Source organism: Gossypium hirsutum, chromosome A06 (genome assembly GCF_007990345.1).
Source record: "Gossypium hirsutum isolate 1008001.06 chromosome A06, Gossypium_hirsutum_v2.1, whole genome shotgun sequence".
Classification (NCBI taxonomy): Eukaryota; Viridiplantae; Streptophyta; class Magnoliopsida; order Malvales; family Malvaceae; genus Gossypium; species Gossypium hirsutum.
Window position 1 is genome coordinate 124586058 of NC_053429.1, and position 69806 is coordinate 124655863.

At 31.6% G+C, this 69806-nt stretch overlaps 7 protein-coding genes, 1 non-coding gene and 1 pseudogene across 46 annotated transcripts; 5 read left to right on the plus strand and 4 right to left on the minus strand.

Moving 5' to 3' along the window:
• Window positions 1-2540: 2540 nt before the first annotated feature.
• On the minus strand, window positions 2541-3487 carry LOC107937678 (RING-H2 finger protein ATL73). Its single transcript, XM_016870621.2, has one exon. The coding sequence runs from the start codon at window positions 3264-3266 to the stop codon at window positions 2691-2693; it is 576 nt and encodes a 191-aa protein (XP_016726110.1). The 5' UTR covers window positions 3267-3487; the 3' UTR covers window positions 2541-2690.
• A 16559-nt stretch (window positions 3488-20046) lies between these two features.
• LOC107937681 (actin-related protein 2/3 complex subunit 5A-like) lies at window positions 20047-21014 on the minus strand (annotated as a pseudogene).
• A 1671-nt stretch (window positions 21015-22685) lies between these two features.
• LOC107937674 (transcription factor RF2b) lies at window positions 22686-26836 on the plus strand. The gene is made up of 4 exons (XM_016870617.2): window positions 22686-23380; window positions 25409-25541; window positions 25912-25996; window positions 26225-26836. The coding sequence occupies exons 1-4, from the start codon at window positions 22866-22868 to the stop codon at window positions 26554-26556; spliced, it is 1065 nt and encodes a 354-aa protein (XP_016726106.2). The 5' UTR covers window positions 22686-22865; the 3' UTR covers window positions 26557-26836.
• Window positions 26837-28064: 1228 nt separating this feature from the next.
• On the plus strand, window positions 28065-30163 carry LOC107937675 (40S ribosomal protein S26-1). Its single transcript, XM_016870618.2, has 5 exons — window positions 28065-28314; window positions 28416-28508; window positions 28601-28685; window positions 28798-28931; window positions 29920-30163. Exons 1-5 carry the CDS (start codon window positions 28312-28314, stop codon window positions 29989-29991), a joined length of 387 nt encoding a protein of 128 aa, XP_016726107.1. The 5' UTR covers window positions 28065-28311; the 3' UTR covers window positions 29992-30163.
• LOC121231300 (small nucleolar RNA snoR99) lies at window positions 29691-29793 on the plus strand. Its single transcript, XR_005929362.1, has one exon. It is a non-coding gene; the product is annotated as a small nucleolar RNA snoR99 (small nucleolar RNA).
• Window positions 30164-31919: 1756 nt separating the features above from the next.
• Window positions 31920-35816, plus strand: LOC107937670 (pentatricopeptide repeat-containing protein At1g74900, mitochondrial). 23 transcript variants are annotated; one of them, XR_005928922.1, is made up of 6 exons: window positions 31994-32537; window positions 33987-34098; window positions 34246-34293; window positions 34812-34873; window positions 35088-35167; window positions 35499-35816. XR_005928922.1 is itself a non-coding variant. In XM_041116198.1 (6 exons), the coding sequence occupies exons 1-5, from the start codon at window positions 32182-32184 to the stop codon at window positions 35139-35141; spliced, it is 636 nt and encodes a 211-aa protein (XP_040972132.1). In that variant the 5' UTR covers window positions 31994-32181; the 3' UTR covers window positions 35142-35167; window positions 35499-35816. The 23 variants fall into 23 exon arrangements, 5 of the variants coding, with proteins under 5 accessions (XP_040972132.1, XP_040972134.1, XP_040972136.1 ...); XR_005928923.1 differs by having other exon boundaries at window positions 33987-34092; XM_041116198.1 differs by having other exon boundaries at window positions 34812-34877.
• Window positions 35817-38052: 2236 nt separating this feature from the next.
• Window positions 38053-47015, plus strand: LOC107937698 (uncharacterized). 4 transcript variants are annotated; one of them, XM_016870643.2, is made up of 10 exons: window positions 38053-38421; window positions 41267-41987; window positions 43349-43528; window positions 44295-44387; window positions 44953-45135; window positions 45216-45318; window positions 45389-45574; window positions 45656-46161; window positions 46248-46615; window positions 46694-47015. In XM_016870643.2, exons 2-10 carry the CDS (start codon window positions 41691-41693, stop codon window positions 46755-46757), a joined length of 1980 nt encoding a protein of 659 aa, XP_016726132.1. In that variant the 5' UTR covers window positions 38053-38421; window positions 41267-41690; the 3' UTR covers window positions 46758-47015. The 4 variants fall into 4 exon arrangements, with proteins under 4 accessions (XP_016726132.1, XP_016726133.1, XP_040972138.1 ...); XM_016870644.2 differs by lacking the exon at window positions 38053-38421 and having other exon boundaries at window positions 38452-41987; window positions 46689-47015; XM_041116204.1 differs by lacking the exon at window positions 38053-38421 and having other exon boundaries at window positions 38455-41987.
• A 2165-nt stretch (window positions 47016-49180) lies between these two features.
• On the minus strand, window positions 49181-59339 carry LOC107937699 (N-terminal kinase-like protein). 8 transcript variants are annotated; one of them, XM_016870652.2, is made up of 21 exons: window positions 59134-59339; window positions 58902-59000; window positions 58428-58579; window positions 58138-58210; window positions 57244-57366; window positions 56633-56741; window positions 56075-56154; window positions 55809-55890; window positions 54778-54917; window positions 54533-54643; window positions 54316-54432; window positions 54102-54191; window positions 52681-52734; window positions 52505-52579; window positions 52256-52331; window positions 52031-52130; window positions 51874-51943; window positions 51223-51296; window positions 50867-50973; window positions 50536-50757; window positions 49181-49689 (listed from the first exon to the last, which is right to left on the minus strand). In XM_016870652.2, the coding sequence occupies exons 1-21, from the start codon at window positions 59257-59259 to the stop codon at window positions 49397-49399; spliced, it is 2373 nt and encodes a 790-aa protein (XP_016726141.1). In that variant the 5' UTR covers window positions 59260-59339; the 3' UTR covers window positions 49181-49396. The 8 variants fall into 8 exon arrangements, with proteins under 8 accessions (XP_016726141.1, XP_016726140.1, XP_016726138.1 ...); XM_016870651.2 differs by having other exon boundaries at window positions 50536-50760; XM_016870649.2 differs by having other exon boundaries at window positions 50536-50778.
• A 4922-nt stretch (window positions 59340-64261) lies between these two features.
• LOC107927454 (ADP-ribosylation factor-like protein 2) lies at window positions 64262-69523 on the minus strand. Of its 7 annotated transcripts, none has more exons than XM_041116209.1 (9): window positions 69040-69496; window positions 68527-68736; window positions 67172-68124; window positions 66083-66174; window positions 65924-65978; window positions 65720-65830; window positions 65399-65561; window positions 65138-65218; window positions 64262-64544 (listed from the first exon to the last, which is right to left on the minus strand). In XM_041116209.1, exons 5-9 carry the CDS (start codon window positions 65965-65967, stop codon window positions 64488-64490), a joined length of 456 nt encoding a protein of 151 aa, XP_040972143.1. In that variant the 5' UTR covers window positions 65968-65978; window positions 66083-66174; window positions 67172-68124; window positions 68527-68736; window positions 69040-69496; the 3' UTR covers window positions 64262-64487. The 7 variants fall into 7 exon arrangements, 3 of the variants coding, with proteins under 3 accessions (XP_040972143.1, XP_040972142.1, XP_040972144.1); XM_041116208.1 differs by having other exon boundaries at window positions 67254-68124; window positions 69040-69490; XM_041116210.1 differs by lacking the exon at window positions 65924-65978 and having other exon boundaries at window positions 65720-65813; window positions 67254-68124; window positions 69040-69490.
• Window positions 69524-69806: the final 283 nt, after the last annotated feature.

Sequence of the window (69806 nt, forward strand, 5' to 3'; positions counted from 1 at the left end):
AAAAATAAATAAAGCCTTATAGTGACCCAAGAGACAAATTCTTTGTTTCAATCCTTGGAATCTAGGAAAAAATCTCAAAGAGATAAGACATTAGGGATGGGAGGGTGGTCCAATTTATATGAATGATTCTCGTTAAAAAGAGTGTCTTCACCAACATCTTAAGATTAGAAGATTAGATAAGAAATTTTGGATGTGACACTATGTAAATTAAGATATTCCATCATTTATAATCTCTTTTTATATTTTGAGTAAACATTACATCTATTTAATGATTGAATTATTCGTTTAGATTGGACTTTAGATAAATGATTTTACATTTAGGGATGAGTCGACTTAATCAAGATTATCATTTATTAAATCTATATTTGCAAAGTGTCTTTTGTAGTAGACTAATTATAGGCTGGGCTATCCAACTCAAGAGGGTTTGGGCAAAACAACGAGGCCCGTTTTCTAAACGGGTCGAGCCACGAGTAAGTTTTTTTGAGAAAAAAACCTTCTACTTTTTGTTGTTGTTTTCATTGTTTTTGTTGTTGTTTTGTCACTGTTTTGGTGTCGTTCCACTATTATATTGCTATTATTTTGTTATTATTATTTGGAAATTGTATATCTCTTGTTTTATATTTTAAAGGTATTTGTTTGTTAAGTTGCACATATCTTAGTGTTATTTAAGTATAACTAATTTTTTTTAATTTATTTTCAATTTGTTGGAAAATATTTATTTTAATATTTTTAGTGCATTTGATGAATTATATTTTTAAATTTGTTTTTATATAAAAATAATAATATGAAAAAATTAATATTGCCGAGCTGGGCTAGGCTAGAATTTTAGCATTTTTATCCAGGTCGAACTTGTGCAAAATTTTAGGCTCATTTTTAGGTCAAAATCGAGCCTAAAAAATGGGTCTAAAATTCTATTAATGCTTGGCTCGAACCCAACCCAACTCGACCCATGATCACCTCTATTTTGTAAGATAAAATCATGTTGCAAGCCCACATTTATATAAACAAATATTAAAATAGAAAAATAAATATAAAATCCCTTTTAAGTAGATGGATGATCATATAGAGTAAAGAAAATGATGAGTTTCTTTGAAGAAGTGAGAGAGATTCTATTCCACAAGCACAAATTGTTGATTCCTTGTGTTCTATATGCCTATATACTAAAGTGAATAGCTCCATTACACTTGTGTTTTTACTTATTTTTTTAAGAAATAAAGTGCTTTGAGAATCATATTTCCTTTCTATAAGAAACTAAACAATTATGTAAAAATATTCAAATCAAGAAAAATAAGGAAAATTCAAGTGTTCACTTGCAAAAATCATTGATAAAAAATCGTTAAATTCTACTATTAGTTGTACTTTATGAAAGTTATGATTTCAGGGGCGTAGTTAGGGACTGGCAGTGGCCCCGTCCATCCTTAAAATAAAAATCTTTTCATTCAAATCTTTTAAAAAATTTAAATTAGTAAAGGTAAAATTACACTTTGGCCCCCTCAAAATGATAAAAATTTGCATTTAATCCTTTAAAAATTATAAATATATAGACTATTAAAATGGTGAAATTATTTTATTTTTGCTATTGTAAAAGTTACAATTTAATTTCAACCCCCCTAAAAAATTTTCTGACTTTGTACCCGTGTGATTTAATTTTTGTACTTTAACTTTACCGTTTTTAATTGTTGTACTTTTAAATTTTAAAATTTCAATTATCACCAAATAGTAACTATTAAAATTCATTAAGTTAAGTAATGTTATTTCCAAAATCTGATGTGGCAAACATATTATCATATATGTAATGCCATGCCAGCCTGTTATTTCCACATATTACTCATTAAAAATCTAGTTAATGGATTAATGAATATCATTTGCATCAAGATTGAACTTTCAGATTTTGTAAAGTATTGGGGCTTAGAATGATCCAATTGAAGAATATGGACTAAATCTACAACAGTACGCATAGTACATGACTAGTAATTGAATTTACAAACTGTTATTGTTTGGATTAGGACTAAAATTTCAAAATTCGATAAGTATAGGAACTAAAATTGACCAATTTGAAAATACATGAACTAAAATTAAGCAAATTAAAGTATGGGGACTAAATCTGCAAGTTTAATAAAGTACAAAGACTAATAGCCGAATTTAACCAAAACAAAAATATGTCAAATTGGGTATAACTTTAAGAAAATGGAAAGTTGAAAAGACCTGTTTGTTATATAAATACAAAATTCTCTTTCCCTATATAATTTCTCAAATATATAAAAAAAATCATAATCATTAATCGAGTGACAAAAAATTTGTGTTTAAGTCTTCACTTAACAATAGAGAAATTACGTCATGAATATGAACTTAAATCTCTATACATGTAGGTCATATTGTTGTCTCGATCTATTCACTATGCTACAACTTGTGTTAATAATTTGGATTAATTAATAACATTATAAAAGAATGATCAAATTATAACAAATTAAAATACATAAACTGAATTTCAAATTTTAACATATTAAAGGGATTCAATTTTGAATTTTAACATATTAAAGGGACTAAAAACCAGTTTTGTTTTCCATTTCAATTAACTGGAATATGTACATAAATGAAGAACTCACATAATAAATGTGAAATAACAATAAAAGGAAAAAAAAAAAGAAGAAGCTTTTTATATGGTGAAGAACTATTTTCATACAAGGATATCAGCCAACCTCATCAGCAACAAGTACATCAGCATGTCCCCCTGATGAATTCCCATGTTGTCGGATTCCGGTCTCCATCACCACTGGTGCAGCTTCGGAACAAGTCACCGCCGGCTCAAGCAACGATTGTCGGCAAGTCGGGCACGACGAGTGCGACAACAACCAAGTATCTATACACCTAACATGGAAACTATGGTTACATTTAGGCAACACCCGAACTTTCTCTCCATCCATGAACTCACCGAGACAAATTGGACAATCCGTAGCCTTTAAATCCATCTCAAAACCGTACACGGCTACTGGAATTTGCCGCAACGCGCTCTTTTTCAACCCGGTAGCCGCCAAGCGCGCTGCAGTCTCGTCGGGAGTCTCGAAAGCAAACCTCCGGCTACACCGTAACGCGCAACGAACGATCGAGTTTAGCCCTAGAGCACATATCAACGCACATAGCAAAGCTGCTAAGATGATGACCATGTTGGTATCGAAATTGGCTTCGTTGGTGAAAGAACTACGGGGTTTGGTGCCATTGTTGTCGAGGAGAAGCCGGTGAGGGCGGTGATAAAGCGGAGCCACCATTGCTACAACCCAAATTAAGCCACTATGAGCTGAATATAGATATATATATAATATAACCTTTTAAGCTTTGTTGATGAACATAAGCAAATAGGGTTGTTCTTCAATGAATCGAACCATAAAATTTATTGAAAGAAAATAATTCATTGATTTTCTTTTTTTTTAATTTTTGATTGTTTTGGTTTCAATTTCCTTTGAGTGGTTGAAGGGTATTAAAAGCTGAAAAACATGAAATTGATGGTGATATATAGAGCAACTGGGGGCTTATACATGAATGGTCTAATTCCGGATTTCATCCTTCTATTATATGAAAACTTAAAAGTTAGTCCCTCTGTTTTAATTTGCCGTAATTTGTTTATCCTACGAAAATTGAGAAGTTAATCCAATTGTCAATAAACATTTGAGCTCGAACTGCGGATATTTTACAATTTCTTACATAAAAATTGTTTTTTTGGTCATATACATACAAATTGTTGAACCGTTAATATTTGTAAATTTTTTACACGTAAATTGGTGAACTGTTGATTTTTAAGTTTGCGATATAATAAAAGGTGTAATAGAGTTACACCTGGTTGGACTAACTTTCCGGTTTCTGCAAAGTAATAAGAACTAAAATCAAATAAATTAAAGTAAAGGGATTAATTTATTAGTTTTTGTATATTTGAGGGATGAAATTCACAATTTATAGATATATGTGGGGGTTTTTGAGCTATGGCTTTGTCTGTCAGGATTCCTACCATGACAGAGACACGCCATTAAAAAGCATCTTTTTTTTGGTGATTTAAAGTGAAGGGGGAAAGAAGGGGGGGGGGGGTTTCAATCTTTTCATAAGTTGTATGGATGGGTGAAAGGAAAGTGTAAAAAGAAGTTAGGGTAAATATATTATTTAGTACCTCAGTTTTGCTTTGATATTCGATTCAGTACCTAAGTTTTCTCAATTTGATACGGTAATGTCTAGGGTGAGATCTTATTACAGTGGGATCTCGAGAATCTTTTTTAAATCAATTGTTATGGTTAAAAGACAGAAATGAGGAGACTGTAGTCGTTTAATCAAGCCATGTCAAAAACTAGAAAATTATGCTAGTGACTTAAAATATATTAAATCGATTACCAAAGACATTATTTTTCTCTTAAAATAAGTTTCTCTCATTTAGTGTTGAAATCGATTGAATTGGTTAAAAGAAAAACTCGTGTTCCTCAATCCAAATCCTACCTGGCATAATCAACAATAAATTGATTTTTTTCCTTGATTTAAAAAAAATCCCACTATAATGAGATCTTTAAATAGATGTCACTATTTTTCTTTTGTCTCATTTAAGTACTTGAATTTGGTTTTGATGTTCAATTTGGTACCTAAACTTTTTTTTGTCCCAACTAAGTACCTCTATCTTTTTTTACTAGATCACGCATGTCAAATATTCATTAGGACACATGATGTCATTTGATATTATTAACAAATTAAACATTGAAGTCAAACTCAAATATCATATTAAGACAAAAAAAACTCATGTACTAAATCAAACATCGAAGCAAAACTCAGATGCCAAATAGTATATTAACCCCAAAAATAATTTATGGGTTTTCATTATGACTCAGTTGAAACTCTTTGAATTCCATAAGATCATCATCACTAAATTAACATGCCTAAAAAAGCAATAAAAAAAAAGTAGGCTGCAAAATGAAGGTCAAATATGGGACTATGAAGATAATGATAATGATTTTGGGCTTTCTTTATCAATTTTTTTTAATAATTTAAGTTCTAATTATACCTTTTCTGCAATTAATAAAGAGGAGAATAATGTATTTCAGCGTAACTAAACTTATCTCGTCTTACATCGATAACAATACCCATATTAATCGAGCTAAAATTTAATCAACTTATTTTATTAGATTTTACTTTTTTTTTTGATAAAATTATCAAAGTTTATTGGTTAGTAATTTTCTAGAAATAGTTGGAATTTCATTGCTTGTTCAGATAGAGAAGATTTAGATCATTGTATATCAAAATGGGCCATAGAAAGAGACAGGGCAGAGGTTATCATAAGTAGAAAGTTGAAAAAAAAAATAAACCTAAAAATCATTATTTAAATTTGAAAAAAAAATTGTAACTGAAATAATTCAAATTTCGAAGTTCGAATTTAAATTTATTTTAATTTAAAAAGATTCATGTTTGAGATAAGTCCGAGTTTAAATAATTCGAATCTAGTTAATTATTAATTCAAGTTATAATTTAATAAACAATATTTCTTGTTTTAATTTAATTTTAAAGTTATCAATATTAATATAAAAAAATTTATTAATTGTAATTGTAATTTTGGTTTTTAACTCGGTTGGATTAAGGTAAAAGGATTGAAAAAAATTCAGGAAAATTTCAAATCTGTGGAGTTTATGCCTGTATATTTTTTTTTCTTCTTCCAATTAAACTCTGTTTTTTAGTTTCCACTTCAACTTTGATTAGTGTAAGTTATTTTAATATTATTTGACCTACAAATTTAGCCTATAAATAGGTCATTTTTTCACCCTAGAAAAATAACTCATTACACATTTAGGTATTAGCTTTTACAAACTTTCAGAGAATTTTGTATTTGCGTTTTGAGGGTTCTTATTTTGGGTTTCGTGGTTTAGTTTTATCTCCATCTTTTATACTCTTTATTTTTGTCGTTTTAGTGAAATTATATTTACCCGTGGTTTTTTATCTTCTTCGGAGGGGTTTTTTCACATAAAATATTTATGTTTGATCTTTTTAATTTCTTCATTATTTTACTTGTTTGTTGCTTAAACCAAGTTTATCCTCAACAAACTGGTATCAAGAGTTAGTTCGATTTTCGCAATCAACACGTTCAAAGATGACAGCAACAAGGTTTGATATTGATAAGTTCGATGGCATCACAGATTTAAATCAGTGGCAAGTTTGGATGATAGCAATTTTAATTCAGGGCGATTTTAAGAAGGTCCTTAGAGAGAAGAAGCTTGCAGACATGGTTAAATCAAAATGGGATAGGTTAGATAAAAGGCTCTATCAATGATTCAATTATGCCTAACAAATAATGTGTTGCAAGAGGTTTTGATGGAGAAAACGATATTCACCTTATGAAAAAGGTTAGAAACCCTCTACACGACTAAGTCTATGACTAACTGATTAGTACTGAAACAACATTTGTACACATTCCGCATGAACTAAGGTGAGCATTTTGGAGATTACATTAGTCAATTTATTACTCTTTTAAATTATTTAAAGAACGTTGAGGTTTAGATTGACAATGAATATTAGGTTATGTTATTATTGTGCTCTTTATCCCCTTCTTACAAGTCTTTCAGGGATACCCTGATTTATGGCAGAAATAATCTCTTATTCGAGGATGTGAAAGGTCATCTGTTGAGCAAAGACAAAATAGACAATGAGTTTGTTTCGGATAGCAAGTCAGATAGGGTTTTGGTAGCATCAATGAAGCAAGATAAGAGATGCCGCTATTGTAAGAAGCTAGGTCACATCAAAACAGATTGTTACAAACTGTGAAATAGAAGGGCTACTAAGAGTAACGAGGAAGATTTAGCTAGTGCTAATTTGGCCAATGACAATGGTGATGATTTCTTATTAGTGTCAACAAGTGAAAGCTCTGAGCTTACATCCGAGTGGATCCTAGCTTTGGGTTATTCTTTCCACATGTGTCCCAATAGGGACTAGTTCTCCACATACAGTTTAGTTGAAGTTGGAGTTATGCACATGAGGAATGGTTCACCCAATAAGGGAATCAGTGTTGGTACTATTCAGATCAGGATGCACGACGGGATAATTAGGACACTATCAGATGTCAGGCATGGACTTGACTTAAAGAAAAATCTCATCTCCTTAGGAATTTTGAACTTGATGGATTATAAAATTAATATCGAGCCAAGTGGCATTAAGGTATCTCGTGGGGCTTTCGTTTTGATGAAAGGTAAAAAGATTGGTAGTCTTTATGTTTTGGAAAGATCAATGGTGACCAGTGAAATAGGACGTCCTTATTCTACTAAAGAGTTGAAGTCGACTCGTTTGAAGTGGAGACAACTTGGTCATAGGAGGGAAAAAGGTATGACCATTTCATATAAAAGAAGTTTTCTTTTGAATGCAAGTTTTGAAAAGATAGGGTACTGCATTCGTGGAAATTAGACGCAGGTTAGTTTGATTTAGTAGTGCATAAGTCGAAGACTAGAAGACTTCCAGCTTTTAAGCACAACTTCGACTCGGTTAATATCCTGCATAGTTTAAGATAAGCCCATGGTGGGCTTTGGAAAAAAAAGGTGTTGTAGAAAAATGAGTCAAGGTGGAGATTTGTGGAGTTATGTCTCATATTTTTCGGTTTTTCTTCTCCCAGTTAAACTTTGTTTTTTAGTTTTCCACTTAAACTCTTATTAGTATAGATTATTTTATTATTAGTTTCCCATTAAACTCTTATTAGTCTAGGTTATTTTAATATTATTTAACCTACAACTTTAGCCTATGAATAGATTATTTTTCCACCCTAGAAAAATAACTCATTACATATTTAGGTATTAGTTTTTACAAGCTTCCAAAGAATTTTGTGTTTACGTTTTGAGGGTTCTTATTTCGGGCTTCGAGGTTTAGTTTTATCTCCATCTTTTGTACTCTTTATTTTTGTTGTTTTAGTGAATTTATTTTTACTCGTGGTTTTTTATTCTCTTCAAAGAGGCTTTTCCACATGAAATATTTGTGTTCAATCTTTTCAATTTCTTTGTTATTTTACTTATTTATTGCTTAAAAATAATATTTAGAAATTTTTAAAGGCTTTTTGTAATTTTTAGAGGCTTTTTGTAATTTTTAGAGGGGTTTTTAATTTTTAAAAATGGTCGGTTAGTGTTGCTTGACGATGGGAGTTTACGACTTTGAAAGATTGGTTAAGATTCGATTCACGTATCTATGATGGTAGTAGCACAAAGAATGATTGTAAGAGATGGGAAGGACTAAAGTGTCGAAACAAAGGTGATAAGTATGAAGTAAGAACCATACGATATACACATAAAAGATTCTTTCAACGACACATTATATGGAAACACCAATCTTTCCTTGAATGATTGTAAGGACATATGGTGGAAAGACTGCAAATGTTTGGGAGTTGAAGTAGAAAAGGACCTTGGTTGTTGATTTCTTTTAGGGCATTATGAAGGTGTGTTGGATGGTTTCTCCCATTCTGTTTTGGGGGGGGTTTTGAAGGGAAAAAAAAAACATACGGAATAGAGATAGAAGATGAAGAAATAAAAAACGAAAAAAAAAAAGGAAAAAAATTGCAGCTACCAAAGAGGTAGAAGAAGACAATGGGAAAAGGAAATTTCAAAGGAAAAAAATAAATAAAAAGATTTCTATAAATATAAAATGAAATAAAAAATAATTAAAGGGAATAGTTTTTAAGCCAAAAGGAGTGACATGTGACAGTGTGTGAGTGGTCAACGTTGTCACATTAGTAAAAACTTGACGCCGTTAGTCTCAAGTATTAATATAATGGACAGAAATAGAATTTGAGTCTTAATTTAAACAAAAAAATCAATAAATATCAATCTAAGATAAGTGAATAAATTCGAGTACTAATTTTATATTTTAAATTTTCGATATTTATAATTTTAAATTTTTAAACTCTGATCTCGATAAGACAAATATTAAATGAAAATATAATTAAGATTAGTTTTAGTTGTCTTTTCGTTGCATTATTTTTTAGATTTTCAAAGATAAATAATGACAAGCACAATATAAAGAGAGAGGGAAAAAGGGTGGCCAAGGAAATTTCGATAAAATAAAATAATAAATATAATTAATTATGGAGAGCAAAAAAGCTTTTTTAAAAAAAAATTCTTATTCTTTAGCACCAAATCTTTCTATAATTAAAAAGTTGAAAGCAATTCGTATTCATTTAAGCCCAATTCTCATATTTATTATTTAGATAATGACTTTATTCTTTTGTACAAAATTAAATAAAATCAAATTTAATCAAATCAAATCTTATACTAATTTTATAGTCCATTCAAAACTTATTCTATTTGATCGATTGAGCCTTAATTTCATTAGTATGGTTATTGTTGTCAATATAAGAGGACGTGGGTTCGAATATATTGAAGCGCCATTATTCTCCTATTTATGGGTTAGGGAGGGGCCATAGGTAGACCTGTTCATGGGCTAGGCCACCCGACTCAGCCTGAAAAGTGGAATGATTTGGACAAAAATATAAGCATAAAAAATGGGTTTGGGCAAAAAATAAGTCCGTTTAAAAAACGGGTCAAGCTTCGGGTAAGGTATTTTGGGCTCAGGCCTGACCCAAATTCACAAAATGACCCCAAAAATTCTATTGTTTTAATGCTATTTTCTTGTTATTTTCTCCCTATTTTGCTACCATTTCACTATTATGTTATTACTATTTGGATATTGTGCAATACTTATTTTATTGTCAATTTTTTTACTATTTTAGAGGCATTTGCTTGTTAAGTTGCATCTATCCTAGTGCTATTTAAGTATACGTTTTTTTTAAAATTTATTTTTAATTTGTTAAAAAATATTTATTTTAATTTTTTTAGTATTTTTGATTTATTATATATATTTAAAAATTATATTAAAAAATTTAATATAAGCGTGTTGGGCCAGGCCGGGTTTGGGCAAAATTTGAGGTCCATTTTTTGGGCCAGGCCTAGTCCAGCCCATGAACACCTCTAGCTATAAGTAGTTCTAAATATTATATAAAAAAACAAATATAATCAGAACTTATAATGAAATTATTCAAAAAAAATTCATATAATTATTTCACCAATTTTTTTCGTTTATGAATTTAATGAAATCATATATATATTATAGCAATTTGATGTTTCGAATAAATATTCTTACGTGACATATCTAATATTCTACCGTTTGTCATTATATAATATTATCATATATAATTATTAATTAATTAAAAATTTAAATCTATTAATTTAAAAATACAAACTCTCAATCATGCATTAATTATCTAATAGACATAGTTATGATTTCTTTCTTTTCCTACTAAATTTTTTTTAATATATTTTTTTATATTCTTCTTGTCTATTTTACAATTTATGTTCGAGATTCGTGGTTGCTCTCTCAAAATTTTAATAAATTCAAAAGTTAAAATTAGTTAAAAAATTATTTTAATATTTTCAATATTTTGAAAATATTTTTAATTAATATGTTTACAATTTTAAATTAAATTATTTTTAAAAATATTTTACACATTAATTTAAAAAAAACTTTTTAACAAACATATTTAAAACAGATTTAAAACTTTTTTTAAAATTATTAGAAATTTTACTTAAATGTTTAAAAAGTGATTAAAAATGTTAAAAACATACCAAAATTTTTTACTTAAAATTTATAGAAATTTAAAACTATTAACATGATATTTGCAAATTATTTATATCCACATATATTTTTCAATAAAATAGTTTTTTTCAAAAAAAAATATAAAATGTATTTAAAAAATCATACAAATAATTATATTTGGAATAAATTTCAGCAATTTATATATTATTTACATATACATTTTTAAAAAATTAAACTAATGTTAATTTAAAACATCGTTATAAAAAATTATAAAATAATTGAATATTATTTTAACTTATACATATAATCAGTCCATGCATCGTATGAGTATTTAAACTAGTATATTCTATAGCCATATGATGTTGCAAAAAATGAAATAAATAGTCATGTTCGTATTACAGTTTTTGACACATGACACTCTCTATTTGAGTAATCGAGTCACTTATTAATAATTTGGATGAATTACTCTTTTACTCATTGCCTTTTAATTTTTTTTAAGTTATTCCATACCTTTCTTTTTTTAATTTTTATATGTTAAATATAAAGTTGATTTTAAATAAATTCTCTCTTTATTTAAAATTTTACTTAATTGAATTAACTTTTAAAGTTATAATATTAAAATTAATGAATATTAAATTGCTAAGCTTAAAATATAGTTTAAAAAACGACGCATATGAATAACATTTATCAAATTAAATTTATATTTTTCAAATATAATAAAAGTTAATTACCTAAACGTTAATGTCATTATAGGTTATTATGATATCTACTCTTTTTGATACAATGCCTAGAACTACCCATAACCCCTCCTCAACCCTTAAATCACTCAAACACACGTCCTCTTGCGTTGGCCACAATGCTAATGGCAATCGAATTAAGACTCAACCGGCACCTTCATTGATTAAATTAAAACAAAGATAATTACAAAATTACAAAAAATCGAATGTTAACAATTTTAAGATTAAAACAAATTAATTTAGTAATATATAAAATAAATAACTTGTAAGAAATTAGTAACAAATCGACTTTAATATGATTTTCTTATACACTTCATGTTGGGTTAATTATTTGTTTTTTTACTAAATTATAGTGTAAAAATTTAAAGGTTACAATTTGCTCAAAATTTTTGTACTTTTCATATATTTAGAATTTAATCTCCATACTTATATTTTTGAAAAATAAAATAAAATAAACTTGGTATCCATGTAACAAAAAATAACATGTAACATACTTGAATTTGAATAAAGTATTTAGACTAACTAATGACAATATAAAAATTGAGGTATCAAATAATGTCAAAATTAAAGTATATGGATTAAATCTCAAATTTGAACTAATATATAAGGATCAAATTGAAATTTAACCATCCTTATAATCTAAAAAGTAAAAGGATTGAAATTAAAATTCATCCATAATGTTCTTAAGTCAAAAAAGAAATGGATAGGTGTCTCTTGTAGACGACCTTAGGGCCTTCCTTTTATATATAATTGTATAGATTAATTTCTTCATTAAATTGAATTTGGGTTGAGACTCATTCGAAATAATGAGAAATTATAGAAAAGAAGTTTTTGAATTTCATTATAAAAATGACTTAATTCAAAAATCACCCCTTGAGCTATATTTATTTTTTTTAAATGATATCTAATTTTTTTTTAGTCCAACGTGTTACTTTGGTTTAGTCTTAACCCCATAAATTAACTCCGACAACAAAAAGAATTTCCTCCAATCAAGAGCTGCCACATCCCTATACTACAATTTTTTATATTCATTGAAAAAAAAAGAAATTATTATTTATAATTTAAAAAATAAAAAGGTTTACTTTTAAATCTGATTTACTCCCTTCTCCAACCCATATTTCTCCATCTCCCTCGCTATCTAGTGTTTCTCTCTCAAGAAATTTGACCAATTTCTTAACATTGATAGCACGTTTGGTTCACTAAAATAGAATAGGGCTATAATGGAGTAGAGCTGTAATCAGTAATTTAATTATTTGGTTGAATGAAATTGAATAGAACTGTAATAGTATTATTGTGTTTAGTTTAATGAAATAGATTTTGTAATAGCATAAGAAAAAAAAACTGAAATGACCAGAGTACCCTTAGTAAAAAAAATTAGGTAGATGATTATTGTTATTAAATTTTAATAGAATTATTATTAAATATAATTTAATAACATTCTTAATGTAATAATTTTTAAAATATGAATTAATAAAAAATATATATATAATATTAGAAAAATAATATATAGCTTACCTTATTATTTTTAAACTATATTGCATATTTAATGTGCTAGGATATCATTAGTGAAACAAATAATTTAATTATCCTCTAAATTAAACAGCAAAATATTAGAAATAATAAATAGCCAAAGAATTATATTTTACATCCAAACATAATGTTCATACATTAACAAAAAGTTGCATGATGTCATAATCTATATGTTAAATTTTACAGCATAAAAAAGTTACAACAGTCTGTAGCATTCTATCATGTCATTATACCATCCAAATATTACATATACAAAAAGTTACCAAAATATCATCAATACAACCATGATTTTTAATGACTCGATCTTATGTGTGTAACACCCCTAACCTGTATCCGTTGCCGGAACAGGGTTTCGGGGCATTAGCAAGATTTACATATCATTTAACAAAAATTTCAATTAAATACTTACCGATTGAATGAATCATCATATTGCTATTCAATCAATAGCTTGGCACTTGTCTAAGTATCAAACATCAACATTGTTAGTATACTTGTACATATTTCATATAATTTCAACATTGATATACCTATTTTCTCGACATATCACACTTAAGTTTAATAATAGTCTCAACTTACATAATTTTCTTGTATCAACATATCAAAGATAATCATATATGTACATGTCACGAAACATATTATTCTCTTACCGTTTCTTCATAAGCATATATCATTCATTTCGTTATATCAATATTTCATGCACCATCATTTCCTTATATCTTATGTATATTTATTTCGGTAATAGTTCATATTAAACTTAACATAAATTAAATTCCATGTACCTATACTTATTTCATTTATCTATCTTTTTAATTATTTCATACAACTATTTTGTACATATATTTCCATATAATCATTCATCATCAGATACATATTACCTGAATATCAATTGTTCAACTGATGTCATAGCATCTCCCATCCACGGTCTTATTTATCTTCGACATGATGACATAGTGTCTTTCAACTATGGTCTTACTCATTTTCTGTCATGTTGCCATGGTATCTTTCAACCATGGCCTTATTCATTTCCCGTCATGTTGCCATGGTATCTTTCAACCATGGTCTTGTGCATTGCCATGGTATCTTTCAACCATGGTCTTATTCATTCCCGTCATGTTGCCATGGTATCTTTCAACCATGGTCTTATTCTTTTCATGTCACGTTGCCATGGTACCTTTCAACCATGGTCTTATTCTTTTCATGTCACGTTGCCATGGTATCTTTCAACCATGGTCTTACACATTTCATATCATGTTGCCATGGTATCTTTCAACCATGGTCTTACACATTTCATAACATGTTGCCATGGTATCTTTCAACCATGGTCTTACACATTTCATATCAAGTTGCCATGGTATCTTTCAACCATTGTCTTACACATTTCATTTCAGAAAGTACACTCCCGCGAACCTCATCCTTACAGCAGGATTACCAGTCCAGGCTAAATCCCCTATAATATAAACTCATAGAGTATTGTCGAGATTACCAGTCTAGGCTAAATCCTCTGCAACGACAATTACTCTAACGAGCTTGGATCTGAATTACTAGTCCAGACTAAATTCAGACCCTAATTCGGATTACCTGTCTGGGCTAAATCCATTTTCCACATATTCTTCGAGAGGACTATATCAGAATAGGATCAGCCGTCTGGGCTAGATCCTTTTTACCGTCAATTCCTTTTTAGAGATCCATCGAATTTTCCTTTCATTCAACCGGGATTTCTTCCCCCCTTTTTATCAAATATATCGATGTTTCATCAATTTTCATACAATGAACATTCAAATCATATCCACATCAATAACATACATTTCAAGCATTTAAGAATATAATTCAAGTTAAACGAACTTACCTGACAAAATTGCAGAAATACTAAGATTTAGGGGCATTTTGGTAAATTTTTCATTTTTCCCCGATTTTCACCCAATCTTAATCCAAATTAATAATTTCATTCAATTTATTAATTTAATCAATAAAACAATTCGTTTCCTTCATTTTGGTCATTTTTGACATTTTTACAAAATTTCCCCTACAATTTTTCTTTTATTCAATTTAGTCACTGAGTCTAAAACATACAAATTATCCATTGTGAATGTAAACCTGCTAAAGGTGGCAACAAATATCAGTATGTATGTTACCCGGATGAAATACTTCTCTCAACTTTTCATCCTTTTTACTTCTACTCGTTTGGTTGCAACTCTCAAGTCCTTGAATTTCAAACTTACTCCATACTTCATCCGAAATTATTACTTTGCTGTTGTAACTTCAACAAGAGCTTCATATTTCATCTAGATAACTTGGTTCTGTTTTTCTTCCTGTGTGAAAAACCCAACAAAACCCTTGCTAGCTGAAAATTCATATATTTATTTTTCCTCCTCCTCCTCTCCATTCCACATCATTAATTTATATAACATGCTACAAGTAACATTATCAATAATTTCATTATTTACTTATATGTATATTTAAAACTGTCTATTTGCATCATATTCACTCAATTATTTATATCTTGAGCTACAGAACTCGAAATTAAGATCCGATAATTTTCCAAGAAACTAGACTCACATATCTTCTTACCATAAAATTTTCAGAATTTTTGATTTAGTTAATAAGTACAGTTTATTCTTTAAAGTCACCCTTGTTCTACTGTTTGATAGTTCCGACCCTTCTTCACTAAAAATTAATTATCTCCTCGTACAGGATTTAAATGATGTTCCTATTTATTTTTATTGAAAATAGACTCATGCAGAATTCTAAGCATATAAATTTAATTCCCTAATTATTTTTCTCCAATTTTTGATGATTTTCCAAAGTCAAAATAGGGGAATCCGAAATCATTTTGACCTTGTCTAACTAAATTTGTTATATCTCACAATTTACAATTTCATTACTTACACTGCTTCTTCCATGAAAAAATAGACACAATAAAATTTAATTCCATATTTCATTCAACTTCTAATTCGATTTCCAAATTTTTTGTGATTTTTCAAAGTTAGACCACTGTTGCTGCCAAAAACTGTTTTAGTGCAAGATATTAATTACCATGTTTATAACACTCTTATTTTTTTTCTCTACACTATTTCCCTTTCACTTTCTCTTGCATTCTCTTCACTAACATATCAAGAACATAGGACCATATGTAAGGAAACTCTACATTAACATCAATCACATGCTTTTTCAATAATATCAAACTTAAAAATATATTGAAATGATGATGTTCTTACCTTATTCTATCGATTTCAATCTTCATCTTGATTTTCTCTCTCCTTCAGCTTCCATTTCTTGAATCCAACTTGATATTCTAACTTCTCGTTGTCTCCTTAACATTTTTCTCTCTTGGTAGCTATGGAAATTCCTTTAATTTTTAGGTGAAAATGGTAAATTTTTGGTAGAATGACCAAATTGTAAAGAAATGAAAACTTCAATTCTTCTCCTTCCTCTCACGTTGGTTTTGCATGGGAAAGATGGATGAGAATTCCTCATCTTTCTTTCTTTATATACTAATAAAATAATAATAAAATATCTTATTAAAATATTAATAAAATATTATTTATCTAATTAAATAATTATAAAATATCAAAATATATCTAGCATCATTATTGCCTTCTAGAATTCTCTCTCTTCCAATTGACCATTTTGCCCTTTGTGATCTTTTAAAATTCCATTCGAGTCATCACTTAATTTGGTAAAATTGCAATTTAGTCCCTCATAATTCTTCACCTATTCAATGTGGTCCTAATTCATCAATTTTCCTTGATTACTAGATCATTCCACCCTTAAAATATTTGCACTATTAGTCTTTCCAGTTTTTCATATTTACACTTTAATCCCTTAAATTTTGAGTATTTACTCTTGGGCCACAATTTTTTTTTCACTTTTACAATTTAGTCCTTTCTTGAATCAAGATATCATAATTTACTTCTCAACGTTGTCATAACTCAAAATTTCCTTTTTTGTCACTTTATTTCCCTATTTTATTATATCAAATATAATATCTTACTGTATAAATTTTTGGGGTATTACAATGTATATATGGAAATAAGTTGGTTATAATAAGGGAAATTGTAATGTCTGAATTGATCAGTTTCTATAAAAAAGAGGAAATCCATATTAGATATAATTTTGGTCAAAACAAAATAATAAAGACAGAAAATAATTCTTACACTTATATATAAGTTCCACACAGTATTAGCCTTTTTTTTTTTATTTTTGGTATATAGCCTAGGTGGAAGGCAAATAAGGCTTTGTAGATTACTAACTCTGAAAAAGTTTAACAGATAAAGTAAAGATAAAGTAACAACTGTTTAACAGAAGTTTCTAATAGGTAAAGCATAACAACATGGAGGAGAAGTTGATGTTATGGTGAAAACCACTTCAAATGCATTCAATCCGCTAATAACTATACATTAGGAACCAAGTCCTCAATAATGCACCCTGTTTCAACAATGACAACTAGTTTCAGTTATATAAATAACAATTCATTTAATGGAAAATATTAACCCTTGTCTACCTAATGACATTGATCATGTTAAGATGAAAGTTAAATAGTGTTTATAATGCATTTATTTTTTTCTAGAATTTGATAAAAATTGAATTAAATGTAAAAGAATTTCCTAAAATAATTAACCTATGCTTATAACTAGACCCTTAATTTATGGACTAGATTATCTCCACTCTATTTTCTCTACAAGCTTGGTATATCAATCTCACTATTCTTACAATTTCACTACAATCAATATGTAACAAGATTTATATACTAAAGGGAAAAAATTGCAGTAAACAGAGAAAAAACAATTGATTCACAGGTAATATGATTTGATAATTAAACACTTGCAGTGACCCTAAATTGAAAAGCCATATATTTGCATTATTAATTTATGATAAATCATAGTTTCTACCTCTAATCATTCAATGATGGATTGTAACGCCCTAAATTTCTTAACTTTGTTTCTAAGAATTCTGACACAAAATGAGCATTTGCTTTATTGGTTGTGTGTTTGAGGTCTTGGGTTCAAGTCATATTCTTTGAAAAATCCTGTTATTTTTTTTACCCTAACCTTATCTCTGTTGGATGGCCTTATATTATATTTTTGGTAAACTCATATTAGAATGAGTTTGCTAGCTCGTGTGGTAAGGAGTTAGCTTACTGAAGGTCAAGTGTTCAAATCCTTGTGTGAGCATAGATGATAATTTTTGTTTCGGTTGCCTGATAGAGTTTAGGTGGAGTTGAAACCCTAAACTATGATAGTTGGATGTGGATTGAAAGGTAGGATTTTATGGGATAAATTGGTTAGTGGATTGAGTAGGGTTAGTTTATTTGAATCTTTATTTTTTATTTTAAAATTTTTCTCTTTCCCAAAATTTTCTTTTGTTTTGACGCTCCTTTCTGTTCTTTGAGAGGAAATTTCTTTCTTTTCTCTTTTGGATTCTATCACAATCCCGTAGTTTAGTTATTATGCCTTGGTGTTCTTCGTGTGGTTTGGTAAGTAGAGGTGGTGAGGTTTTACGGTTTTGGGGTAAAATTCAAAGCTGTTGTTAACTTGCTTTTCTTTCATTAATGTGGTTTCTGGGTTTTGGCAGTAGTGAATCGCGAGGAACGAAACTCACCTCTAACAGAATCATATTCGGAATCGCTTGGGGAATTAGGTACGTGTTGAACCCTTGAATTTTACTATTTTTGGTTTCTTTGGTTCGGTTTAATTTAGGATTAAGACTAATTTTTGAAGCTTGTAATGTCGAATTTTAGGTTCTAGTGGGCTCGAGACTGCAGTGGCATCAAAACTGAACCAGGTATGTAACGAAAACACAAGAAATTGAAGTTTGGCGAAAGTTGAAAAAAGGGCTTGTCGACGCCACACGGGAGTGTGCCCGACCGTGTGCGACACACGATCGTGTGATAGGCGAGTGTGTGGTTGTATGGGCTACACGGGTTAGGCCGAATTGAGTGTGTGGGTTATGGGTCGGGCCATGTGGGCCACACGGGCAAAGCTATTTTGTGCGTGTGGGCCCACACAGGCATGTGGGTCCAAAGTTCTGAAATTTTCCCTATGGTCGCATGAGTCACTCCAATCGACTGTGGGCTTTCCGTAGGGTCGGTAAGGGCTAACCAAACCTTAATGCCTATGATCTATTATCCTGATAGACTAATCTAAATAAGAAAAACTGATATGTATGTCTGATTATTCTGTATAAGCATGTATGATATCTGTACACGAGCATGCCAGGCATGTTATTTATGTATATATGTTATTTGATATATGTATCTGTATATGGGGTGAGATTTGTATATGTGGAGGAAGTGTTCTGTACAGTGGCCTTTCGCCTATTTTTCTAGCAGCTTGCTGCATACTATTCTGTTATGTATCGTATGGACACTATATGGTGTGTAGGGATGAGTGAGTGTTTTATACCCCACATTGTGTGATGGGATGGTCGGAGATAGTATGTAGAGGATAGGGGTAGGATTCTGTATATTTATTCTGATTATTTGATTCTGACATTTGTTTCTATTAAGGACTTAAGTTCGTATCTGCATCTATTCTGCATATGAGTTTCTGTGTATATTTGCATGACTATCTCTGTTGGGTTACACACTGAGTTTCCAAAAACTCATATCTATTTTTCTGTTATGTTCAGGTAATCCTCAGGCATAGTTGGATCGGTGCAACGAAGTCTCAGAGGTGACCACTAGTCCACAAACCGGTTTATCTAAAAGTTTTATTTTAATTCTGGATTATTTTGAGAGTTTGTATTTTTTAGACTCTCTGGATTGTTTGGTTTTAAATTTGGTTTTGGTTGTGTTTGGACTTTAATACTGCAAAGTTTGACAACATCATGGTTTTATGCAAACAAATGATTTTCTGAAAACACAAACTCGATTTTACACTTTGATAATATCAAACTTGCGCTACAAAATAAGTTTTCTGAAAGAGCAAATTAACAACATTTTCATAAAGAGAATAAAGATATGTTTGATAAAATGTGGATTCTTTTTAGCAACAATTAAATACTAGAAATTTGACATAACAATATTGATTTCAAAACCTCTTCTTCATAACACTCCCGAATCAAGCCATAAAGTTTAGGCCGGGTTTGGGGTGTTACATGGACAAAATTTATGGTTCACATACATATGGAACAATGAAGAGAAAATGTTGAACATTTCTATTATAATTATCTTTTTAAAGGGAAAAATGGGTGATTAGAGTCAATCTGTATTCATAGTGTCTTCAAGGGAATGAAGTATGCATCTGAAACCAGTTTTCTCTGTTAGCTTTTCAAGGATCTTAAGGTACTGATCACATGTGGTACAATCTCTGGTCGACAATCCTCTATATACATATCTAGAAATATTCATAACAATCATATATGAACTACAGAACATGTGTGCCTATAATGAAAGCAATTGTTTCCCTAAGAGCTATAACATCACTAGGCAAAATGTTCAACAATGCGAACAATAAACCTAGTAAGAGATTTTGTCAAATAGTGCAAATTCATCAGTTGTAGATGTTTCTAGCTATTCATTAGTCACTAATGATGTAACATTCAGTGCAACAACAGTTGTGTACTAACAACTACTAAAAGATGAAAAGCATAAAAGCATATTCCATGGGGGATTAAGCAGATTAGACCAAATTTTATTTTGTTCAAATACTTTCAATCTCGTTTAAAAACTTTGAAATAGACCATATCATTGAATGAAATATACAAGTGAAATGCTAAAAGAAGAGAAAAAACTCACTTCATAAGAATATAATAGTACTGGGGATCTAAAGAACGAAGCATTCTTCAACATCTTTTATGGTCATTAATGCTTTATGCACACCTATCCTGTTCACAGACAATAAATGCCAATGTCCAAATTAAAATGAAAAAATTGGACAAAAAAAGCTTTCTTTTTAGGGTACCAAACCTTGCATCATTTGTCTTGGGGAGGATAACCCTCGCGTACAGTTTTAATAGCTTTAATAGTTTTATACCTGAGATAGAAACAAACCAATTCTACAGAATTAAGGTTTTTTTTTCCTTTCAAACTTTTAAATGGGAAACTCGAATTCGTATTAGAAATTTCAACTGTTTAATTAAACTCTCAATCTTCATAGATTTGTTTTCTATTTTTGTTAGTATATCATCAGTGTTATCGGATCTCATAGATTTCTCCATTTCTGCCATTATCGCTAATTCGCTCGCTTTCTCTGATCAATCACCTGCCAAACAAAATTTTTTCTTGTTTCATTCAGGACTCTTCTTTAGAGTTAGAGGGATGGACCCAGTATATAAACAACTTTAGATTTCTAAGCAAAGAAGAAAATAGATGAAATTGTAACAAGGAAGTGAGATTGAGGGGAACAATAACCTTACCAGGATCAACTTGGGGGAAGCTTCGAGGATCAACTCTGTCGAGTATCTATATTGAATTGTTTAATCATGTTGAATTTTTATCAAATTCTGTTAAAACTGAATTATTGATTATGCTATAAAATATTCGTGTTAAAATTTTCTATTGGTATCAATTTCACATTTTATCTTTAAAATAACTCTTATTTAAAAAAAATCACATTTTTTTACATTTAATATATTTTTTAATTTCAAAATATATGGTGAAAAGAATCAGAATATAATTGAAGAATCTAAGCAAACAAAGAATCTAACCCATATATAAAAGATTAATAAATAAATTATGAGGGATGATAGTTGATAATAAAAAATTGATTATGATGGGTGGAAATGGCTACAAGGACCTAAAGTTATTTTTTTAATTTAACTCGAATAAATATATTTGATTCGATTAGATTCAAATTCCATCTCATTCGATTCAATTTGAGAAAATTTCAAATCGAATTAGGATGATAAAATTAGATTCATCAACTCGATTAACTCAAAATTTTTCATTCAATACAATCAATCGAACGCTTACATCTACTTGTATCACATTTTTTAGTCTTGTTTATGCATATACTCTTGCTTCTAAAAGCGATTTTATGGATGGTTTTGTCGCCGCCCTCTCCAGTTTAGTGGATGCTTGATTCTTTTACCGATTTTTTCCTGCCATTTTGGACCATTCGAGACTAATTTCCATATTGTAGGAAGTGCTTGCAATTACTCTAGATATGTCGTTCTTGAGTTGTGACATGTCTAATATCAACATGTTATAATGTTCTATTGATGCGGAAGGTGAAACCTTTGTGGTGTTGATGGAATTTATCCCTCTACGTTTATTACAGATATTTGTGGTTTTTTCCTTAAATTGTATAATCCATTAATGGAATGTATTAATAAATTTTCCTTTAAAAAAATTTGACTTGATCTATCTAACTTATTAAAGTGAATTTAAAAAAAAAGAAAAAGAAGAAGAAGAAAGATTAATATTAAAAATATCTAAATTAAAAATATTTATTCAAGAACTCCATTTGAGTCCCAAAATCTTGCATTGTTTTATAATTAAGCTATGATTTATATTAAAACGAAAAATTTCATCCAATAGAGGGGAAAAATAAAATAAATAAATTCATTTTTCTTGGGTGAAGCAACTAAACGACATCGTTTAGAAAAATTTCTGAGACATTTCTCTTAGGCTTATAAAAAATTATCAGATTGAAAATCAATCTGAATCGAAATATTTAAATAGTTTATAAATTATAAGTTTAAAAATTGTGGTTACTAAAATTAAATTAAATTTTATTTAATATATAATTATTTTTAAATTTTTATTATATAAAAATATTTTATTTTTAAAATATTAAAAATATTTGAAATTTTATCAAATAATATTAGAAAAATATAAAATAAAATTTATTTTATTAAAAAATTAATATAAAAAATTAAAAATTAACCGAATCGAAACAATTGAAACAATTTAAAATACCTAATCGAACCGAATGGATATAACCCTAATTTGTTACATAATTTTTTCTTAAGAAGAAAGCTAAAGAAAATTAAAATTTAAAACAGTAAAGCTATTTTTATTTTACTCACATTTTATTCTATCTTTGAGATCTCAAATCTAACAAAAGGAACACCAAAATGCAGTATCCTCCGCTTTTAAACCCGAACCCGCTTCCACCCATTCCCTCCAAACCCAATGCATCATCCACCACCCAAACGGCGTTGTTTTTCCCCAACTCTACCCCATTCTGTGGCTCCCACCACAGGCGAGCCCATTCCGAAGTCCAATTCCGGATCCCGGACGAATTGGATCTCGGCTCCGACACTTTCGAAGGGTTGGGATCCGAGGATGACGTGTTTTACAATTACGTGGATATCGAGAAGCTGGGAGGATCATCGAAGGGACCGGACGAAGGAGGAGTTTCCGGGTCTGGGATTTCCGGGTCTTCGAGTGGTGGGTCGGGTCAGAATCAGAAAGGAGAGGAAATCAATGGTGGGTCCGGGAAGGGAGAGAAGAATGATGGGAAAGGAAGGCATAGGTATAGTAATTCAGTTGATGGGTGCTCGACAATGGAGTTGATTGAAGCTAAGAAAGCTATGCCTCCTGATAAGCTTGCTGAATTGTGGAATATTGACCCAAAGAGAGCCAAAAGGTTTGAGAATTAATTATAGTTTACTCCAACTTTTTTGGTTTTTTTTTTTTAAGTGAATTTGGGATTTGGGTCATTTGGAGTTGTAGAAAGAAGTTTGAAATTTATGGTTTTTAGTGGGAAGTTTGTGTTTTTTGTTTGATTTCGATAGATTATTGCGTGAAGCTATTAGAAGAAAGTAATAGCAACTTGTATTTTAGTTTATAAAGTTTGCGGCTTTTTGTGGTTGGTTTTATCCTTATTTTTTCATGGCATTATGATTGTCTTGTTGAATTGTTCTTTTTTATATCGTACTAGTGAAGTTGACTTTTTCTCTTTTCTTGGGTGCGCATGCATGGGGGTATCGAGCACTTTAGGAAGCAAATTCAGAGTTGGAACTTGAAAATAACATTTCCTATTGTGGGGAGGGTAGTGTTTGAATGAAATTCAGAGTTGGTAAAATTAATGAAAAATATGAAATCTTTTATGATCTAATTGATGTTAATAATATGAACTTTTATGATTTAATTGGTGAAATATATTAGTTTTTATGATATAATTGATATCAATTTTAAGTGTTTTTTCCCCTTCCAATTCTAGGTGCATTTGTATGGATCATGCATACTTTTTAGCTCATCCCTTGTTATATGAGTTAGTATTGAGTAGAATGAATGAAATATATAAATTTTTTAAGATCTAATTGATGTCAATAATATGAATTTTTATTATCTAATTAATGAAATATATGAGTTTTTATGATATAATTGGCATCAATTGTAAGTGTTTTTTCCCCTTCTAATTCTAGGTGCATTTGTATGGATCATGCATGCTTTTTAGCTCATCCCTTGTTATATGAGTTAGTGTTTAGTAGAATGAATGAAATATATGAATTTTTTATGATCTAATTGATGAAATATACGAGTTTTTGTGATATAATTGATGTCAATTATATAGACTTTTCCCCCTTCCCATTCTAGGTGCATCTGTAAGGATGATGCATGCTTTTAGCTCATCCCTTGTTATATGAGTTAGTACCTAGTAGAATTAATGAAATATATGGATTTTTTATGATCTAAGTGATATCAATTATACGGGGGTTTCCCCCTTCCAATTGTAGATGCTCTCGTATGGGATCATGCATGCTTTCTTTTTGGTACTGTACAATTAGAAGGTTAGTACTTACGTACACACGGTAAGGACATACTCACACCATACATGCATGCGCTATGTCCAAAGGGAGCTTCCTAAATAAAGGCCTACCGCTTGCTCCCCCGAAGGCTTGAACCCGGATGGGTTCTTTGGGTGAATAGCCCTCGTTCATATAGTTGTTTTGTTGACAATCTTTTTTAACATCGTAGTGCTTCAGTTGATTTTTCACACCCCTTGGTGAAGCAAGTTTTTGTTATTTTAGGAAGTTCAGTTTTGCGGAACTTCTTAAAAGTTAGCATTTTTAAGAATAAATTCAAGTGAATTACATGGTGTCATCTATAGTTATGTTGCTTTTTTATAGAGTATGTTTTTGGCTTTTTTTGGGTTAAAATATGCTCCCAGTCCCTATGCTTCACACATTTGGAATTTAGTCGCTCTATTTTTATTTTTAGAAATTTAGTCCCTACTTTCGAAATTAAAATTTTAGGTCTAATCGTTAACACTATTAAAATTTTTCTGTTAAACGTGTTGGTGTGATATTTCTCTTTTTCTGCACATTTGACCGCCATTAGTTTTGTTTGAGTTTTGGGCAAATCAGCTGTTCTTTCTGAACTCTGGAACTTGCAATAACAGGTCTAGTAAGGTCATGTGTGCAAATGTTATAACCTTTCCTGGTTCATATTTCTTAGTGTATAAAGCTTCTAAACTCGTTTTGTTCATATATTAATGCTAAGGTGTATCTTGTCTTAAATGAATAAGCATTTAGTGATGTGGCTGAGCTAGAGCAATCCGATCTCTCCACTCAATGGCCCTCAACCCCTCATAGATTTGATAATGGTAGATTGTGTGGTGAGCTTGGGTTCACACTCAGGATTCTGCTAAGAAATTACATAAATTTTGTAGGATCATGGCAAATAGGCAGTCAGCTGCTCGCTCTAAGGAGAGGAAAGCTCGATATATAACTGAACTGGAGAGAAAAGTCCAAACACTTCAAACGGAAGCAACTACTCTTTCTGCACAACTAACCCTATTCCAGGTTTTTCTTGAACACTTACCTCTCTCATTGCACAGGTTTGGAGCCCGTTTGTGGTTGCTATTTGCATTCCTTCCTATGAATGTCATATCTACATATTAAACAACCAAGGAAAAGTATGTTAGCATCCCTTAGTTTCGATACGAAAATACGTTTACTTTAAACTAAACGAACTGTATTTTCTATCAACCTATGGGGGTGAGTGTCTTTTACAATATTTGGGGGTCCTACTTTGTAATCAAATAAATTGCTTTTTCGCAATTGGGGTTTTCTATCAACTAAACAAATGAGGATACTTTCCATCTTATGTTACTTTCGTCTTTTATTTTTTTAAACTAAAATTTGAATTTTAATAGTTCGTGTTTAATTCCAGAGAGATGTAACAGGCTTGACAACTGAGAACACCGAACTTAAGCTTCGGTTACAGGCTATGGATCAACAGGCTCGACTATGTGATGGTATATCTCATCCTGACTGTTTTATTTACCCAATTCTCCCTAACATTGCATGCTTATTGTAAGTGTATACTCGGCACATCTAGGAAATGCCAATTTGTTACACAAGTTAAAGCTGTTTATTATACCATATTTACTCAATGATAGGATACAATACAAACCGGAATCGAACTAGTTTAGTTGGATCGAAATATTTAGTCATGTTTTCCTGTTATCTGTTTCCGATTACAGCTCTGAACGAAGCACTGAAGAAGGAAGTAGAGGGACTCAAGATTGCTACTGGAGAAGCAACGACACCCACAAACACATTCCCTCCCCAGCCTCAGCATATGCAAATCGACACCCAAAACGTACAAATGCCACCATTTCAGCCCTTACAATCTAACACATTGACAACTAATCTGTCCATGGTAGGTGCCACGAATTCATACGCCTTTGCCGATATGATGCAACAGGATCCTCTAGGACAATTGCAGGGGCTTGATATCAGTAGCGGTGGTTCCCACTCAGTGAAATCTGAAGGACCCTCGATTTCCACCAGTGAAAGCAGTGGAACATTATGATATGAAAAGTGTTTCTCGTCTGCAGCTTGCCCTGCCTTATTTGTTGGATTGTTTATAGGCTGACCGACCTTTATTGACATCGAGAGGTACTATTTGTTTGAATTCAATTCTTTTAATGAATTCATATTCATTGTAGGATTAGAATTTTTTGATCCATAGGAAGTAGTGGGTTAATGCAGCATCTTGGACCAGCTGCTCTGGTTGTATTACTGGTTAAAAGTTTTGTTTAAAAAAGTTGCATTGCTGGTGAATTTCTTCAAATGGCTTTTGTTTGTTTTCAGTTCCTGAAGCTTACTAACTGTTCCTTTATTAAAGTTCTCAAATTTTCGTAGCGAATGGTTGAATCGAGAATTAATGATTCGACAGTGATATATAAGTGAAATCAGCTAAAACCATTTTGAACTGTGGTGAAAAAACTCAAATTTGGGAATTGAAATATCGGATTTTTTGTTTTTATTATTTTTGTTTTTAATAAAAAATCTAATTTTTACCGAATGAGTCATAACTCGATTGGCATGAGCATTATTGTCAATACAAAAAGATGTAGGTTCGAGTGCCTTAAAATGCATTATTTTTCTATTTACGAGTTGAAAAGGGGTTACAAGTAGTTTTAAGTATTATAATGAAATTATTTAAAAAATCTAATTTTTAATATATTTATTTATTTATAATTTTTATTTTATTTTTACAGTATTTAAAACCAACTTCATCAATTCAAACTTGAATTTAGTAATAAAAATTCATTTAATTTAAACTTGAAATGACTCGAATTTAAAATGAAAATAACTTCAAATTAATTATATGATTTTTTAAAAATAATTTAATAAAAATTTAAGTTAATATTATGCAGATCCAATTTGACTTAACTTGAAACAATCCTGAGTGGTTTAATTGATAAGTCAAACTTTATTTCAAGGGATAATATAATTTTGACCTCTGGACTTAGCAATTAGGTTTATTGTGGTATTTGCACTTTTTTTAATCCATTTTGGCACTTAAACTTGACAATTAGATTCATTTTGGTCCCTAGACTTGACAAATATAAAAGTTTGATGACATGATAATTTAATTTATATAAATTTTTAGGTGATAAAGTGGTATAATCTTAGAGTGTCACATACAATGTTTTAATAATTAGACTAGTGGTTGAACCAGTTAGGCAACTAATTTCCAATTCAATCAGTTTGATCGATGCAATAGATGACCAACAATAATTAAATAAAATTAAAAAAAATTATTAAATCAGTTCAACATGTTCAACCTAATTTTTCTCGTAGATTTTTATTTTTAGGTTTTGAGTAGTTTTTGATTCAATCGGTTTAACCATTTTTTTGAACTAATATACCAATTTGTTCTTGGTCCAATTGGTTTGATCGGTAGATCCAATCATATTTTGAGAACACTGATCATATCATTAAATTTTGATACAATCTAAGTTTAGGGGCTAAAATGGATTAAGTTGCCAAATTCAACTACAAAAGTGAACCAAGAAAAGGGTACAGCACCAAAGTGGACTAGTTGCCGAGTTCAGGGACTAGAATTTATATTATCCTTTATTTCAAATGACACTACTTAAATTTAACTTTTGGGGTACAATTCAAAACAACAAAAAAGTACAAAGGACTAAAAAAGAATTTAGGGTTTTCAGACTTCAGTGGAGAGATTCTTCGCCTTTAAAAGCAACATTTTCTTGTCCAAAAGTCTAAGCTTTGGTCAGCCGGCAGAAGCAGAGAGCCTACGCTTAAATCTCAAGCAATGGTTAGATTTCGTTTCATCATTATTTTCTGCATCTGGGTTTTTACCAAAGCTTAAATCTTTTTCACAATACTGATCTCTCTAATTGAATGCTTTTTTTATAGACATTCAAGCGTAGGAATGGTGGCCGCAACAAGCACGGCCGTGGCCACGTCAAGTTCATCCGCTGCTCTAACTGTGGAAAATGCTGTCCCAAGGTACTTCACATCTGGTTTTCTTGTTTGGCTCCCTAGGTTTTCCCATGTATATGTTTCTATTGAAGTTATTTTCGGGGTTTGAAATGTAATAGGATAAGTCGATCAAGAGATTTCTTGTGAGGAACATTGTGGAGCAAGCTGCTGTCAGAGATGTCCAGGAAGCTTGCGTCTATGACAGTAATATTTTTATTTCATTTCAGTTTCTTAATTATATTTGAACTTAGTTTCTTATTCTATGCATATATTTGGATTTTTATTGTTTGGTGATTGATTGGTTAATGTTCTGTAGCCTACACTCTGCCTAAGCTGTACGTGAAGATGCAATACTGTGTTTCGTGTGCGATCCACTCTCATGTTGTGAGGGTACGATCCCGTACCAACAGGAGGAACCGTGACCCTCCTCAGCGCTTCATTAGACGCAGGGTATGTCTTTTTTTATCAATTATTTGATGCTTTTTACAATGTTCTATTTTGATGTGAATAGAAGTTCCCCATTGCTTGCCTTGTTTGTTCATCATTTTATTGTATCCTATGATAAAAGCTTAGTAAGCATACAATTTAAGGGTATGCTTTTGTTATTGTGTAGTGTAGGGATGTCGGTGGAATGTGTGCTATTGAAATCCTATGTGTATATATATCAACCTATGGCCATTGTTAGAGTAGTGTGATAGGAGGGTATTTTTGGCAATTCATCAAGGACATACGCACCTGCCCCTTACAAGTTTTTAGTGATTTATGGATGAACCGGTTCCTGATACCTAATAGCTATTTGAATTACTTAGTCTGTTGCCTCTCTTGGTGACTTATTTGATCATTATGGGATGGAACACACCTTGAATCTAATAATACTGATATATTGGAGTCCTTCATAGGCAGGGTAGAATTGGAAACATTTTGCTGGTTGGCCATCATTTGGAGAACTCTCCGTAGTACTCTATAGCATGCAATTCTTAAAGGACTTAACCCTGCTCGTTCTGCTGATTATTTATCATTCGAGGGATTGAAAATGCCTCAAAACTTATATAAGAGATACGTGGAAGTCATTGGGAGATATTAGAATTTGGCTACACCCGAAATCTAGAGAGTCTTACTTTTCAAATGGTGATCCATGAGCATCCTTATAGTGGTTCTTTGCATTTTATTTAGGGACTGCATGTAATGCCCCTTTAGCCGAAATTTTAAGTGCTTTAGGGATGAATCGGTCCCTCATATGTAATATCCATCTGAATCACTTTGTCAGTTGCCTTTTCCCATGGCATGCTGATCATTATAAGATGGAAAATTTCTTAGATGTTATTATTCTTTTGACTTTGGGTCTTTGAGCGGTTTGCTTCTGTGACACTAATTGCCTGTTCTATGTTAATTTGTTTGTTTTCATTGTTTCTTAAATAAGTGATTTTTATTTTACCAGGATGACATGCCAAAGCCTGGACAGCCTGGTCAAGCTTCTCATCCGGGTGCTGCAAATCCACCTCGTGCTTAAGGTTCTTTGAGTTTCGAATGGATTTGTATTTCTGTTTTTTGTCTTGCTATAAAATGGTTACTTGAGTTATGTGAAACTTGGAGTTGTGTAGGAAGTTTTTGATCAAAATTTAATTGTGTCAGACACATTTTTGTTAAGCTATGAATTGTTGAGAAAACTAGTTGGAATCTCATTGTTTCTGCTTCACTTGTTCTTAAAACATCTCTTACCATTTGACATATTGCTCTTTATTTGACATGAAACTGTTGTTTGGGTATGATTGACCCCAATCAAAGTCGAAGCTTGAGCTTGACTGCACACTCAAAGTCGAATGCTTTGCTTGAACTCCACTTGGTAAGGAACTTGTCTATTTCTTCTCTTCAGTATGACCTTGTTTGAGTTTCAGTTTAACTCCATAAATGAGCTCAGCACGATAAGATAAGAAAAATGTTGAGCTATTTGAGCTTCTAGCATCTCTCCTACATACTTAGATTCACATATCTATGGTTCGGAATTTTCAGCATCAGTATAATTCCTTGGAAATCTGATGCGTCCTTTGGCCATGACCATGGAAGTCTGCCTCGATTTCATTGGAGACATGGAATGGTACTTGCAGCATAAACTGACTGCTGGTTTTTAGCAACAACATAAATAAACTTTATTCTTAAATGAAAGTATAATCCTATATGCATGGGGGCAAAGACCACAATAGATTTGATTTAACCAAATGGTAATTAGGGGTTTTCTTTCTAACATCCATTTCAGCACCATTATTTTGCCATTGCAGTGACCAAGGATTGTAAAGTAAAGAAACGGAATATGTACATGCATACATGCACACATGATGTAAATATATGTTATGAAAACCATATTATGCCTTTGATCAAGTTTACCCCATGAAACTGCTTTAGAGTTTTCCATAATGGGGGCCATAGCTGCAGATGGAACAATAATCCCTATCATTTATATGAAAACTGCAGACAGCACTAAAAAAGAAAAAGAAAAGAGTAAGGACAGGCTTTTTTAGTTATAACCAAGTTTTTCGGAACCGGATTGGTGGCTGGACTCATTTAGGTCATTAAGTCATTGGTTTGGACTATTCAATTAAATAAAATTATTAAAAAAATATAATAAAAGATATTAAAAATTGATTTAGTTGATTTTTTAGTCCGATTGAACTTGGTCTCATTTAAAAAAAATAAAAATAAAAACCATTTGCAAACGTATACGTCTGGCCTCAGTTTTTGTTCTATTTGTATTTTTGAAATTTAGTCCATCTATTTTTAATTTCATGGATTTACCGATTGTAAAATTTAAGGGTTACAGTATCACTAGTAACATTGTTAAGTGATTTTGTTAAATTTAAACATTTTTCAATTACATTTTTAATTTTTAGAACACATCGTGGAATATTAAAATGATATAATATTGATAGTTTGAAGATGTACTTATAACATTTTGAAGTTTAGGGACCAAATTGAAATTAAAGTTATAGTTTGGGGACATCTTATGGAATTAACTCTTCATGAAAAAAGAATAGAGTACTAAAGTTCAAAAGTCTTAACAAATACAGTGATTGAGAGCATAATTAAACCCTTTTGGTAATCACTCTCTAATTTGGATTTCTAAAAGAAAGGTCAAAATGTACTTTCATACGATTTAAATTTTAATTTATAAAATTAAAAAATTAAAAATTAACCCTCCTACTTTTCTTATTTAAAAACTCGATCATATCGTTAATATTATGAGTATTTTTCATTAAAATCTGTGAACTTAGTGTATTGAATTTTAATTTATAAAATTAAAAAATTAAAAATTAACCTCTCCTATTTTTTTATCTAAAAACTCGATCACATCGTTAATATTATTAGTATTTTTCATTAAAATCTGTCAACTTAGTGTATTGATTAGACTGTCTTCGTATAACGTTACATATGATTAACAAAAAATAAACATATTAAGTTGATAAATTTTTGACAAAAAATAACAACAATGATGATGATTGTACTAGGATTTTTTAATTGAAAACATAGGAGAATTGAATTTTTAATTTTTGAAGCACAGGGACTAAATCTTAAATTCTGAATAAGTACAGGGACTAATAGAAGATTTTAACCTAAAAGAAAATGTTCTTTGGGTCTAGTTCCTTGAGAGCCCCTTCTTCATTTGGCCTTAGCAACAGCCATCGGCAATTCCCCGCCGCATAAAACGATGAGCACCGCCGCTACCGCCACCGCTACCGCCTCCGCACTCACCAACCTCATTTTGAAATCCACCAACAGACAGTCCCTAATCAAGTCTCTCATCTGCCCATCTATCCACTGGACTCCACTTTTAGTAAACACCATCCTTAAACATCTATGGAACCACGGCCCGAAAGCCCTCCAGTTCTTCGACGTCCTCCTCCAAAACCACCCCACCTACGTTCACTCCGCTTCCTCCTTCGACCACGCCATCGACGTCGCCGCTCGTCTCCGCAACTACACCACCGTCTTCACCCTCCTCCACCGTATGCGCTCTCTCCGCCTCCATCCCACTCCCAAAACTTTCGCCATCATTGCCGAAAGGTATGTCGCCGCTGGAAAACCCGATAAAGCACTTAAAATCTTCTTGTCAATGCATCAACATGGTTGTTTTCAGGATTTGCGTTCTTTTAATACAATTCTCGATGTTCTATGTAAAGCTAAACGTGTTGAGAAAGCATGGAACTTTTTTAAAATACTTAGAGGAAGGTTTCAAGCCGATGTTGTTAGTTATAATACAATTGCAAATGGTTGGTGTTTAATTAAGAGAACAAATAAGGCTCTTGATACTTTAAAAGAAATGGTGGAGAAGGGTCTGAGTCCAAACTTGACTAGTTATAACATAATGCTAAAAGGGTATTTTAGAGCTGGTCAAATCGAAGAGGGTTGGAAGTTTTTTCTTGAAATGAAGAAGAGGAGGTGCGAAATCGATGTGGTTACTTATACCACTGTAGTTCATGGTCTTGGTGTTGTCGGAGAGGTTAAAAGGGCTCGAAAAGTTTTCGATGAGATGGTTGATAGAGGCGTATTGCCCTCGGTTACAACTTACAATGCTTTGATTCAAGTTTTGTGTAAGAAAGACAGTGTAGAGACTGCCATTTCGGTTTTTGAGGAGATGTTGAGGAAGGGTTATGTGCCGAATTCGATCACTTTTAATGTGGTGATCAGGGGGTTGTGTCATAAAGAACAAAGGGAAAAGGCTATGGAATATATGGATATGATGAGGGATAATGATTGTGGACCGAATGTGCAGACTTACAATATCGTGATTCGATATTTTTGTGATGCCGGTGAGATTGAAAAAGGTTTGGAGTTGTTTGAGAAGATGAGTAGTGAGAATTGCTTGCCAAATTTGGATACATACAATATTCTTATAAGTTCAATGTTTGTAAGGAAGAAATCTGATGATATGGTGGTGGCTGGGAAGTTGTTGATTGAGATGGTTGATAGAGGATTTATGCCTCGAAGATTAACTTTCAATCGGATTTTGGATGGACTTTTGTTGACAGGTAATCAAGGTTTTGCAAAGGAGATTTTGAGATTGCAGACCAAATGTAGCCGTCTTCCTCGACAGTTTAAATTGTGAAGCCTATTTCTATCTAAGTTTGGCATATCGATCCTTTGGATTGTTAATGTCATAGTGAAAAAATTCTTGCTGATTTTGTTTCACTTTCAACACTGATTGGAGGACCGTGAACTCGCTGCTCCTTCACGTGCATTAGCGCGTTTTAGATAAATTCCTTCTGTGGTGCAAAATTCATGGCATCTTTTAACAAAAACCTGTTTCATTTGAAATTTTGAATGCTGTGGGGAGAATATAAGGTTGCTTTGAAGCAATATTGCCATTTTTATTAAGGTATGTTCTGGTGACAAATTCATGAAGGTTACAAATCCATTTCTCTATGAGCTTTCGTTCTAGCTCATTTAGAGATGCTTGAACTGAACATTGATAATGATAAGATTAGTTTTTGAACTGTGATGGTTTTTTGTCAGGTTTACGACCAGGTCTAAGTGCCTCGCTCTTGCTTTAGCTTTTACGAAGTTTTGCAAGCTTAATAAATTTTTGCCGATTAGAGGTGTTTATTTTTGTGAATGTCAGGTACAGGTCTGTGTCCAACACTGTAATTTTTTTTCCGAATGTTCTTTTAGTGACTGTTTATCTTTTGAATATGATTGAGGTTTACTGAAGGCATTATTTTTCAATTTAGCCTCATGTTGTGTCCATATTGAAAACATTTTCGTGATTTCTTAGGTTGCTGCATCTTCTCTGGTTGCATGCAGCATGGTTAGAAGTTTGAAGGTTGGTCTAGTTATATTAAGTTTTGATAACTGTTGTCTGCAAAATATCCTATATATGAATCATACACCACCTTGTTTTTCAGTAGTGTTTCGATTTAGCTACTAACATGTGTTGAAATCTGTTCTGTACATTTTTCCTCTGTACAATTTGAATGGAAGGTGTATATTTAGCGGTGGTCAGTCAATAGTGTTGACCATTGACTATTGACAGACTTGTTAATCAAGGCTGATCTGATTTCTTAAGGCTAAAGTATTGGGATTTTATTTATTCTATTTATTGTGAAGATTGTATTTCCTTGAGTAGTTCAACATAGTTGTGTAAATATATCAATGTAAATACTTTAGTTAACGGAGAAGGTAAAGGAATTCTTATTTTCAACAATGTATCAGAGCATTTTCAACAAATAGTCCGTAGAAATTACATGGTTCTATTATAGTTTGTTGTTGGTCATCATGTTCATTCTTTGGAGTAAATATATCTTCGATTTTGTTTATCATATTATTGTATTCAATATGCAGGTTAACACGACTGAGAAAGATTACCAAAGAAAAAAGAACCAAGTTCTTATCAAAGATTCATGGTCGGTATGCTCTCTTCCTTTGAGTGTGTTTGTGTGGTGTAGCAGAGGTTCGGGATCCCATGTGCTTGTTATATTCTATATAATACCAGGAAAAATATCGAGACAATGGTCAAACTAATGTCTGTTATTTTCTTTGTGTTTGAGTTAACATGTAATCATTTCTGTTCGTCTTTGTCTTGAAATCTTATCTCCTGAGTTTTGTTCTGATATTTAGGTTGCCTATCGGCTTTTATTGAGGGAAGACAGAAGGGAAACAATGAGAAGCTAAAGATTACACAAAAAAATTAGATTAAGGTTAGGATTTAAGCTCATAGCTCTGCCTGGACCATTTGATTAACTTGTGAAAACATGCGATTGAAGATGAACTGCAAATTTTAGGATTTAGGCTCACATGCAAGATTGAGAGGTGATATCTTTGCTTGCAGTGTGCTTAAGTCATAGCCTTTGCACTGATAGTGTGATTAAAGGTTGGATTTAAGTTCATTGCATCTTGAGCTATGGATGATGATGGTCCATGGTTCATATACAAAGTTTGCATATTACCAATTATTTAATATGTCAAAATTTCCCTTTCAATGTTATCATCCTGACCTTGATGCTGAAATTGCATTTTTCCTTTTAACAGGTTTTATCCAATAATAGTGTCATTGTCCGAATAATTCAATCTGTATTTCTCCTATTCTCCAATGAGACCTTGGTTTAATAGCAATGTTAAGGCTTGGGATCTCAAGGTCGAGTCTCTGTGAGGGTTCTCTTTCAAATTTATTTTGGTTTAGTTAGTAATTCAGTTGAGGGTTCTCTTTCAAATTTATTTTGGTTTAGTTAGTAATTTAGTTTAGTGCTTGTAATGATGGATTCTATTAGAACTGTTGTGACTTTAAAAAAAATTGGCTTGTGTTCGAGGATGAGTTGAATTATGATGCCAAATTTTGGTTTGATGCCATAGATTGCTATTTTTGACTTTTCTATTGTTAATTTGATTTTATTTGTGGATTTGTCTAACGTTTGGAGACTAATTTATTGTCAATCCTAAGAGTAATTTCGAACAAAAGATTTTATTTACCGAAATATAAAAAAAATTAAAAATATTAACTTTGTTAATTAGGAAATGATATTTTTTAAACAATAAATATTAATTTTACTCTAATTTTGCCAATTTTGTTTCTCTAATAACTAAAGTAGGAATGATGAAATGATGAAATAACTTGATGACTTTATACAAACCGTAAGTGAAAAAGTAAGTATGTAATTTTAAAAAATAATAATAATTATAGGTGGAGAGGATAAAGAAATTGTATTAAATCTTATTAAATTTGTGTTTAACATTTAGATATGTGTTTTTTTAATTCTTTACATAAAAACATAATCATAATAATATCAATTATTGTTTAAAAGAAAAAGTATACATATTTTCTAATTGAGTAGGTACTTGGTTCCGTCTAGAAGGAAGTTGGTTTCACAGTGTCAGGAGGAATAGTGTAAGATCGAGGTGGAACTTGGATTCTTGGATTTAATAAATAATTGGGGAGTTTGCTTTGTTTTTTATGCTGAGTCATGAGGTATTCTCGAAGAGCTGTCTCTTCTAATTGAGTGGGGCTATAATAGTGTATTAATTCAATTTGATTGTCTTGAAGCGATTATGGCTGTCCAGGAGAAGTCTTCTGAAGGGTCCAATTCAAATGTTTAAGCAGGAACTGATCATTAGACACATTTCTAGAGAGGATAATCAAGGAACTGATCATTTGGTCAAATTTGTCCAACATAGAATTTATGATTTATGCTTGTTTGAGACCTCCTTGTTGGAGGGGTTGATCTAGTTTATGTAATTAGTTTATTTATTTTACTTTTTCACCAAAAAAATTAAAATATTTAAGCAACATATAGAAATTAATGATTTTAAATATAATGAAACAATTTTTATATTTGCTATCTATTAATATTTTAACTAACAATATTTTTAAATGTTATAATGTTTAAGGTCATTTCGATTACATTGAGTTTTAAAAATTAGACTCCATTTATTTCATTGAAAAATAACTTCTGAAAAATGAGTTTTAGAAAAATGATTTACTTTTCTAGAAAAACTAATATTTTCTGGTGTTTAGATGAATTTGTGTAAAATATTTTCTATTGCTTGACAGATTTTTTGAAAATATTTTATAAAAGTTGTTTTCAATTTAAAAATCATACATTTGAGATTTATGGTAAGTGGTGAATTGATTATGAAGTGATATTAATGTGAAATTATTGTAAATAATGAATCTTCATGATGTTAAGGATTAATTTGTAAACTTTGTGAAAGTTATAATTGAAACAAGAGAAGCGATATGCATGAAAATTTGTTATTTGAAATAAGATATTATAATGAATTATTTTATTAAAGTGCTTATATCGTGAAAAATAAATTACATTGCAATAGGGACTAAATTGAAAAATATATAAACATTTAAGTGTGAAACCATTTAATATGTGAATAAAGAAATTATGATAAAAGTTTAATGAATGTGTTATGAGATGATGAAATATGCATAAAGTTTTGTAAAAGTGAAATTATGAAAAAATATGGAATTTTTATGATAATAAGGACTAAATTGTTAAACTTGAGAAAATACATAGAAATTTGATATGTGAAACAAAATATTGAGATAAATTATATGATTAATAAATTATATGATTAAAGTGTAACAAGAAAGAAAATTGATTGAATATGGTTAATTAATGAATATTGAACTTTTATGATAAAAAAGGACTAAATTGAAAAATTATGAACGTTTATAAGAAAATATTTGATAAATGAATAATATAGTAGAGAATTTAACATCCTAGTGTTTTGACTCGATGTTCGGGTCAAGTATGAAAGTTTTAATGTGAATAAAGCCTTATCGGTTTAAAAAATCTTATGGAAAAAATTTTAATAAGATATTTTATAAGGATAATTTTATGTTGATTAGAAAATTTTTTACGATAACATTTTATTTTACATAAAATATACATCGAAAAATATTGAAAATATTTTCCACGAGCCTAAACTGCAAAGTGAAAAGAATTTCTTTTTAAAATTATTGTTGAAAGATGAACTTCCTTTTGGTCTAATTTTATTTTTTAATTTAATAAAATTTAATTATTTAATAATAATTAAATAAAAAATAAAATAGGATGAACATTCTTTGACAAGTCTTGATCATATCAATGTTGGGCTTTCAATAATTCTTCCTTAGGATTTACTATTATTATACTTACACATGGCACATTTCTTACTATTTTTTATCTCATAGGATAATGCCACGTCATCATCCCTCCCAATATAGGGGGAGAGTTAGGTGTTGGTTCCTTCTCCATTTCTGTTTTTAGAATGGATTAGGGTTTTTGATCATTGATTGATTTGTACAAGCATTTGTCTTTTTTAGCTTTAGATTGAGACAAAGAATCAAAGATGTTGTGCTTCTTATTGTTCTTGTTCTTGCCTGAATCCATTGCTGTAAAAGCAGAAACAGTGTTCAGGCAAAGCAATATAGAGAAAGAAGAACCAATTTGGAAACTTCCTTGAGGTAAACGATTCTCTCTCTCCCCTGAAAGCCAATTTGGTAACATACTTTAAATTGGCTCTCAAATTTGTAATAGCTTGATGTTTTTGTGTTCAAATTAGTGTTATTGTACCCATAAAAAAGGACAAACAAAAATGTTCCTTTGATTTTGATATTCATACTTTGCTTATTTGATTAGGTTCCTTAATCCTCATTGCTTTACCGTGCACCGATTTACCTTTCGCCATAATGTCATTTGTGTTGGTTAAATTTATTACATTGTTATTGTGTTAATGTAAGATGTAAGATTCCCTGTTTTAGTTCCTGGAATTGGTATATTAGCTTAGATTTAGTACATTGTTACTGTACATTGTTACTGTGTTAACCTATTGAGTTTTTAATATGAGCTTAATTTCATAGAGTATTTGAGTAGGAATCTTGAAACTTGGTCCAAACATGGGGTTTAACTTAGTTGTTTATTGTGAGTAGTGAAATTTAGTGGACCAAAAAGGTAAATAACCCAAGTCCTTCAAATTTGAGGTTTAACTTAGTTGATCCTTGTGAGTAGGAATTTTGAAACTTAATGGACCAAAAAAGTAAATAAAACTTGGGTTTAACTCGGTTGATTCTTATGAGTAGGAATGTTGAAATTTAGTGGACCAAAAAAGTAAATAAAACGAGTTTTTAAACTTGGAGTTTAATTTAATAGGTTCTTGTGAATAAGAATGTTGAAATTTAGTGAACCAAAAAAAAATAAAACTTGAGTTTAACTCGGTTGATTCTTGTGAGTAGGAATGTTGAAATTTAGTGGACCAGAAAAGTAAATAAAACAAATTTTTAAACTTGGAGTTTAATAGGTTCTTGTGAGTAAGAATGTTGAAATTTAGTGAACCAAAAAATAAATAAAACAAATTTTTAAATTTGGGATTTAACTTAATTGATTCTGGTTGTTACTTTTAAAATATGATATAAAATCGAAATTCTAGCATATGCTATTATTAGAAGTATTTACACATACACATGTATGTAGTGGTGAATACCTTGTTTGGTAGGGCAACAAATTTGTGTCAAAGTTGTGCTTAGACTTCCTTCATTTGGTTTATTAATATGATTATTTGAACACACTCGTATTTCAATTTACGTTAATGCCTTATTTGGGAAGGCAACAATGTATTGTAGCAATTATGTCTAGGTTTAGTCCATTTGATTTATTAATATGATCATTTGAACACACTAGTATTTCAATTTATAATAATGCCTTATTTGAGAGGGCAACAAAGTATTGTGGCAATTGTGTCTAGGCTTAGCCCATTTAGTTTATTAATATGATTATTTGAACACCCTTGTATTTCAATTTATGCTAATTCCTTTGGGAGGGGAACAAAGTACTCATGGTAGTTGTGTCTAGGTTTAGCCCATTTAGTTTATTATTATGATCATTTGAACATGTTCGTATTTTAATTTACGTTAAATTAAATAACACGTATATTGAATAAATTCCTAAAAATTATCGGTTATGGATTAAGAAAAGTTTAGATACGAAACGTATTTCTCAAATAATTAAGATTAAATCGATCGGAAAATTAAGAATAGACTAAAAAAGTCAAAGGGTTTTAAAAAAATTTGAAAGTGGACGAAGTGGTACAATTTTTTTTTTTTTTTTTTTTGCATTTTCCATATCACTTGTTCACAAATAAGACAAGTAGTTGTTACTAACACCAGAGAATCCCATTGAAATAAATGCACTTTATGGTTATATTTAATAATAAAAAAGGTATTTACTTTTATAGTTAACCATGTAATTTGACTTAATTATAATTAATGGCCAAAAAGGAAGAAATGGTTAAGAATACTTTAACTGTGCTATTAATATAGGCTATGTTTTTATTCTAATATGGCAATATGCTGACCTATTATTATGACCTTTTAAACATTTTGACCAATTCTCTCTTTGTCTCATTAATGACGAAGAATACATTTTTTGTTAAGGGAAACTCAGCAACTTGGTAAAAATCCATATGGTGTTTGCTTTATTTTGATACTTTCTATTATACTGCAAGTTGTATTCACCTTTTGTTCCTCCCCTTAATTTTATCCTTTACATTATTTTTCTCTTTTTTTTCTAATCCCATTTTTGGTGCTTCCTTTAATGTGGGTGGGGGGAGATTTTTTTCTATTTATTTCCATATTTGAAGGGTCTTGGCCAGATATTTCTCTTTTTGTGGAAGGACCTAATACTGTTGACTTTTCGAAATTCTTATTTCTTCAATTATTATATAGATTGATAGTGAGGCTTTTAGCGTATACAAATAGAATAAGATTTTTATTACATTTCTATTTAATTTAATGATTAATTTTACTAATTTGTATAAGCTTATCTCTAATGGTACATATATATCTGTTCCCTAATCACTCACACAAGGATTAGTCTAATCAGTAAAGAAACTGATATGTTACTCAAATTCAAGCAGATAAGGGTGTATTTAAAATTTTTAAAATTTTTTTTATATATTTGGAAAGTAGCAAAATTTATTAAACACTAATAAAAATATAATATTTTAAAAAATCAGAACAACATAAAATTTCCTTCTTAGTCAAAATTTAATCTTTTAGGGAAGTGCTCGAAGAGTGAATCATGAATGCACCTAAGATTTATATAATTTTTATATATGTCAACTCATGATTTTAATATGAAATTTACAACTTTAATTGTGTAGGGGATAGATAATTTTCCTTATTTTTCTCCTATGTCTCTTTTTAATACAAAAATCGAATTTTTTTCATGTTACCAAACAAGTCCCAACATTATGCTTAAAATTTCAGTTACACCCCAATTTTGATTCTATATAAACATATTTGTGCTTACCAGAGTCATTCTGAAGACGACAAAAAGATTTCAGGGGTACACACTAGATGTCAAAACCAGTTTGCAACATATGTTTCAACTACGTCTGTGGCTGTTTTTCTTTTCATCTTTGTGCCATCTTTGCACATGCTTCTACTTTGTCAACACTTCTTGCTGTCTTTTTTATCATTTAAACGGAAAAACTTGTCTTTGTTCTTCTGCCATTCTTATGTTCTTTGGCTTTCCTTAAAACCCCTTTAATTGTCTCATCATCTCTCTCAACACCATGCCATCAGTTTTTTTTCCCTTCAATTTTTCTCTGTAATTTCAAAGTTTTGTAGATGTTGGTTTTCTCTTTGGTCTGGTTCTGAATTTTGTAGATGGAGCATTTGAAATGTTGAATGTTCTTAGGTTGTTTTAGAGAAAGCTGATCTTTTTTTGTTTCAGAATGGAATATTTTCAAGAGTGTGTGTCACCTTCTTCCTCTTTGTCTTTGTCTTCTACTTCATCTTCTTCCCCTCTCCCGCACCCTTCATCACCTTCATCTTCTTTATCCTTCTCTTCTTCTTCTTTCTCTTCATCTAATCCCCATCCATTGTCAATTGATACTGAATTATGGCTGTTGTCTGAGCAAAGAACCCAGGAGATACTTTGTATCATTCAACCTTCTTTGGTTTCTGAACAAAATCGACAAAATATTATTGCTTACTTTCAGAGGCTAATCAAAGGTTACTATGGAATTGAGGTAAACTTAATTTTCCTTCATATTTTTAGCCGTGGTTGTGTAAAATGGTCTCATTTCTGTGTGTTGGTGCTCCTTGTATAACTGGACAAATTCTAGAAATTGTTGGTTCTTGCTTTGTCAAATGCCTTTTTAGGAGAGATGACTTTTATGTGAACGTTACACCTAGGGAAGTTCAATTCTCAAAGTTTTCCACATTGAAGCATAATAAACTAGCCTCTGAAATCGGTGCCTTCATAAAAGATTGCTCTGTCAAATGCCCTTTTAGGAACATCTTTTGGTTTCAATGCGTAATGTTTCTCTTCAAGCATAATAAATTGTATGTGCTTGATAGATATGTGTTGTACCCATTTTAATGTTTAGCAGGAATAGAGATACCAATGGCTGTGAAATCATGTTATGAGTAAATTTTGCTGGGTTCTTTCATGCAGTGAGCACTGAGCATGTATATACTCTGCTTGTGAGCATGGATATCAAAGTAATTTACTTGATACTTTAAAAGGCAGAGAGTATCTGACAAATATTTCTTGTCTCATACAGTTGTAGCCTGAAAGCAACCAAAAGTGAAACCCAAAATCACAGGGATCTTTTAGAAGCATAATAAACCAAGACTTATTTTGTTCAGTCTTTTGGATAAGATTTCACTAGCTTAATGCTACTTAGTGTGTATGTTTTATGGTCTGCCATCTTTTGGTAAGAGAAAGGCAGCTTGCATAGCTTTGGATTCAGGTGCTGGGATCCAATCGTTGTTCTGCCTTGAGGGATTTGATACTGAACCATCTTCTAAGAACTCTTGTATATACACAGGCATCAATGTTTTAAAAAATTGTAGTGTCGTCTCAAGATTGTTTTTTGGTTGGACATAGTCATATAGCTATTTGTTTCTTTAACTTTTAACACAATTCGGCATCAGTTCTGGAACCTAATAGGCAGTCCTTTTAGTATCATTTGCGAAGCACATTTGGATTAAAGGCATACACATATGTGCAAGCTTTTTATCAGCCCTGATAAATGTATAAGTTGCTCCAAAGGCACCATAACCTTGTATGGCTTGAGGTGTAAATAGAAAAGTGCAATTCTAAGTGAAGAAAGGTGCATATTCCTATAAAATTCTAATAAAGACGTGGCAAAAGTTAAAGGAAATGCATAACCACTATAACTTATGGGTGTTAAAGCAGTTGACTCCCACCACTTGGCCGAGCTCAAGTGGTATTGATAAGATTCAAGGTATGAGCCATAGTAACTTCTATAGGCTCAAAAGAAAATAATCATTGGAGTGGTCAAGGTCAGTTCATTTCAGTAATTATATACCTTTACATTTTTCATTCCATTGCAGTTCTTTTACCGTCCCACACACTTTTCAGGTGTTCCCATTTGGCTCAGTTCCGTTGAAAACCTTCCTTCCTGATGGAGATATTGATTTGACTGCTCTTAGTCATCAAAATATGGAGGAAAATTTGGCAAGATATATCTGCGGTATCTTACAACATAACCAGCAGAACTCTGAGGTTCTAGTACAGGATGTTCAATATATTCGTGCACAGGTATAACTCTTTCTGATTGATTTTATTCTTTTTTTTTTTTGTGATACCTTGTAATTCAATTAAAGATATAGTTAACTTCCACTTTGTTACTTTGCATCTTTCTTGAATTTGGCACTTATCATTTTTCTTTGCTGTCCCATGGCTGTTTAGTTGCCGCCAAGTTTGAAAGATGCCCGGAGGTATGAGAAATTTAAGAATGAGATATGTAGGATTGCTCGTCATAGGTTAGCAAGTTAACGTAAGAGATGATCCCATGCCTTGGATCTAAAACTTGTGTAGTATATTCCATTTATGAGCTTGATATCGTTTCATGTGTATGAACTAGATAATAGCAGCTGTCATCAAGTACATCTAAAGGATTGTGTTTTTCATCTGATTTGTTTGTTTCCTTAACTTCACTTTTATTGGACATAGCATCGAAACTGCATCCCAATGCTAATCGATTAAGGTAGCACCCTTTATAACTTTCTGTCACATGTAAAAATTTAAAAGACGTTCCTGAAATGTAGATAACGGAAATTAGGGTAGCAAAGGACTAGGTGCTTAACTGATATTGAATAAAACCACCTAAGTCATATGCTGTTTGACACTTGGCACCAACTTCTATTTGTGCTATTATGCTGCTAGTAAATTTTCAGCTGCATCTTTGTCGTTGTTCCCGTGCAGTTAAATGGTATTTATTGCATATTAGTATTTGTACGTAAGCAGCAAATATGGCTTAAAATCATCTTGAGCTCATTTCGGTTATTTTGGAATTTGATTTCAGGTTAAAATAGTGAAATGCACTGTGAATGACATACCGGTGGACATCTCTTTCAATCAAACGGCTGGTCTATCTGCACTTTGCTTTCTGGAGAAGGTATCATCTAATCCTATCCGACATTGATATGTTTAGAATCCGTTTCCATTCCAAACATTGTGGATGTGGTAATCATAATTCATATAATTCACATGATGCAAAAGATGATTCAAAAGTATAATTCTAAATGGTACATTGTTTCATTTTCTGGCATTAAATTCTAAGTAGTTTGATGATCTTCGTTTGGTATGTGGCGTTTTATCCTTTTTGTTTTCCATATCACTACTAGCCGACAGAAGTGAATTTTAGCTTTTCCTCTTTTTTTCCCCCTTATATTTCATTCATTTCTAAATCCTTTAAGATTTTACCAGATTTAAGAGAAATTAATGTTTCTTTAACAATTATATTTGTTTGTTTGTTTTCATTTAATAGAAGTTAATGCTTTGGATTTAGTCTAAAATCTCCCATTTCACCTTTTCGCACACTGTTGCTTAAATTTACTGCTGCAGCCTTGAGGAATCCCCAATCCCATCTCCATCACTTTCCATGCATTATTTCCTATAGCAATATCAAGGGTGGCAAGTTTAATTGACACATGACTTCTTTTGAACTGTTTGTTTTTCAGGTTGACCAGCTAATTGGAAAAGATCATCTTTTCAAACGCAGTATTATTTTGATCAAGGCCTGGTGCTATTATGAGAGCCGGATCCTTGGTGCACACCATGGCTTGATTTCTACTTATGCATTAGAAACAATGATTTTATATATCATTAATGTCTTTCATTCATCCTTATTTGGTCCACTAGCGGTAAGTTATTCCCGATTAGCATTTTCCCTTATTGTCTGCAAAAATTTGGACAATGAGATCTTTCTATAATTTGTTTACAGGTCCTTTATAAGTTTTTGGACTACTATAGCACATTTGATTGGGCAAATTACTGCATTAGCTTAAGTGGTCCGGTTTTGGTATCTTCCCTTCCAGCAGTTGTGGGTAAGTAGTGCATTATTCTTGGTTCATATAAATCTAATTTGTTCACTTATCATTTCTGTAATCTTTGCAGCTGAGAGTCCGGAAAATGATGGAGATGAACTTTTGCTTAGTAGGGACTTTTTGAATCATTGCAGAGTAGCATATTCCGGTTCAATGCAACCACTTGAGATTGCGCCCAACGTTTTTCCCGTCAAGTATTTGAACATCATTGATCCTTTGAAAGAAAGCAACAACCTAGGCCGAAGCGTAAGCAAAGGTATTTCCAAAAAGTGAACAGGGTTTTGATAGTTCTGAATTTTTACCAAAATCATTAAGCATTTGTGTTTTTCCCTTTCAGGTAATTTCCATCGAATTAGATGTGCCCTTTCCTTTGGGGCCCAAAGGCTCAGCGAAATCCTGATGTTACCGGGTGAAAACATGGGTATGGCACTTGAAAAGTTCTTTGTTAATACTTTGGATAGGAACGGGAGAGGACAGAGGCCCGATGTACAAATTCCTGTGCATGCCTTTGGTACTGGAAAATCCGAAGTTTGTGATCTTAGTGGAGACTATAACGGTTACTATAACGGACTACTATATAGCCAATGGTATCATAACTATGCATTGAACCTTCCTTACCATCCAACCGCTTTATCATCGTCATCATCTTCTCAGACACATAGATACAGTGCGTGGGATGCCTTACGGCGGCTTGTTAGGTGCAAACGCAACAGTTATTACCGTAAGGGCACGAATGTATTTATCCCAAGACCACCATACTCTCATCCTAGTGCTCTTCAGTTACCAGCTGCTACATATGGTGCGACAAAGTCGAGAGGAACGGGCACTTTTTTCCCCGACATGGTATGTTGTTTTCAAATGAGAGATCTACTTGTTTGCTAATTGATGACCTGAACTGAAAAATTAAGATGGTTGAATATTTTTTGCAGAACCATCCGTCTTATAGAAAGATGCAAGCAAGCATAAGTACTAGAAATTACGTGTCTTCTAATCCCGGTCTGGTGTTAAACCCTCCGAAAGAAACTGATCCCATTGGAGACAACGGTGGAAATGGTGACAGTCATGATCTTGACCTTTCGACCGAACAATTCCCTCATCTTCCAACCACCGAAAGGACCATGATAACCCATCAATCTATTCTACCTGCACCAAAGAATCCACAGGCTGAGAATCCCTCCCAGTTCTTACCGGTTCTCCAATTTGGTAACATTTATGAGTCTTCATCCCCAATGGACACATATTCACCTCTATGCGTGCCTTCAATTGAAAAGCATAAGGACTTAAGCGAGTTTGACAGGTAAAGCATCATAGAAAACTCGAGCCATTCATCGATTTTCATTTTTCCCCTTTGTTAACTGGTAACCCCGTAGTGCAGGACTATCACAGAACCTTTCCAACTGAGAGATAACAATGACTTCCCTCCTTTAGTATCAATGTGAACCGAGTTTTCAGAGAGATTGCAACTGCAAGTTGATTGAACGAACAATTGACGTTCTGAGCTTAACATGTTCTCATGAGATTTTCGCCGCTGCTGGTAGTACCATAGGTTGTAGACACAGTTTTGTAAGTTAGAGGGACATAACCAAAGATGGACTTTGTTTTATCGTTTAAAAAGTCTTTTAGGGTGATTCTAATCAAACAGTTATAAATCCTTCTTATATTTCAATTGCGATATAAATTTAAAGTTTGATTAGCAATTTTGATGGGTGCATGATACTGTGTATGAAGATGAGTTGTGGGTAATGTGGACATGAATATACATGATGAGTTCCCCATGCATATGCAGCGATGATTACATGCATCTTTGGTTATGTGTTTTCATGCTTAAGTGAATTCTCCCACCCCATGTATGTCATCCATTTTAAACTTTTTATTCGGATCATAATTTAAAATTTTGATTTGATTAACCTGAATTTAGACATGATTCAATCCAATTTTGGTATAAAAAATCAACCATCTAAACTCGTTTAACTTGAAATCATAATAATCTATATTTTGAAATAATCTAAATTTAGAACAACTTGAAATGATTTTACCAAATAATACAAAATGACGAATGGCTAACTATGATGATAAAATTTACAATGAACTCAAAAGAGTCTATTATTCGAGTTTAAAATAATTTAAAATGATTTGAAAACTGTAAAAGCTGATAGGATCCAAGTACACACCATTAAGGAAATAAATAGCTTGGAATTGTCAATTGTTTGGTCTATTACATTAACAAACAACCCGAACAAAATAATATTCAGTATTCAACAATCAACCAGTAAAATTAATTAAATGTTGATATGTTATTTAAGTGTCAATCTACAAGTATCTTTTATAAAATTAATGAGCGTTAAATTTCCATCCATGTTGGGGTTATTTAGCAAAAAAATAAAAATTCAAATATTAAAAGAGATGGAAAATTAAATAGAGAATTAAAATGATTTTTTTTTATAAAATTGAAAGGCAAAATAATCATTATGTCAATCTTTTATTTTACATTTTCCTTTTCAAAACTAATATTTTATCTCGAATAAAGTTTACGATATTGAATCCAATTTTCATGTAAAATTACTTTGATTTCAAGTAGGGTTAAAAACTAGTTAAAAAATAGAACAAAACTAGTTCTTTTTAGTAGTACGAATAGTTGCTTTCTACGATATTTAAAGTTTTTGAGGCTGGATAAATTATGTGTGGCTCCTTTCCAATTCTTTGTCTAATGACAGTTCTCACACTGAAATTACTTGCGTCACACATAATTTCGAATAGAAAGTCTTAATTTGATGGTTAAACTATGGGAGCAAAAATTAATTTTTTGCTTCAAAGTACCGAATGCGCCCTTATATGCCTAATCAAACTCAAATGCCTTGCCAAGAAGCGACAAATTGATTGTGAAATCTTGGAGAAGTCTTTGATAAAACATCTATAAAAACCCACATTGCCAACGAAAGAACAAATTCCTCATAATCGTGGGGTATGATAGTGAATTAATAACTAAAATATATTCTTAAAAAAATTATTAAATACAAAATTAAAATTCTGCCACATATCATATTTATTTATTTAAAAAAATTTCAAATATAATTTAAAACACATGGCAAAATTTCAACCTCGCTTGTAGAGTTAAAAAATTTCACTTTCGATCTACCAAATAATTATCCGCTTTAGTGTATATATATTAAAATAATTTAAAAGGAAAAATGATAATTTTAAAGATGAGCAAAAGTGGTAAAAGTACCACAGAGGCTCTTATACTAGGAGTCTGATTATATTTTGCCGACTCTACTAAAAAAATGGACAAATTAATCTTTATATGTTAGATGAAAGAGAGAATCAATCATTCTATTAAAATTTTTATTTATTTCTACTATTAAAAATTGATCTTTTTGCATCAGCATGAGCTACACGTGGCACGTCAAATATAGCTGTTTGATTATTCTGTTAGCCATATTAGTTTTAAACAATAAAATTGGACAAAATTTTTAACAGAAAAAATTAATTTGCTCTTTGATCTAATATATATAAACTAATTTACTCATTTTTAAAGTAAAAAGGACAAAACGTAACCTGACTTCAACTACAAGAATTTTCATGGTACTTTTACCAGCAAAATATTTAAGAATAATGAATCCTCAAAACTTAAATACACCAAGTGTATAATAATGAGGAGAAGGAGAAGAAGGAGAAGGAGAAGTAGAAGAAGCAATCTAAAGGAGTGACTGGTGAGTAATGATATAATCAAATTAATCCAAACTCGAGTGGTAGGAAATTTGACTTTGACATTTGAAATCGACTCACCGAATTTGTTATAATTCCCTATATAATCCGAGAGTCTTCCAACGCCTAGTTTCTCTTACCTGCATAATATGAACAGTAAATCAAACAGCCAAGATTTTGTGATTAAAAAGAATGATATTACAAATCAAATAATATATATTGTTAGCAACTACAACTTTGTGAGAAAAGATTCGATGTTATTTTAATGTGAAACCAGTCACCATAAGAGAAAAAGAATAAAAAAAAATATACAAAACTTTATATATATTTTTTCCTTTTTCATCATTTATGTTGTTTAATATGGCTTGTGATTTTATTGCATCCCAGATGAAGATGTTCGGTTTATCCTCTGTGCACCCAATTTGGGCGCAGCAGCTTTAGTTCCTCTCCCTCTTCCGGCCGATAACGGCTTCGCCTTCGTCGTAGGAGGGGGAGCTGCAATGGCTGCCCAAGGATCATCATCCTCAACTGCTCCACTTGTTTTAACTTTCAATGATTTTGAAGCAATTTTCGGAGTCGGAACTGCTATCGAACCCCACAAGTCATCATCTTCGTCTTTCGTCGCCACCGCCTTCACTGTACTTTTCGATCTCAAACTTGTAGCTGCTAATTCAAAAAAAAAAAAAAAAGAAGATTCAAACCACATACATACATATATATCAATCGAACCACATATTTCTACACTAATATACATGAGAAATGATGATCAAAGAAAATCCTTCAAGCATTCATGGTTCAGGTAAACTACACCCAATATCACTAAACTATTTGTAAGTTCACATTTTGGTCACTCAACTTCAAAAAGTTACAAAATGACTATTGAACTATTTGAAAGTTTTTATTTAAGTCACTAAACTATTCGAAAATTTAAGTCATTGAGTTAAGTTTCTTTTTCTACAAAATCCGGCTAGTGAGCTCTAAGCAACGATTCGATGATCGGTATGGTTGATCAGTGCCTATCAACAAGTAGAAGAACATATTTTAGATTCAAATTGATCTGACAATCAGTGTTGGAGTTCAAAGAAGACAATTATTTAATTTTTGGTTCGTAGATTTGTGACGTACAAAACTGTTTCATGAAACAATACTAAACTATAGAATAGAAGGGAAAAGTGCAGGCGGTGCGAACGGAAAAAGCCATACAGTAACGATTTCAACAGTCCAATGACTTAGATGAAAATTTTTGTATGTTTCAATGACAATTTTGTAACTTTTTGAAGCTGAGTGACCAAAAAGTAAACATATTAATAGTTTAGTGACATTGGTGTAATTTATCCTTACATCCTTACGGTTATTTACACACTACTTGGACTAAATTTAAAATATTTATTATGAAATTCTCCAAGCATAAGATATTTGTATTCATTTCTTGTATTTTTCCAGCCCTGGACCAAAAGCATTAAAACTAGAAACTTAACTCCTAAATTCCATAATTGAATGAACAATATTTACCTTGAGGTTTAGGTTGTGACACAGGACGTTTCTGAGCTGCCTGAATGTTTGCAAGGGCTGAAGATGGTTTTGGCTCTTCGAGGGGTTTGATATCATCCCATCCGTCTTTGTCACTATATTGTTCTTCATGAACGCCATTCTCGATTTCACCCCACCCATCAGTTAAAGTAGGGGATGGAGGTGCGGGAGCATCGGCAAAGTCCGAACTGGAACTTACACGGACTGCTGCCATACTTGGAGTTTCTATTAGTCCTAAGATTGTCAATGAAATGGGTTTTATCGAAAAAACAACGCATATAATCAAGCAAAAGTAAAGACCAAAAGTAAATACCTGAGCTGGCTGCAGTAGTGGTAGTCACAGGTCGGACAGAATTGGAAGCGGCAATTGGAGCTTGGTCCAAAGGTTTACCTTTAAGAGTCAAGGAGCTCATGGCCCATCTGCAAAGTCATAATCTTAGTCATCAACAACAAACCTACACCCTTGGTAAAAAGAACAAACGTAACCCAACTACAAGATTTTTAAGACCTGCCCTTATAAATGATTTAATTAACAAAGCTAGCTGACAATGCACCATATTCCAATGAAACAAATTGGAATCTAAAAATTTTTCATAGCGACTTTCCAGGCTCCTCTTGTGGTAGATTGCAATCAATACGACCCCCCTACGGTAAACATTGTCAACTTACTCCAATAAACCAGCATTTCCCGGCATTGATGAGAGCCCTAAACTTCCAGCGTGAGCAGTATCTCCAGCATTACTCTATAAAGAATCACAGAGAAAAAGCATCACTATAAAATAAAATAACATAACAAAGACAATAGACCATAGAAAGAATAATATAAGGATGAGAAATAGACCATAGAAGCACTAGGATATATTTTAAATAAAAAATAAGTATGCGTAACTAACTACTATATGTTGCCTACATGCTTGAAGCACGTCAAATTTGATGTTACCATCCAAACATAGCCATATACTGGTTGCCAGCAAATGGCTTAAACATGAAGACCATAGAATTAAAATTTAATAATTCAAGGATGTAAGCAGCCAAATCAATTAATTGCAGCATCATAGCATGAAGCTTTTGCCAGGTTCAAATCATTGTTTAGTATTAAAAATCTATAAACCAAGAGCTGCAAACTGTTTCATTGAGGATGTAAAATTCAAGTTGATTTCATTAGAATCAGCAATAAAAAGAAGCATAAGGTAAAGATAAATGCATGATATAAGAGTATCATTTAATTTTGTCCTTGATGGCACAGCGTAGTAGTCAGGTCACGTTTGCCTATATTTAAAGGAAAAGAAGTGGGAGAGGAAAAAGCATCTAAAAGCTCACCTTCTCATTAGATTGCTTCAGTATCTGCATAAATTGATCAACTGCTTGAAATACCTTTGACCTTACATCACTATTTAAAATACAAGAGAGCACACTTTTCATGCACACTGATGAATAAAAAGGCAGAAATAAATAAACTGATCAACAATAACATAACCTGTCAGGATCAATGGTAAGTACAACAATATTTGGAAGAATCCGAGTTGCAATCTCAGTTGTATCATAATAAGAACTGGTGGCACATAGAGCCATAACTCCTGCCATAATGTAGTTTCATATTAGTTTGATGCCACCTAGAAAACCAAGAACATAATTGCTTTGAAAATCAAAGGAACCATTTCCAAAACCAAGAATACCAGACATTAGCAATACACATGTATACCTGCTCCTCGGGCAGGAGAGAAGGTATCACGCAATGCACGGACTGTGAATGCATTAATCAAAACTCTCTTCCGTGTCTGCAATTTTAGGGCAAAGGAAGACACTTTTCAACAAGAGGTAGTTAACTAAATTTTAAAAGGAAACAGACAAAGTGGAAGAGAAAGAAAGGATCATGCTACCAAATAGTAATATCTCAAATGTAAATGTAAGATAATGAAAACACATGAGGATTGCCCTAGAACCTACTAACCCCGTCATTTAGATAGCTTGCAATGTTTCCCAGTAATATGGTGGTATTTGTTCTAATTGCAGGCTCTTCATCAACCTGCACAAAATTGCCATGATGTACAGAACATAATGAAGCAAATGATTTTGTTATGGGAACAATGCTCAAAAACTTAAATGAAAACTTTATGTTAATCACACCTGTAACTTCGAAAGATACTTCAATAGGGAGCCTGACAAATTACGTTGTGAAAGCTGCAATGAGAAGAAAAAGCAACCCTTAGAAAAGGTTGAAATCAGAAATCTACAGTAAAAATAGAAAATTTTCACAAAGCTTCAATATTATGGAGAATGAAACAAGATTGAAAGATGGAAAGAATATGGAAACATATGGGAATTAAAATCACAAGTTTGTGCAGAACTCAGCCTAGAGTTTCTTTAGGTTTTTTTTGACATAATTTGTTCCGGAGATACTTTCAACATGAATAAAACCATCGGACTTTGCACACAATAAGTCCTTCAACACATTGTCATCCTCCTTTGTTGACATTCAAAAAATAGGTAAAACCAGTGGCATATAACAGGGAATTTACTTTTCAATTTTTCTATTCTTGTGTTGACAGTTGACACTATTGTGAAGGTCCTAATTTTAGTAGTGATTAGTTGGAAATGCGTTCCCAAACCACTCTATGGAGCACAATGAGTTATGGAAAGCAATTTCCAAATTGTTTCCAGCCATCTTTTGATTAACTATAAAGTCAAGCTGTGAAAAGTTTATGAACCCTAAACATTTCCTCGTATACTAAGACTTTGGCTTGGACGCATGGAAAGAAAATCAGGAAGATAAAAAATTAAAAGATTAGAAATATAGAAATATTGAAAATATATATTTCTTTTTATTAGTGTGCTTGGTAGTAAAGATGGAAAAAAGAAAACAAAAAGTAACTTTCTTTAAATACATTGCTTGGTAGAGTAGGCAAATGGGAGGAAACAAAATGCAAAATTTTAAAAATACATAATCCTATGAAAATGCACACAACATCAAGAAAGTCATTTTCTTTCCATTTTCACTCTTCTCTTTCCATCCTTCCACTTTGCCATTGAACCAAGCATACCCTAAATGAATAGCATTGCGAGCTTGTAAAGAGCAAAAGAGTAACTTAAATATGTCAACATCAAGAAAGTCAACCAACAGAATTGCACCAATGGCTGGCAATGAGAAAGAATCTCTTCAAAGTGATATAACTCTAGAAAGAATTCACTACCTTCAAGGCTTAGGCTGAACAGTCAAACTTGACAAAAACAAATGACAGAAGTATAAATATCTATTGTAACATTTTGCACCAAGGTACCTCCTTCCATTAGAACAATCACAATTTTCTTCATTGCTAAAAAAGATTTGTGCCACCCTATGTTAGCCCACTCCTGGGTTCAAGGGTTGAAGCTGGTGTTTGCCCAAGATGACTATATTCGTTTCTTTGTAAGCTCTTCATTATAATTAGAGGATTATATCCACAAACATGTGCCTACTTTTACTTGTCAAATACATGACTGACAGAGGCACATTAGGAAAATAATAGGATCAAGTAACACAGCTGCTGCCAACAATAAAATTAATGTACCTTAGGAGCCATTATAAGCATGGACTTAAGAGTTAATTCCCGGAGAATTGATGATGTGTCCACAAATCCGGTAGCAACATGGGGGTAAACCTAGTTATAAAAATTGAAATGAACAGTCAAAGTTTATTCTAATATCAGGAGTTCCGAGTTAAGCAACAAGAATCTGCCTAAATGAGGGAGAAACATGAAAATTACTTTGCCATTATTTGCTTACTTGCTCATCAACAGCTTGAGCTGATAAAGATTCTCCATATTGATCAATATGCTGTAGGAGAGCAACTCGAATGGCTCGGTCATTAGAAGCAAAAAGTTTTATAATTGTAGGCAGTACCTGGAACGAGAAGCCTAATCCAGTCAGCCAAGGTTACATGATTAAACACACACTGGACTTCTATAAGCATAAAGTAAACAGCAATGAACAGGAGTTTGACCTTCAGGGTATATTCTTCAGCTGAAAGCCAAGAACCAATCTTCAACAGTGCAGTCAAAGCAGGGGCAGTAGCCGAACCATATTCAAGGGCAGAGGTTAATAAAGGAAATAACTGCAGAGAAAATTATGAAATCATAAATTGTCATGAAATTGTGGATGATTTTCTATATCTTAAAAAAAAAAAAAAAGAAGTTATAGAAGATTGGTCTTAATTGACTTATCACACTTGACTTTCAAAATAAATACCTTCTTCAACACAATTTGGCGAGGAAGCTGCTCTGTTAAATTAGGAAGCTTGCGAAAGAAAGTATCCTTCTCAACACTATCTTTCAAACTGAGAATTTCCATGAAATGTATTGTGTCCACCAACTTATTTTGGAAATATTCTGGAGGAAAAAAGCATTATAGAATGTGGCATTGCCACAAAGCGAAAACAAGACAGAAGAAAGAACTTTAGAAACAAATACTGGTGGTGTGAAAATATACAGAAAAGATTATATTCTCACATGCATAGAAAAAAGTATAAGATGACATAAAGCAGGAGAAATGAAAAGAAGTGCCTCATGAAACAGATAGCTCCATGTGGAACCTTCTGAATAAAAAAAAAACTATCAAATAATGAGGAACTGCAAGATCCCTGTTTCTAAGCAGAAAGCATCCAACATTACTTTCAAGTGAACCACATGCCTTCATTACCACAAGTCATACTCAAATCCTTCCATTTGCATCACCTTATTTTGGCTGACTTCTCACAACTCAAATTCTGATCTTCATTTGTCTTATTTCTTGGGGTAGATGGATCACTTTAGAACATTTATTTTATCTACTTAATCAACGGGTTGTTTCTCTTTTATCTTCCAATGCATCCCACAAACTCAAAGTAGTAATAACCAAAAATAAAAGGCTAAAAGTGAATAGAAACTTTCAAGTGTCTTTCAAAAAGTAGAATCAAATGTCAACTAAAAAGTACCAAAACCTAGATATAACAAAATGAAGATAACATATCCATTAAAATGGTTTAGATTAACTTAGCAAGGATAATAAATGAACCACCCACTGACCCAAAAAACTGCATTACAACCAAGAAATAACACATTTACTATGTTGCAAGAAGAAGGAGCAGTCTATGACACTCCAAAGAGGTCAATAGTTAGGTGTAGTCAGTCAAAGAATTAAAGACTAAATCTCATGCTTATAAAGCAAACTGCTTTATTAGACTTCTGAGACTGTTGCCAAAACTATAATAGACTCAAAAAAGGGGGCACTCAGCCACTCACCACTGTTCTCTATAAGTTTTGATGCATTCAACCTGCGTGAAGGTGTGGAGCTCAAGAGCCGCTGATAATCTGGAAGCAGAGACTGTGAGAAAAGAAAGTAGTCAGATAAATATGAGAAGAAACTTGCAAAGGATCAACGCCACCCTACATACACCATGAGTACTCAGGAACACAAACACTAATATTAGACATTAATTTGAAGTATGTTGCAGGCATCTGGGTTCAAATGGTTTATTACATGCAATATAATAACAAGAGCTACAAACCTTTGGTATAGAAGCAGTGTTTCGCAGCTCCTCAGTTTTTCCCAACTTCATGCCAGAGAAAATCTCATAAATAAGACATCCTATCAAATTATAAAAATGTTCAGATTGTATAGAGAATTGCATTGTAAAAGAAACAAAGAAATCAGCAAAATAACTGAAATTGAACCAAATCATGGATTTCTTTCCATCGGTCACTTTAGACAAGCATATATGAATATACTTTTTTGAATGTCATTGTAATGCACAGTGTATCAATAAGACAGTTGAAATTTTTTTTTTGAAATTTGAAAAGAGAATGTAAAGCTACGCATTCTCGGTCAACACAGGCATCTAAGAGACAAGAATAATAACCAGTATCAACTCGAACAAAAGTCAAAAGATACCCATGCCAAGAAGTATCCTCCTCTTGAAATGAAACATTACAAGGAAAGTACACCCAAGAGATCAATGTGGCAAGAAATATGATCAAAGAATTAGCACAAATTAAGTGATCACCCATTGACCCACCCTCATGTAATTCATTACACCAACATATCAAAAGAAACAATAAAAACTTACCCAAACCCCAAGAATCAATAGCCCATGGTGGAGATTTTCTGATTGCAACCCAGTTAGACTTCGCCAGCTCCACTGACTTGTATTGTGATCCAACAAGCCATTCATACGGCTGATTAAAACAAACAAAGAATCAATTACCTATGCACAGGCAGTTTTGACAAAAAAGAATGAAAAAGTTTCTGATAAATATGCACATAACATAATTTTGTACAATAATAGAATGAAACATTTCAATCGTGAAAACTTTAAGCTGAGAAAAGAAATAGAGAACCTGCAATTATTCTGAACTTAATACATGAATATACTGCCAATGCCAAAATCTAATGACTAATAAAACTAAATAGGAAGGACTATGTTTATGAGTTACATCTCTAATGATCTATTCAAAAAAAACTTGGCTATTTTTTAAAAAGATATTTAGAATTCAAGAGTTATGTTTATACGTTGCATCTCTAATGATCTATTAGAAAAAAACTTGGCTATTGTATAAAAAGATATTTAGAATTCCGTAAATGAAAACCTACATGAATTTTAAGATTGCAACAATATATGTCATATTGAGATTCAAAAATAACTTAAACACTTTGCTGACATCCAAACACAAGCATTACCAGCATTGGTCCTGTAGCAGTTCCACTAGTCCCATCATACTCAGATAAAACATCAAATGCATGTAGCTTCCAGTCCAAGGTCTGCGTTACAACAACACTTTCCAGACAAACATTGCCGTGAACCTGTACCATCCAAAGCTAGTCAAAAGAGTGATCTTGAAAGAGATAAGGGGGGATTAAAAATCCAGACTTATCAGCAGCTTCTACAAAAACACTCTAGATCAATGTCCTACACAGCAACAAAAAAACACACTCAAAACCGAGTGCAAGCACATTGAATAACAAATAAGATTCAAACTCTGCAATCATAGAGGACTAAAGAGAAAAGCTGGCACATTCTTCTCATGCAAACTGGGTGGCATAGTTTCTGTAAATGCATTATATTTCAAAATGATTCCAGTCAACACCTTACTATCGGTGTATGCATGATTGTACTACATTTAGAGTGAAAAGAAAATCCAAAGAAAAATAAAATTAGAAAATAATAGTAATAGGAACAACTTGTCTATCTTTAAATGATGATTGGTTTGATAAATATGATGGGAACAAAAAGCGCAAGCACTCAGTATGACTCTTTTATGCTAAATCCACTGAACCATATTCAGTCTATTTTAAATGTAGTAATGCAAGAAAAAAAATCCTTCGCTTACCTCGGAAATTATGTGTCTATTTGTATAAATGCATGGGTGACAGAATTCATGAATGGCTTATGCAAAGTGTCAATCTCTTAACATATGTTAATGCAACACTGACATTTTTCCAGCAATCACGTCAGATAGATGCTAAATCTAGAGTCGCAAATTTGTCACACAGATTATTATTAAGATAGCTAAGCATTTTTCAACTTTCAACAACTAAAGATCTAAACTTGCAGCCCTAGTTTGAAATACTTACAAGTTTGCAGTCATTATTTAAAAAGCTCACAGCTTTAGCTATTTGGTGCAGACCCCAGGCGTAATACTCATCTCTACCAACAAAGAAATCACACCCCAAAATTATTAAGGTTTTAAACAACATACAGTGTTTTCAATCTCCCATGTATGATTGCATAAAAAAGAAAAGGAACTTTTCAAATATGGCATAGGTGAATTCCAATGTCAGAAACTAAAACATGTTATGCATTCTCGGAATCAACAAAAAAAGAAGAGCAAAGACGAGCACGGAATTTAGCAAAGTGGATATACCTTTGTGTACCTTCTAAACTTAGTTCCTTGATCTTCTCATATAATGGCATAGCAGGCTCTGTGACAATATAGATGGTAACTTTTGTACCGGAACCATCAACAGTTTCAACCTCAGTACTATAAAGAAATGACAAGATATTCGGATGCCTCACCTGTAGAAGGATCGAAAATACCATCTCAATGATCAGAATCCAGCAACTATTCTAACACAAGTGAGACTAAACTTTTGGCTGTTGTTTTTACTACCCGCTTTACGCTTCTAAAAAGCAAAAGAGAAAGCCAAAAAGGGCGTGCTTTATATTGAAAGCAAATATAAATTTAGAAGAAATAACACCTTAAAATCTAATCTAGCTCGATCACTAAAATGCACTCTAATATAAAAAAAACATAGTGATACTAAAAAGAAATAATGGATTATCATCGCAAATGCCATAAACAAGGAGAAAGCAATTCAATTGGGAAAAGAATAGTTACAGTTCGAAGACGCTTGACACCATTCCGACCAGCAGCTAAACGGCCGTCCTGCGGATTACTACCGGAAAGAGAAAATATAGACACAGGAGATCCATCATCCTGGAAGAAAAACGTATTAAAAATAAGTGATTCAAGTACAAGATCCAATGTGATTATGAGTTAGGTAATGTGATTAAAGATTGAATTTGATTCGATGGTTAACAGTAAATGGAGAATTCAGAAAAAAGAATACCTTGGAAGTGCCGCGAAAGTGAGACCAAGAGGACCAAGCGGAAGGGTAAGGATCCCCTATATTGTAAGGTAGATCCTTCTGGCCTCCCCCTGATCCGCCCACCACTCCTTTCAAGAAATTGAACATCTTTTTCTCTTCGATTCTTCTGAATCAGAGATGATGATGATGATGATCATGCATTGGTCCGTTAAGGAAGAAATGGAGAAAGGAGTGTGCCAGTTTGTTTAAATTTCATTGGAAGGGTAATTTTGACAATTTAAATTTATTAATATCAATTTTAAATTATAATAATAATGCCCAACAATTTTTGATCCGATACAGGTACATTTAGATGTACCACCAAAAGTGAACATACGAGGAGAATGTGGTGAGTATGAGAAAGTCTAATTCACACTATTGCGTGGAGACTCGAAGGTGATAAGTGGGTAAAGATGTTAAGGGTGCAAAAGTGAATACTCGTGATGAAACTTATTTTGTCCCTTCTAAATGATAGTATAGAGTTATTGCATTTAAAGTGAGATTTAGAAGCTTAAGAGTCACGTTCTCAATAGAAGAATAGTTACCTTGAAGAATGAGTGACTTGTTCACAAAAGTGGGTAAGCAAGCCCGTTTTGGAGGGAACAAATAGTTTATTTGCAAATATAAGCAACCAAGATTTTTCGAGGAGAACAAGAGGTAAGGTGGAAGTAGGCCTCCCAAAACATTGATAACTTGGTGACCTTCCAAACGATAGAGAGCAAAAGAGTCATTCACGGGTGTCTTTCTGGTCATTCATCATGTTACCAAGTGCCCATAGGAGGAAGAGGTATGAAATATGCATTGCCGACGAAGACTTGAATGAATGGTCTTGACAAAGAAATCTAGGCGTGTTGGAATGGTCCTTGAGTAAACCAATATAGTGATGGCAATATCCAAATCACTCGATAAATTCTAAATCAATTTGTTTTAGATGGAGCAAATTGATTTTGAAAAGTGATGCAAGGTAGGGTGGATTTTCTTTTAGATAATGTGTATAGAATGATTATGGTAATTGTTTGTCTCACTACACTCTACCCTGTCTCATTATATGAAATTATCAATCTTCGTGTGTGTATATATCACTATTAAAATGATAAAAATGTAACGATGTGTTCCAAAAAATACTCATGTTTTAAATTAAAGAAGAATAAGGTGGTGGGGCAGAAATAGATACATTCAACATACATAGAGATGGTTGTGATTTTAATAACATTTAATGAGGGGATAAAAAAGTAATTTCATTTATAACACTTTCACAAAAGCCAAAAGGTACAAATTGTGTTTTAGAATTGGGATAAAATCTAAGTTTAAAATCAAGCTTTGGTTTAAAATACTGCTTATTTACCATTTTTTTTTGTTTTTTAATCATGGTTTGAGTTGAAAAATATTTTCCAACCTCAACAATAAAAAATACCGGTATATATTATTTTGATAAAAAAACCAAATAATCATATATTATATATACATGCAAATATATGTCAATTAGATCCATATAAATATATTTATATGTAAATATAAATTTTAAAATTATTAATCAGGTTCAATAATTTAATTCAATAGCTTTTAATTTTAAATATAATTATAGAAAAATTAATGTGTTTAAGATAAAAAAATTAAAAATTAATTTAAAATATTAAAATTTTGTACCGACTGGTACGGATTGGTACAAACCAATTCTAATCGAAACAAGTCGAAACACATTGAAATAGTTAAAATACACCAAATTTTGACCGGAACAAAACAAAAATTATTTGATGCTAATTTAAAATCGAAACGGTACATACCAATTAATACGACCACTATGTTACCAACTTCCATGGATACAAGAGTAGAGACAGAAGATTTTGGATCCAAATAGATAATTTGATTCACAAATTACATAAGTGCATGCACTTAGGGACTGCCTCATAGCTATAGAGACATTGTAATTGGGTGGCTTGATGGTGTAGTGATGTTCTTGGAGGAAGTGCATGTCCTTAGAACACAGTTTTCCCACCTACATTTTTTCATGTAATTCTAGTGGAGAATAGGATAGCTTTTGAATTTTTTTCTGTATTCTATTATATATATTTTAGATTTTTTTAATAATTATTTATAATTTTTTTAATTTTTTTTACATTTTTTCACTTATTTAAAATGAATTTGGGCAATTGGTTACGGTCCATTTTATATAAATAAAAAAATATTTGCATGCTACGTCAACATGCTGTCACGATCAAATCAGTCAACTGACAGTTTCCACTAGTAAAAGGGGTCAATTAATTTTTTTACATCACTAAAGGTTTAATTGGATGTGTTTTTTTTCATAATGACTAAATTGATTTTTTAATTTTAGTATTCTCTTGACCCTTTAGCATAAATTATATAATATATATAACATAATATAATCTATTATAAACATAGAAAGTGGATCGGGTCAACCAGCTCTAACATTGAATGTTTAAGGTCAAGCTTAATTCATTTTTTAAACAAGTCTAATGTTTTTCTTTGTCCAAAGTTATTTTTCGAACCTAATATCTTTATCCATATCTTTCTAAATTTTGAATCAACCTTTAAATTTAATCTAATTGCCCGACTCATGAATAAGTTTAATACAAATACTTCAAAATTTATAATAATAAAACATTCTAAAAAACTCTAAAGTGCCCTTGCCCCTATTTAAAGCTTTTACTGTTGAAATTTAGGCGTAAAAATTCCGCATGCCATCCCACAAGTAAATTTTCCCAAAATGTCGTTTTTTTAATAAAAAATTATTGGATTAGTCTATATTTTTTAAAATTTATGGGATTAGATCGAAATAACGAAAACGCTAACGAATTTGTAAAAAAATACTTCTAGCTAGAAGTATTTTTTTATCAATATACTGAAAACACTTTCAAATGAAAACGTTTTCATTATTTCGATCTAATTTTATAATTTTTCAAAAAAAAAACTTAATCCAATAATAGAAATTCAACCCATCCTATTATATTGTAATTGAAATCCACGTCTGATATATGCAAATTTACTTTTGTTTTGATGATGGAAACTAGTTTTGTCCTTTTTATTGCAGCAAAAAATGTCTGTGCTCTATCCTTTTCCATTTATTGTCTGACCCACATGTCTAATTCTCAGCTTTTATTTGTTCACTTAATTTGCAAAGAAATCCCCCAAAAAATTCAATTCCCCCATTGAAAGTTTGAAAACTCATATTTTTCAGGGACCCCATGCTGTTGATATAACATGCAAACAAAAAAAAAGAGAACCTTGCCTTTTTTTCATTAGGGTTGTAATCGAGCCAAAATATCTAGCTTGTTCAAAATTTGTTGATTGAAACTTAACTCGAGTTTAAATGGATATTATTAGGGATGAAATTAGGACAAGTACTCAGTTCAAAAATGAGTTTTTTTTTATCCAAATACGGTCTAATTTTAAAAAATAAAATAAAATAAATCTGGACTTAACCTGGTTTGTTTATATTTGATTTTTAAAAAAAAAAATTTTTTAAATATAATATACTAAATGCACTAAAAAAAGACTAAAATAAAAGCTTTCTAAACACATTAAAAAATATTTATATTAAAAAACACTACCATAAATATAATAAATATTTTATTGTATTAAATATAAATTTTAAAATTTTATATCTTGAGTTGGGTTATTTACTTGGGTAAGTTTTTTTAGGTCTTAAGCAATGAGTTTAATTGTTATTGAATTAGTTATTTAATATAAATATAAATATATAATCAATATAACATTATTTTATAACATAATATTCAAGCTGGGCTGGGCCAAGGCAAAAAAAATTACCCAAGCCCATTGTTGGGCTTTATGTTTTATCCAAACCCTCTCATTTTTCGAGTGAGCCTTTAAGCTGAGCAGGTGACCCAACCTATGAGCAGGTTTAGGTAGGAATAGACCTGTTCATGGGCTGGGTTACCGTCCAAGTCTGAAGGCCAGCCCAAAATTTAAGAGGATTTGGAAAAAATATTAGACCTGGAAAATGGGCTTAGGCAAAAAATATTAGGCTCGTTTAAAATATGGGTTGAGCTTAAGTTTGAACATTCAAGGTCCAAGCCAGCCCGACCTAACCCGCTTTTAAGTTTGTAATTTATAACACATAAAAATTAAATTTATAGTAATATATAATACTATAGTGTAAACATTAAAAAAGGTTAAGATAACTAAATATAAAATTTTAACAAATAAAAAAATTTATAAAATCCTTCAATATTAAACTAAAAACAATATAAATATATATTTTTAAAAATAATTTGGGCAAGCTTAAAATGGACTTGGATTAGCTATTTACAAACACAAGTGGGCTTAGGCAAAATTTTAAGCCCATATTTTAGGACAGTTCGAGCTTTCGTAATCATAAAGTCTGTTAATATCATGTTTAGGTCCAACTCGAACCCAGCCCACGAACACCTTTAGGTAAGAGTAAGGGAAAGCAATTTTTTGGTTAAAATAAAGAAAATCAACTAGACCAACTCAATCAGTTTAATCGATTTTAATTTGGACGATTTTTTTTGGTCATGAGTTTTGTTTTGTTGATTATTTCGGTCAATTATCATTTTTTAGATTTTTAAATTTTCAAACTGACCCTACCAAAAAAATCTACTTAATTTAATATATTTTTAATTATTTAAAATATGTTTTTAGTTTATAAAATAAATATATACACTACAGGAAAACAGACTTTTAGTAGCGTTTTTTTTTGCCTTTAGCGGCGTTTTAAAGCACTGCTAATACTTTTAGCGGCATTTTTAAGCACCGTTAATCCCAAGCGCCGCAAAAAACGTCGCTATATGCAATGCCTCAAAATTAGTGACGTTTTTTTTTAAAAAACGCCGCTAAAAACCATGACTTTTAGTGGCACTTTTTTCACAAACGCCGCTATAGAACAGACCGTTAGCGACGCTTTTCACATAAACGCCACTAAAAAATATAACCTTTAAAAAATATATTTTAATTAAATAATATTTATTTTCTATGATTAATATTATATTTTATTTTATTTTTGAAATTTAAACTTTAAACTATATACTTTTAAGGATAAATAAAAAAATATTAATTAAATTAAATTTTCTATTAAAATTTTAACTTTAAAACTAAATATAAAAATAAATGAATTTAAATATTATGTTTAAATAAATGGGCATTCTACCTCACAGCTCATCTAATCTATATTAACTCGGCCAATTATAAAGGAAGCTACAAAACTCGTAATAATTAACCATCATGGTTAAAGAAGCTAGTACACAAACCCTGTTTTCATAACACAAAATTCAAGTTCCAACTAAGATGAATGACCAAGGAATGCAACATTAAATAACGTTCCACTTGAAGAAGTGCTAAGCCTTGGCTTTTCCAGCTTGAAGGGATTGAATCCTCTGCCGCACCTTCAATATCTAAAGGATGCAAAACCAAATGATCAGATTCATTGTCACTTTGGCAGATAAATCTAGTTACAATCTATTATCCACACCGAGGTGCCTGGATTCTAGACTCTAAAGTTTGATATTAAGAGGACACAAACATTTCCCGGTGGTTTTACAATATAATTCAACACAATTTGATTTCATATCTAGAGCACATTAATAGAAACTCATACTGATGGTTGTTATTCCAGTTTAAGAGATACAAACTTCCATAAAACCCAAAAATCATATGGATTCATGTAAAAAGCATATGATAAATGCTAATAGTATTAGTTAAAATATTGCATGATGTCTGCTAATGAAAAAAAGGATATCCTTAACATCATTTTAAAGATCAGCCAGCATGCAATAGAGCACATAATTAAAAAAATTTAACTAGAGGGGCAAATTTAAAGGTAAGCAGGGACTTGACTCTTCAAAAATGAAACCAAATTTGGTGTCTTCAAATTAAGAACTAAACATTGCATTCACGGTTTTGCAGTCTAACAAACATAGACAAAGACAACGAAATTAAAAAATTAACAAGCTGAAGTAAGTACTTAATTATCAACTAGTAATCTTACTTTAGCAATTTCAGCTTGTGTAAGAGCACCTTTTATGTCCTGTTTGTTTGCTAGTATCAACAAGGATGCTCCTGATAACCTCTGCAACACAAAGAAAGCATAAGCCACAGTTTACATTGCACTGCATTAGCTTGCAAGGTTTCGTTTTCTAATATTTATTGCAGCAACCTCAAACTGTTATAGTAAGATGGATAGCTTCACCGTAATGAATATAAGACGTGCATTTGATGGGGAAAAAAACAAGTCAAATTAACATCTTACCTCTTCCTTTAGAAGATTATCCAGTTCCATTTTGCAATCATCTAATCTTCTAAGATCTGAGCTATCAACAACCCAAACCAAACCATCTGTTTGCTCAAAATAGTTCCTCCAATATGATCTTATAGTTCTTTGACCACCTACATCCCATATATTCAGAGTATATCTGCCGAAACCCAAAATCAAATCTAATTCAACATTACAAATCATAAATATAATGAAGAAAACTACAAAAAGAAACAACCCAAAAATTTTTATTTTCAAACACTTGGTGAGCTCAGGTAGTTAATGATTAGAAATTGTTAAAAAATGCGAAAGTTTTACTTCTGGTATGTGATGGTTTTGATGTTGAAGCCGAGAGTAGGACTAATTACGCTTGTATCCTCTCCGTTAATCTTCAAAACAATTGTGGTCTTCCCTGAATTATCAAGCCCACTGCGCCAACAATTCGGTATAATTATGAATACAAATTATCGAATGAACAAAAATAAGAAAAAAATTGAAGGGAGAGAAAAATGTGAAACTTACACCATAAGGATTCGCATTTCCTTTTCTTTTCTCTTGATTTTCATGAAATATTATGCTTAATTTAATATAATTATATATGAAATATAAATTAATTAATATAAATTGTTAAAATTAATGATACATAAAATATTACAAAATTATAAATATAATGATAAATACCAAACGGCATATTAATCCCAAACTTTGTTGAGGGCAAGTCAATCTTGGACCTTCAAACGGTGGATGAATTGAGCTTAGGGTTTCGGAGTTGGCTATAATAAGTATGATGAACTTGAAATTAGATCTAACATCATAGTACAAAACTGACTTTTCCATAAATACAGAAAGAAAGGCTACTAATTTGATCCAAACACAAGATTTACAATCTCACATTCTCTAAACACACAGTTTATCCTAATTAACCAAGCAGGCACATACTATTATAGCATCACAGCAAAAATAGAGAAACCTTAACCTATGTAGGTTGGCACTGTTTAAGGTGAGATAAATATAAAAACACATATGTAGATATATGATGCTTAAGTTCTGCTTATGCAATCCCTGACATATTTTACAGATAGCATGCGTTTTCACCAACCAAAACCATATTCCACTGCCAGGAAATGGATCCACAGATCAATACTGGATCATCACCATATTCTAGTAACTATATTTATATTTTTACAAGCAGCATATCATAACTCAATATGATAGAAGATGCAAATAATGAGTGTTCAAGGACAAATGGAAGTACTATAATGGGATGAATGATGAATAAAAACAACTGCAGTCTGCAAGTAAAAAATGGCTCATGCTCAAAAAGTATCATGCAATGCTTGTTCACAATAATACAAACATGTTATTTTTGGGCCAGTTAAATTCAATAGAGACGCCAATTATTATATATGTTTGAATTCAAATGCAACTAAATAAGGATGAAAAATTATTGTTAAGGACATTAAGCTAAAATTAGCATATAATAAAACTTTTAAGTTATATCATTTTTAAAAATTATTAAAAATATGTTAATTTATAATTTTTAATTAAGTAATAATGTGTAATATGAATTTTTATTAGTGATGTAATTATTTATTTACATAATATTTTTCATTGATCCAAGTCCATTAGACTATTATTTTACAAGTATTTTTTTAATAATATTTAACATACAAAATATTAAGAATATCTAGCATATTTAAATAACATATATTAGGTATAAAAATATTTTATGATATAATAGGTTAGAAAGAAATGGATAAAAGAGAGTACATTTGATAAGAATAAACACTAGTTGCTGCAACAGGTGCTTAACCCTCCAGTGAAAATATTGCCGTCAGTTGGGAAATCTCACCTCAATGGAGGAGATCCAAGACTTAGGCATCACTTCAGCTTACTCCAATTTTTGCACTACAAATTCAAACGCCCTGGCCCTGTTACATCCAAAGGGGGACTATTTTTTTTTTCAATTTTAGGTTTTGTTGAGAAAATTTAAGTGCTTCTGACCCCTCTTTTATAAAATTGGGCTTCTTGACTTTCTGTAATTTGCAGGATTTCTCAAACTCATAATTTCTCTATGAAAAAAGTGCGTATCAAACAAGCTTAATCAAGTCACTGTCAAATTTTCCGCACTTCGACTTCCATTATTTTAATTTATTTTTTATAAAAATATTTTAAAAACTAAAATATTCAAAGTTCTGAAAACATATTTTTACACCGAAAAAATAAATTTATAAAATCAACGTGAAACAAATTTGACCACTAAAAGACATAATATGACAACTTGGACATAGAAAGCTTCTACTCAAAACTTCTCACTCTGCTCGGCTCGATTTCAGTCCTAACTCACCCAATCCAATATTTTTCATCACAGGGTGAAACATGTGGAATTTTTTTAAAAATGGGGCCTAGAGAGATTTTGTAAAGCCTGTTCCAACCAGTCTTGGATCATTCGATAAGATGAAACAATACAAAAAGGAGGAAAAGGGTTACAGACAGCATTGATTCACAGACCAAAATCATGCAGCTCAGTTACAAACACCCCATAAAAAAAAGCAATAAGGGATTGGAAAAAGGAAATGACCTTTAAACTGATCTTTACTAACAATGAATTTGTTCCTGGTGAAAAAGAAAGCCTTATCTGCAAAGGATACACTTCTTGTGATTGACCCTCAGCAACACAATAGTACCTCTCATTTTCCTCTGACGTTTTAGAGTCATTGTGCCTATAAAAGACAAGCACACAAATACTCAAAAAGGATTGTAGAATCAACATCTCCTTAGAAAACAAAAGGTAAGTACTATAAGTTGTCACTAAACCATATTCCCCATCATAACACATTCAAGAAAATGCTTTCCATGAAACAAAGGCAGCCATACCAAGACATTCATAGAAAATGGTCAAAACTATTTCAGCTAGATAAGATTTTAGTTTATTTCAAAACCTATACTACATAAAACCGAGGGAAGGTGTAGTACGGAAGTATTAGACTAAATAAATATAAAAAATGCTGAAACATAAATCTCTCTATTACAGTCTAGCAAATTTCCTAGCAGGAGCATTCCAGTAAGTCTTACTAGACTACATAATGAAACACTAAAAGCATTGTGAAACAAACTTGCCTCACCATTTAAGAGTACGCAGCCACAATGCTTCCTTAACCAAGGCATATTCACGGCTTGAAACCCCTTCGTCCATCTTAACCCTAGTCTCTGAACTCTCTTCCTTCCTCAAGTCCAGTACAATTTCAGAATCGGCATTGTCATAGTGGGATAACACATTGTACAAAATGCCTACTATTTCATCAGCAACGCTTCTTTGAGCCTCCTTCCACCATCTGAAATTAAAAGGAATTTATAATTGGAAAAAATATATATACAAATAAGGGGGGCAAAAACCCTATGAATCGGATTTTTTATAGCAAGCAAGTGAAAAACAGAACCATGCAACTGATTAAAACTTAATTCAAGATAAAAATAATAACAATAATAAGTTATCAAATCATTCCAGCAAAGAAGATAAGAAAAAGGATAATTTCTTTATTCCAACATTTTTTAAACCCAAAATCCAGTTCACATTGTGTCTCTTGTTCTTCCGGCCGCCAACCAGAAGAGGTAAAAAAACAAAATTAAAGACGCACCTATACGGAACTAGGTAGAGTTTCTGGCGATTAGCCTCCTCCTCGTCGGTTTCATCATAATCGTCGTGATCGAGGCGTGAGGAGAGAGGGCGCTTTCAAGCGTAAGGGTTGTAATCGAGGTCGAAGAGGTGATCGTCGTCCTCGGAGGAGATTTCATAACAGCTTCAATATACAATTTAGACGCAATGTTTGCACCTTTTTCCATCAAATCCCCCATTTTTTTAACTTTCTCAGCAGTATCATCAATACCACTGAGTTCAGCTTTTGCCTCACGTTCCATTTCTTCCTCGAATCGCCTGAACTCATCCACGGCGGTTTCCATGACTGAGTCAAAATAATCCTCTGCTTGTTGCATGACCGATTTTAGGGGGGAAATTAGAGGTTTCAGGAGGAAAATTTGGGGATAAAAGGGCGCCACTTTTTTTGTTGCATTTTTTTTTGGCGATTTTATAAAAAAACGCCGCTATTGCATATTTTTTGCAGCGTTTTTCATAAAAACGGAACTAATATCTTTTTTATATTTTATTTTTATTTTTGTATGTCATTTTTATTTGTTATCAATGTTGTTATTTATTTATCAATGTTTTTTTAAATCTAATATTTAAATATATCAAATGGTTTAGATTAAATATTTTTTAAAATAAAAGTATTAATTAGTTGTATAAAATTTTATCATTTAACAAATATTAAGTAAACCTTAAATCCTAAATCATTTAATATATATAAAGTTTATCTATTATCTCTTAAATAATTTAAACTATAATCAT

What these genes read in the sequence shown, in the direction of transcription:
- LOC107937675 (XM_016870618.2), top strand. An exon ending in GTGGAAAATGCTGTCCCAAG is followed by an intron (nt 28,509 to 28,600) that starts GTACTTCACATC and finishes GAAATGTAATAG; the next exon opens with GATAAGTCGATCAAGAGATT. An exon ending in AGCGCTTCATTAGACGCAGG is followed by an intron (nt 28,932 to 29,919) that starts GTATGTCTTTTT and finishes TTATTTTACCAG; the next exon opens with GATGACATGCCAAAGCCTGG.
- LOC107937678 (XM_016870621.2), bottom strand. Translation starts at nt 3,266, where the DNA reads ATGGTGGCTCCGCTTTATCACCGCCCTCACCGGCTTCTCCTCGACAAC.
- LOC107937698 (XM_016870643.2), top strand. Translation starts at nt 41,691, where the DNA reads ATGGAATATTTTCAAGAGTGTGTGTCACCTTCTTCCTCTTTGTCTTTG. An exon ending in TTCAATATATTCGTGCACAG is followed by an intron (nt 43,529 to 44,294) that starts GTATAACTCTTT and finishes ATTTGATTTCAG; the next exon opens with GTTAAAATAGTGAAATGCAC. An exon ending in CCTTATTTGGTCCACTAGCG is followed by an intron (nt 45,136 to 45,215) that starts GTAAGTTATTCC and finishes ATTTGTTTACAG; the next exon opens with GTCCTTTATAAGTTTTTGGA.
- LOC107927454 (XM_041116209.1), bottom strand. Translation starts at nt 65,967, where the DNA reads ATGAAAATCAAGAGAAAAGAAAAGGAAATGCGAATCCTTATGGT. An exon ending in AAAACCATCACATACCAGAA is followed by an intron (nt 65,562 to 65,719) that starts GTAAAACTTTCG and finishes GGGTTTCGGCAG; the next exon opens with ATATACTCTGAATATATGGG. An exon ending in CACAAGCTGAAATTGCTAAA is followed by an intron (nt 64,545 to 65,137) that starts GTAAGATTACTA and finishes TGCATCCTTTAG; the next exon opens with ATATTGAAGGTGCGGCAGAG.
- LOC107937699 (XM_016870647.2), bottom strand. Translation starts at nt 59,259, where the DNA reads ATGTTCAATTTCTTGAAAGGAGTGGTGGGCGGATCAGGGGGAGGCCAG. An exon ending in GCCAAATTGTGTTGAAGAAG is followed by an intron (nt 54,644 to 54,777) that starts GTATTTATTTTG and finishes TTTTCTCTGCAG; the next exon opens with TTATTTCCTTTATTAACCTC. An exon ending in CTGAAGAATATACCCTGAAG is followed by an intron (nt 54,433 to 54,532) that starts GTCAAACTCCTG and finishes TTCTCGTTCCAG; the next exon opens with GTACTGCCTACAATTATAAA.
- LOC107937670 (XM_041116198.1), top strand. Translation starts at nt 32,182, where the DNA reads ATGAGCACCGCCGCTACCGCCACCGCTACCGCCTCCGCACTCACCAAC. An exon ending in TTCGCCATCATTGCCGAAAG is followed by an intron (nt 32,538 to 33,986) that starts GTATGTCGCCGC and finishes GTTTTTTGTCAG; the next exon opens with GTTTACGACCAGGTCTAAGT. An exon ending in TTTGTGAATGTCAGGTACAG is followed by an intron (nt 34,099 to 34,245) that starts GTCTGTGTCCAA and finishes GTGATTTCTTAG; the next exon opens with GTTGCTGCATCTTCTCTGGT.
- LOC107937674 (XM_016870617.2), top strand. Translation starts at nt 22,866, where the DNA reads ATGCAGTATCCTCCGCTTTTAAACCCGAACCCGCTTCCACCCATTCCC. An exon ending in CACAACTAACCCTATTCCAG is followed by an intron (nt 25,542 to 25,911) that starts GTTTTTCTTGAA and finishes GTTTAATTCCAG; the next exon opens with AGAGATGTAACAGGCTTGAC. An exon ending in ACAGGCTCGACTATGTGATG is followed by an intron (nt 25,997 to 26,224) that starts GTATATCTCATC and finishes TTCCGATTACAG; the next exon opens with CTCTGAACGAAGCACTGAAG.